Raw genomic sequence first — 72,089 nt, 5'->3', positions numbered from 1 at the left:
TTTCAGTTAGGAATCATTACTGGAGAGCTAATGTGCTCTCCTTTGGTGGAGTCTCCATATTCAGATTTTTTTTTATGGTGTCAGAATTCTTGTACTGGTTCCTTCTCATCTGGAGATACTGGCACTTCTGATTTTTGTAATTATTTTCCTGCAGGTAGGAATTTTTTCTTTCTTTCCATATAATATTATTAGTTACTTTTTCTTTCTCTTTCTATTCATCACCCTCCCTAGGCAGTGTGATTATAGAGGATTTTGGATAAGTTGTTTGGCTTTGCATTTATTGCTCTATGCACTTCTTTTGTCAGGTTTTGAATTGGGTTGCACAATTTGACCTAGAGGCCAGTAGATGACACTTATGGATAAGAGCCAGCTGCAGCCAATGTGGCTGGTTATGTACTTGATGTTTACTGGGAGAAGTTCTCCGTAGCCTCTGACAATGGGCTGATCCATGGAGTGCACAGTGGCCTGAGCTCCCTGTTTAGCCCCGGGGGAAGGGGAAAGATGGTTGGGGCCAGACTAGGCAGGTCAACCTACATGTCCCTGGCAATGGCAGGCTCATACCTGCAACAACAGAGAATTTAGTGAGTAGCTACTAAATGCCTAGGCATGGAAATGAGAACCTCTTTGGCCCCAAGTTCTTTGCGTCAGTGGAGGGGACAGCAGTCTAAACTAATCCAGGTGAATGAGTATTACAATTGCTTGGAGATCTGCCTGGGCATGGAGTGGAGAGGGCCCCACTGCATCACGATCTATGCAGAGGAAGGGTGGGGTGGCTCAGGCTGCTGATCTAGGTGAGTGGGTGCTTTGAATGTGTGGAGATCTGCCTGAGAGTGGAACAGAGAGGGCCCCACTGTACTGCAATCTATGCCCTGGAACTCTTAGGGGCTGAGTTTGTATGGGTTCAGATTAAAAATAACAGCCTGCTCTTGGTCCTAGGTCTAGGAAAATGTGGCTTTTCCCAGTGTTTTTACCTTGCAGTAACTCCAAGTGTAGCCCCAAGTTGGCTCCCAGGCTTGGGAGAAACAAAGTGCTCTCCCTTGTCTTGGGTTGCTCAGATTCCCCAGTGGAAAGGTGAATCACAGAGGGAGGCTCTCTGCCTCTCTCACATCCTGGGGCTTCACTCACTTTTAGCAGCTGGATGCTGTCAAGGGGGTTATTTGCCTGCATTCTCCTCCCTGGTATTTGGGGTGTGTCCTTCATCATTCCAATGAATTTCCATTTTCCTTTTTGAATTAAAGCTCACAGAGTTGAACTTTATGCACTATCTTGCTATTTCCAAGGCTGAAGAACACTAAAAGCCTCTAATCAGCCATCTTGGGGAAAAAAAAATGAACTAGCATTTGAAAAGAAGCTAAGTAGTACAAGTGACACAGGAAATATACAATAAAAGAAAAAATAAAGTATGGTTACTTTTCAGTGATTTTAGCAAATCAGTCTTTGAAACATTATTTAAATTCTAAGCATTACATTAGGACTTCAGATATTTTTCCCCAAGACCTTGATTTAAGCCTGTTTCACCTCAATTGCTCAACTGTTCTTTCCATTACTTTTTATATACTGTAGATCTCAGAATTTTTTTAAATAAATAAGGATTCATCTCTGAGTTGTTGTACAATGGTGAAAACAAATATTGTGTTTAGATAATATTGTATTACTCAGCCTGATGGGTCAACTGTTTTACCATCATGGAGCTGATGTCAGCAGCCATATTAATAAGCTGTCACTCCATAATTAACTTACTATTCAACTGATTTGTAAAATATAGTATTCACTGCATAATTCTATAATCCCAACATTCTGGATTGACTGTATACTACCAACATGGTGGCCTGGGCTCAGGTCTCACACACTTTACTTCAGAGTTACACAGATATTGAGAGCTAATTTGCCAGCAACCTCTTTACTGGGGTCCAAGTTCACAGTTCTACAGAACTTCATAGTAGAAATAATTAGTTATCAACTATACAAAGTGACTTTATAGGATCAATAGAGCTTCTCTGATTATAAAAAACCCTCCATGTTCTACTGTTTGACACTTGCAAGACAAACATTAGAGCTTAATTCCTTTATCTTAATTCCATGTCTTTCTTGAACTTGTGGCTTTTGTTTGAGTTAGGTGGTATTTTGCAGCAGGGTTCTAGCCAGAGGAGACATTGTGAAATAGGATGTAGTGCCCAGTTCTCAGGTAGCAGAGGAAAGGCAGACAAGAATGCCCAAGTAATATTAGGTTGGTGCAAAAGTAGTTGCAGTTTTTGTCATTAAAATTAATGGCAGAAACCACATTATTTTGCACCAACCTACAGTTGAAGTATTAGCTGAATGAATAAATAAATACATGGGGACAAAGGAAAAACATGTGGACAATGGAATGTGAGACGGAAGCAGGAGAAGATGGGGCAGTAGAAGAGTAGGAAGAGGAATGGACATATTTGAAAGTCTAAGCAACAACAGCATATTCTATAGTTTGTCATTGACATACCTTAAGGCGCTGGATAAACTTGATTCATCAAGGAGAGATGATATATTCTTTAGTTTTGATTTTTTTGCATCTAATCCATTTTTTTATTTTCAAATTAAAAACTCAGGTATAGAAAATAATGTAATTTTCAATTAAACATAATAGTAGGTTAAACAGATATTTATGACTATTGAGAGACCACTCTAATGGACTGCTCTATATTAAATGCTCACTGAATACTTTCTCTGATAAATAGTGCATTTTATAATGACCAATTATTTCCTCTATTCTCAACAAATTTCTATGTACCATTGTTTTCTACACAACTGACTGTACAAGAAAATTCCCCTAAAAGTTATTTTCCCCTTAGAAGCCTGAAATATCAAACAATGAGCATCTCTTCTCTTCATTCTTGCATGCATACTAAAAGAAGCTGAGTATCCTCTCTTTCAACTTATCTTTTAGGGTTTCATCAATCTTGGCTGCATATCTAATATAAACTTTGGAAGGGAGTATCGTGTAATATTGGTTTGTCAGCTGCTGCCTTGCAGATATATTGTGTTGAACTATAAACTCCCAAATCTTTATTCTATAAGTTTATATGCCTTGCTGAACATAATATAGACCCAGCAGAAATATTAAATCATGCTGATGTTAAATCTGGTGTCAATAAAACTAGTTTACACAAGCCAGAAACTTAATATATCAGTTTCATAGTGTGGGTAGCAGAGCATGTGAGCCTTGACATGTGTAAGGCAGGACTGGGAACAGGGAGCTGGGCATGGGCAGAACCCAGGGTCGGAAAGAACACTGGCTGGCTACAGAACTGCTCTTCTCTCAGGAATAAAGGACAATTTGCATCACAGCCCACAGGGGTATTAGTTCCAAGCATTACTGATGTTAATGAGGATCCCATCTGCAGGAAAGGAAAAACACCAGGAGTCACCAAGCAAATGCAATATACAAAGTCAGGTGGGTGGCAGCCTCAGAGTTTGGGGTGGTCCATTTAATTTGGAACAAGACCCTGTCTGTGGCTGGAACTAAAGGAGATGGCATCCAGCTGCCAAATTACAGGGGATGTCAAGTGCTAGGCATGTTGACAAAATCCTAGTCAATTGGGCTAGAGTTCAAAGCAAGCCTCCAAGGCCAGCAGGGGAACTAGAGTGTGAAGCTGAAGTAAAGAGATGAGACCCATCATACAGACCATCCCACACGATTTCACACAGCAGGCTAAAGGATGGACAGACAGCTGCTCACGGCAGGGAAGCCAGACTATGGCCACAAGACTAACTCCAGACTTAGGTGAGGTCTCTTCAGCTCTTACATGCGGCTTGATTGAAATTAGCAAAAGAACATTGTAGAACTGAGACTAGGGGCAAAGGCACAGACCTTGCAGATGAATGGAGCTAAAGAAGACAGAAGTGAACCCTTAATTAGTCATATTTTGTCCCAGCTGTTAAATTTAATCCTTATTCTCAGACATAGAGTCACTCGGGATTCCAAATTAACCAGTTTTCTGGTCCATCAAGTTAATTATGAAACCGTCAGAATTACCTTTGGTTTGTCCTCAGTGGACTCAAACTAAATAAAAGGTTCTTCTGTGTTTGCACAAGCATGGAAAGAAAATGAGTGGGAGAGCCTGAGTTATGAGCTCCTTTCTGAGAGGTGATAATGACCAGCTGTTAATATTTGACATTGAAATGGTGATATTTGAAGGAGGAGATCCCATTATTTATTCCAAAACGGTTCTCAACTAAGCTGCCAGTATCTGCACTTTCATTAGGGTTTAGCGCCTTTAGCATTCTTTCTCTGGGATCTTATCTGAAAGGCAATCCCTGAAGGTAGAAATACAGGTTAATTTGCATGTTACACAATTATCATAGCTTTTCGTCCTAAATTAGGGACCTGGCAAAAGGAGAGAATAGGACTTGGGGTTATGAGGAAGCAGTGTTGAAAGAAAGTAAAAGATGTAGAAAAGTAATGTGAAAGGTGCTAGAATTTATCTTGAAGACTGAAGCTGCTCCCTAAGTAATGATAAAGAATAAAAGGGAGAAAAGGACAAAGAGAGACACAGGGGCCCTAAAAACAGGCCGAGGCTGCTCCATGATGTCCCTTGATTTAACCCTGCCCGTGACTTTGAAAGCAGGCAGCATGCCTGGGTGTATGGTGGAAAATATCAAAGGTTGTTACAAACGTCCTGAAGTATGCTTACTCTCTTAGTGATCTGTGCCTAAGGGTACTTCCCTTCAAACATCAACTTCAAAATAACAGAGGGTTCTTCCAATAGGTTTAAATTTTACTTGTTCCCCACTCCAGATATTTTTTCAGAGCCACCCCTATTTCTGCATGCCTTTTCTGAGCCCTCTTTTGTTGCCTGAACGATTGTCACAGCCCCCTGACTGGCCTCTCTTCTACTCTCCAATTTTGCTGCATTGGGTTGAAAAATACAAATCTCATTTTGATATTCCTTGACTCCAAAATCCTTTGATGGCTTCCAGTTTCCCTCAGAATAAATTCCGAGCATCTTAGCATGTCCCATAAGTATGTCCTCTTCTGGCTACTACTGACCTCACCAGCCTCTTTTCCCATCATCAGGTGCCTCTTATTTTACCCACATCAACACCAAACTGCCTGTAGTTTTTCATACACATTAAACCAGATCTTGAATTCTTGAATTTACCAGAACAACTAAATTCATAGTACCGCAAGACCATGAAGACCAGACAAAGGTACATGTGGAAGCACGGACCAGGTTCTGGGCTCAAGTTTATGTTTTCAATTCCTTTCCTTCTTAGAGGAAATCAGTTTCACAGGAAATAATTAAAACTGCACAGATGATAGGTTCTTTGGGTATTATCAAGAATTATTGAGCATCCACAGAATACCAAGTTAAACATGCAATATGAGTATACTCATAAAATTATGAATACATAATTGTATCCTACATTGCACATATTTGAGTAATTTTAACACTATAAACAAAATGAAAATCAAATAATAAACTGTACAAATTATCTCCAGATTAATAGGGGAAGCTTTAGATACTGTAAAAGATTCATTAAGCACAACACTGAGGAAGTTGCAGGGGTCTGCAGGAAAACCTGATAATCTCCAAGGTCAGAGGTCCTATATTGGATGCCCACACCTTCATGTTTTCAGGATGCTTTTTGGTTTTGCTATTTTGAGTTTTGGATGTTTTTAGTGACTGAGTAAACCTATCAGGGTTTCAGGGTTTAACTCATATTTAGCAAGCTTGTGAGACTGATGTATAAAATCAGAGGGAGATTTTTTCATTTAATTATAAAAAAATAACTGCAGAAGGAACTAGTCAATTTTAAATGCCAACCAAGACATTCTTACCCAGGATGCAAAATATAACCAAGACACCAGTTTATTAATTTGTAATGAGAATCAAAACTGCTGAGACATCAAACCATCTGCCCTCTGCCTAACACATCCCTTCCTATAGGCATGCAGGGAGCAAATGAAGGAGTTTCTTGGGGAGAATAAAATCAAATCAATGGTAGTTAGCTGCATGATTTGAATCTTTAATAACACTGAACTAAGATAACATAGGGCTAAACCTGCTCAAGACCACAATGCTGACTGGGCCACCTAATATTTGCCACTTAAACTCACATTTTTTGTTCGTTTTCATAGGTAATTTTACAAATACCATGATTTTTTAAAAATATGGTAATAAATTCAATAGTTCAATCAACTCTTGGCAGCCAGGTAGCAATTCTTTTTCTTAAAGCTACCTTTTCATATTTATACTCTATTCTATTATATGTTAATTTCTAAGTTGTGTTCTTAGCGACTAAATTTATGTTCGCTATTTCCAAATTCTTAGGAAATAGAACAAAATCTTAATATTTCAAGAGCTCTTACAAACCAGAAAAGAAAATTACAAATATCCTAGAAGCAAAATGATTTTTTAAAATGTAAAGAGACAATGTAAAGATAAAAATAAATGAAAATCTTCACTCTATCTAGAACCAAAAGAAATACAAATTTCAACCGTGTGCAAATATCTTTAGTTGCTCTATAAAACCAGTATACACACACAGTCAAAGACTGGTAAGTGTAAAGCAAAATATGCTCTCTGTACTTCCTTCATGATCTGTTATCTCAAGTCTGGTGCATCCAAATAAATATCCCTGAAAGCTTGCTAAAAATGCAGATTTCTGGGCCTTGTCAACACTATACAAAGAGCATCAAAATATCTGGAAATGGATCTGGGATACTATAGTTTTTAAAAGCTCCCCAAGTAAGTCTGAGGTCACCACAGTTTAGAAATCATCCTTCATGCCCCATTATATGTTTTTCCAATTTCTATCCTATTTTCCATTAATAGATTTTTTTTAACATCCAAAGCTCTTCTAAAGTGATAATGAAGAATTATACTAATAATTATACTCATATGTTTGCAGCTTTATAGCTTTGGGGGCTACACAAGATGACAAGACTGCAGCAAACCAAACAAATCGCCCTGTTTTTTTCCCCTCATTCTTGTCGAGCTCTCTGCCAGTTGTATAAACACAGCATTTGCAGGCAAGAAGAAACCCATGTTGTTACAGGAATGTCTTGAGTGATGTGATCTGCACAGAGATTGTGCCAGCCTCCTTAGCATCCTAATTAACCTGCTACAGTTCTTACGGAGCATTCTTCAAAAGAAATGTGAAGCCAAAGGAATTGCAAGAAATTCACCTCCTCCTCATTTATTGGTTCTATTTGGCATCGCTGTTGAGTGGTACAGTGTACTTTCCCAAAAGACGCAAGGGTCAAACCTAAGTTTATGCATGGAGCATTGGTCTGCCTGCTCCCTCCAGTCCACTCTGATAAGCCCCTCCCTTTATATCACATATTCTCTGTATCTCTCAGTTTGGTCTCTAATAGTATCATTCATTCAACCTTTATAGAAAGCTATTTTGTAATGCTATGTATCAAGAAGTTTAAAATGAGTCATACACTTGAGTGAGCATTTCTATTTTTAAGTTTTATCATTCAAAGAATCAGTACTTTTAATAAGCTTAAGCATTTTTAATTGCTTAAGATAACTTTGGCTACATTTTTATAAAACCTCTGATAAAAGGATATGTAATGTTTGTGTAAAAGGATATTTATTGCAACATTATTTATAATACTTTTGAATTTAGAAACACCTTAAATATTCCATCATTGGTTAATGATTAAATAAAATCTCATGAGATATGGAAAACTGCAAACATTGAACTGCATGTTTTTGATTTATAAGATAGGATGGGAAAATATTCACAACAAGATTTTAGGCATAAAAACTAATGCGGTAACATTTTGATTTTATTGTTTTAAAAAGTATGTGTGTATGTTTTATAAATGACTTGAGGGAATATACCAAAAACTGAACAGTCTAGTATGGGTGGTAGAATTAGAATGATTTTATCATTTTCTATTTCTTAGACTTCTTATAATTAGCATGGTGCTTTTTCCACTTTTTTCACTTAAAGACTAGATATTATCTTTATCTCAAAATAGTAATCATAGCAACAAAAACACTGTAAAAAGCTGTCCTCTGAATTAACCCACCCTTACCCTAATCCTGCTCCCAGAGGCAACCACTATTAACTCAGTTTTTTTCCTTCTCATATTTATCTTTATATTGCTAACTAATAATTGTATATCATGCTACTTATTGTTTACTAATTATTATATTATATTATTTTTTCTGAGACAGAGTTTTGCTCTTGTCGCCCAGGTTGGAGTGCAGTGGCATAATCTCGGCTCACTGCAACCTCCACCTCCCAGGTTCAGGTGATTCTCCTGCCTCAGCCTCCTGACTAGCTGCGATTACAGGCACGCACCACTATGCCTGGCTAATTTTTGTATTTTTAGCAGAGACGGGGTTTTGCCATGTTGGCCAGGCTGGTCTTGAATTCCTGATCTCAAGTGATCTGCCCGACTCAGCCTCCCAAAGTGCTGGGATTACAGGCATGAGCCACTGCTCCCGGCTGGTTTACCAATTTTAAACATTCTCTTTGCCTTACTACAAAAAGATGTCACTTTACATCTCTTACACAATACACCTTCTCTGGCTCCATCCTCCTAACGTAGTTTTATCATTTTTGGTTATTATAAAAATGTTTCAGTATGACACATAATTTTTATTGACTGCAGAGCCAATTAAAGTATCATAAATACATAGTATTTTCTCATTTGACTTTTTCTTTTGTAATTCCAAGTTCCTTGCCTTTTAAAAAATCTTCCTTCCAATGTCTCCCATCTAATGTTTTTAGTTCCCTGACACATATTCTATCAGTGCCCCCCTTGTCTGAGAAGTGTCTCTCAGAGTCATTGTCCTTCTGCTTCAATCTGGGGTGGTTGATCTCCAGGCCTGCTCAGGACTGTCATCATTCAATGCTGTTTCCTGAATATCCTGTGCCGTTTTCTTGCTTCTTCACACAAAAACTTCCTAGTTTCATTTGAGCACACTTTTCAAAAAAAGGGTTTATAAGAGATAAATGTTCTGAACTCTTATAGTTTAAAATATCTTTATAATACTTTCAAAATTGACAGGTTGGTTGAGTTTTGGCTTTTTGCTTTACATATTTGAGTTACGAGGTGCATACACATTTAGGATTATGCTGTTCTGTTAGGTTGAGAATTTTAATATGAAATGACACACATCTATTATACTTGATGTATTCATTATAGCTATTTTAAAGGCTACGTCTGACAAGTCCAGTAGTTAGGTCACTTGTGGGTTTGTTTCTATTGTCTATGTCTTCTTTTGCAGCCGTTTTCATATTTTGATGGAATCCTGTTTGTGAAAATTTGTAGAGGCTCTAGTAAGTTTTTCTTCCTCCCAAGTAGGTTCATTCTATCTCTGGCAGCAGCAAGAGTGCGTATCATTTGTCTAATCTGGTATTGAACTAACATGAGGCTGATTTGTACCCTGTAATGCTCAGTCTACTTCGGAATTGTTCCTACTCCAAGGGAATATCTATATGAGAATCTGGAAGGCTTCTTAGGGCTCCTCATTCATGGTGGGTTTTGAACTACAATTTTTTTTATCTCTCAAGCACCATCACTGCTAAAAACTCCATGTTATTTTGGGTCTTTGCTCCCTGGCTATTTGGCCTTATTCCCTGCTAGAACAAGTGAGTTTTAACTCCCACAAAGCACTTGATATGTATTTAAGTGGAATATTAAAATGTTTACAAGATTTATATAAGAGAACTAGATTATAAGGAGAAAGATAGTCTAAATCACAGGGAACAATATGAGCTAAGAATACGGAAAGCAGAATGTAAGTGGAGGTTCCAAGAGATGGTAATTAAGCAGTCTGATTAGAATTCAGTGTTTGTCCTGAGGAATACTGGCAACAAAATTCTAGGAAGATGAATTGGCACCAGCCTATATAAGGTTTTGGAATTCAGAGTGGCATATTTGGATTCTATCTAGGAGGCAATGGAAAACATGAGAGTTTTATAATAGATGAATGAGATTGTAGTAGCAGTATTTTGGAAAGATTATTTCAATAAAACTGAGAAAAAGATTATATGCATTGGACTGATTTTTTAAGGCAAGGAGAAAGCTTATAATATTTTGGATAGAGAAATAACACCCAAATAGATAGTTTGGGAAATGTCACATCAACCAGAGTTAAATATTTGGATGAAATATGGAAGTCACAGAACTCAAAGAAAATAACTTAATTCATGCCTGATGTTAAGGATAGTAATTATTCTGTAAGGCTTTTTTCTTTAGAACAGAATGTATCACAGTCTTAGCCCAAGGTAAAGATATTCAGTTTAGCTCTGATTCCCTCTACTCTCTGGCATTGTGCAAATATATAGGAATTTATGGATGGGCTGTGAAGAGGGTACCAATGGTGATATTTATTTATTCTTCCCTTTAGGGGAAAAAAATAGCCAACCATTCATAAAACTCAGGTGTTTCTTATGTATCAATCTATAGCAAAAGAAAATATTATATCATCCATTCGTTTGAAAAATAATATTTTCTAAACTTATTAAAGTCCAGAGTGCTATGGGTTATAATATTTCAGCTCTAGAGCTTGGGGACATCTCTCCAGAGTAGGGATATATGCTAATTGCATTTGTTAACAGTTCTGTGTTGGTGAGCTGTCAGCAGCCATGACACAGAGTCTGCTAGAGAATGTGGGGGCTTGAAGAGCTCTTCCAATCACAGCATGGTACTTCTGACAATCACAGGGTGACTTGCAATCAAAATGTCTGATTAAAAATCTTTGTGAGGAGAGAGTTGCTTTAATATGAAAATGTAGGCCCACCCTCTCCCCCAACCTTCACTTTTTTCCTTCCCGTCTAGCCCCCAAGTCAATAAATAGTTCATTTTAAGACATAGAGTCATGAAAATTGGCTCCAGTATTAGCTTCAATTCTACTGTTATATTTAGAGTTCCATCGAACCTGTCTAGTGATGTCAACCTCTTCCCGCAATCAACAAATGAAAGGTGTATTTTACTTTATTTGCAGCTATCCAGTAACCACCCATGGGGGCAGCTATATCTTCCTTTTCAGCTCGTTATACCATTCTCTTTCTACCGACAGGAATAGTGAAAAAGGTTGCTATGATTGTTCAACAGCTGTTGTGCCTACTCCAGAGGAATCCATCTCTCACTAGTGGAAAATTAGTGCTCATATTTTGTCAGGATAGTACTTTGGGATGCAAGGTGCCTTGTTATGTACATTCAAGCTATTACTACTAATTGTTCAGTTAATTTGCAATTGTAGATGGATAAAAATAATGGGTTTGCCTTGTTTGTCAAAATGCCCCCTTAAGTGCAATTGCATTGCAATATCTGTGCAAAGGCGGTCCACATACATCCTCAGGTAATTTTCACTGGAGAGAGCTGCCATATGCTAATGAATTCTATCACTGACGGACAAACAATCCTGCAAGACTTCTCTAAGGCACATTTATATGTCAAACTAACGATAGGCCCTGCCTCATCACAAGAAAAGCTGGAAAGCTCCAAGTGCTATATCATCATTTTCAGCTCATTTAAGTCATTAGCATTTTGCCATTATCATTTGTTTCCTGTTATACCTTCTCCAGGGTAATAGATGTGTTGTGCCCTCAGGGTGCCTCCCACCCACAGACTTGAGAGCATGTCTCCAACACCAAGCCACAGATGATATAAATGAAGGTACCGATTACAGCTGTAACACCATTAAAACTATCTAGTAGTGGGGAGCAAGGGAGTGTGACCAGAGAGACAGAGTGACTCTATGATGTGCTCTCATCCCCTCCTCTTTGGGTCTACAGTCGCAGCTGAGGTGCTGGTAAGAAGCATTTGACTCGCCATATCTTTAGTGGGGATGCCTCACTGCCTGATCACAATGAATATAAAATATTAAACTGCTAACAGTGTATTAAGCTCTCAGTATATCGATTCATGGCACAGTGACACCAACTGAGTGTGTCATCTGTGATGAACAAAGAGTACTAATTGGCTCAAAAATAAAATTAGTATAAATAATGATAATTAGTGGCAATACTGTCCATGTTTTGATAAAGTACTTGAACTATCCAAAGCATTTTCATGAGCTTATGTCATTTTGGTTCTTCTGGCAATGCCTAATGACTAGGGTGGCTTTGTTCATTATGGTGTGCATTTGTATTGAGCTCCCATTCTGTGTCAAATGCTCTCCTAAGCACAGTGTGTGTGCGCACATGTGTGTATATATATACACCTATCCAAGCCTAATAACTCCTCTACTATGCTCTGTTGCAGAAAATATTAAAGCTCCCCAATTAGCCATCATTTGACAGTGATCACTAGAAAACAAACTGGTCACCTACTGCTCAATGATCAGTTCCTGGAGTATTACATTTTCCTCTCCCAAATAGAAACTCAGTATCAGACAATATGGTCCCAGTAAACCATTGCTTCATAGTGTTGCTGACTGCTCCATACTCTGGAACATGCTTCTTTTACTAGACTGTGGGCTTTGGGTGAGGACTAACCTACAAGTATTTTAAATCTTCTAAGGACATAGCACAATGTTATGCATACATCTTTTGTGTAGTCTCAACCAATATTCTCCAAAATTGGCTTTGCAACTGTATTAGTCAGGGTTGTCTAGAAAAACAAAACCAATAGGGTATACAGATATATAGGGCTATATTATGAGGGATTGGCCCACACAATTATAGAAGCTGAGAAGTCCCATGATTTACCATCATGGCAAGCTAGAAGTCTAGGAAAGCCAGTGGTATAGTTCCATATAAGCCCAAAGGCCTAAGAATTACAGGAGCTTATGGTGTAAGTCTCACTCTGAGTCCAAATACCTGAGAACCAGGAACACTGATGTCTGAGGGCAGGAGAAGATGGTTGTTTAATCTCAAGCAGAGAGAGCAAATTCACTGCTTGAAATAGGCCATCCATCTTCTCTTTAGGCCCTCAAGGAATTGGAGAATGCCTACCCACATTGGTGAGAGCAATCTTCTTTACTGAGTCTAGAGATTCAAGTGCTCATTTTTTTCTGGAAACACTCTCAGACACATCCAGAAATAATGTTTTACCAGCTGTCTGGGCATCTCTTAGCGCAAACAAGTTGACACATAAAATTAACCATCATGAGTCTTCCTCTTGTTAATCTGGCACTATACATATCTCCTTAAACAATACTTAGTCTCTCAATAAAGGCAATGACAAGGTCATAATTTCACCTTAATATGACACAACCATCCTGCATACAACCAAAAATACATTAATCCCTTCCCCAAAAGAGAAGGCAGTTCTTGGGTGATGTTTACTCTTCTCCTGATACCTTGTAACTTCAAAACTATGATGTTAAATTTATAATACATAATGAACAAACCTTCATTTCTGAAGGGTCTGGGCCATTAGTAGTTCTTTGTGGATTGGGTTGTTGTAGTTTTCCATTGACCTTAATCACAGGGTCATACTAAGAGATACCCTAAGGAATCTCTCATATTATAAACTCTTCCTCACCTCTCTTGTGGAGCAGTAGTCCGTCTTCCCCTTAACAGTCTGAACCCAGCCAGTACCATAACTCCCTTATTTGTCTGTTGACTCAGAGGCATATAGAACCCTAAGTGGCTGGGTGACAGTCTTAACCCAGTTCAATGGAAGAATTGTGTCTCCTGGTAGAAGAATAGTTTCCTCTAGAACAAAGTCCTCTAGGCCAGGGTAGCATAAAATTGTGAAAACAGGAAGCCAAAATTCTGTTAGTAGGTTACTGAAAGTAACAGCAACTGGTCCCACTTCCATTTTCACTCTTTGAGTACAGTGCATAGCAGAGTGTTCTGTGCACATATTTTGTGCATATCTTGACCAATATTTTCCAAACCTGGCCATGCAACCAAATCACTAGGTGAACTGGTTAAAAATACAGATTTCCAGTACATTCCATATACTCTGAATAAAACTCTAGGAGTGATAGCCTGGAATATGTATTGTTTTCAAACATCCCGTGTGACTTTCAAGGCACTGGACCATGGCTAGAGAACTACTGATGTCAGTATAAACATTTTCCATTCTTCACTTTTTTACCATAAAACTCCTGACCTGTGTTCCATTTTCAGCTAACAATTTATTAAACCACAGCTTTGATAACGTGGAAATGAATAGTTATATTAATCATAATCACAACCTTCAGCATATGTGTACAGATTTATATTCATTGGGTTTGTCCTGTTCCCTAGTCCTGAAACCAGATGACAAGGCTTTGGCAAGTTGAACTAATTAACTTCTTTCAGTCCTTTTGGACTCTGCCCCAGTTGTACAAACACAGCTTTTGCAAGCAGGAACAAACACCGGTTAGTTGCACCGAAATTTTGCATGACGTTAATCCGCTCAGAAATTGTGCCAGCCTCTTAGCATCTTAATTAACCTGCTTCATTTCTCTGGAAATCTGGAAATACTCCTCAGAAGAAAACGTACAGAAGCAAAAGTTGCTCAGGCAGAATCCCCTCCATTACTGGTTTAATTTGGTATCACTGGTGAATAGTATTGAGTAAAAACCAACATCTGTTCCTCCACAAGGCCTGACCTGGTCACTCAAGTTCCCAACATCCCCTTGCTTTGGTATTCTGTAAAACGGACCGTTGGCACCAACCATTCTGGCACCAGTAATGTGTGGCTCCATAGTGTTGCTGATCAGTGCATATGTCTGAAACATGTTCCCTTCACTAGATCACGGGCCTCTAGATTGATTACAATGACTGGCCTACAAGCCTTCAAAATCTTCTCAGTAGATAGCATGGTGTTGTGTGTGTAGTCAAATACTTTCTCAAATGAACACGTGCATTATTTCATTGTGTATACTTACTATTGCTCATTTATTTCACCAAAACTGAATTCTTCTTTACTAATAGCTTACATCATCTGAAACATCTTATTTGAAATGTACTCTATCTTACGTTCAGTCAACAGAAATTTCTGATTATGGAATAAGAGTTTGGGGTATAATTGCTGAAAAAATATGCTACCTATATTGAATATATTAGGGTGTGAATATTGCATATTCCATAGCCCTCATTCTATATCTAAATATAACTATAGCACTAATCTCTTGCCTAAAAAATAATTGTTATAACCTGTGTCTGTTTGGTATGTTAAACTCAACTAACATAAAGCTTACTCTCTAGAGCAGTGATCCTCAGGGGGTAACCTCAGGGTCATTTGGAAACTAGTTAGAAGCTTAAATTTTCTAGCCTCATACATTCTGTGGGTGAGTCCAGCAAAGTGCTTCAACAAGCCCTCCAGGTGAGTCAGATGCACCCAAAGTTTGGAACTTCTGCCCTAGATAATAATTATTGAAGTCTCTATCTATAGTGGGCACTATATTAAACATTTTGAGGTCAATTCCATTTTTAATCACTCGTATTGGTTGATTCCAAGTGGTAATTTCTATTTGACCTGATCATATACTGTCTAATCAATCTGGTCATCAGCGCTACAAAATTGAATTGATTTAATTCCTGAGAATGGACCAGACCACCAATCTACCAAGGGCTAATATAACTGAACATAGAGCCTTCATTCATAAATTATCTCAATCTTGAAACAGGGAACTAAGCTGGAAATAAAATTTTTCATTCTCAAATAATGCCTAGGATATATTTTAAAAGATAATTCCATCTGTTATAATGTACCCACTAAAAAAAGTTTAATTCACCAATATTCACAAATACTATCATATTTAAGGGCCCCAGTGTTTTCCGAGCTTTATGTAAAAATCACTCATTTGCTCAAAACTCACACCTCTTCTCAGTTATTCTCCTCAGAAATGCAGGAGGAGTAAGAAATGTAAGGCGTCACAATAGCGTGGTCAATCTCTTAAACATTCTAAAGTCGCATATCCAAAATACCATTCTTGCTTCCAAACTTTCAAATTAGCTCCTGTAAAAGCCTGCCCCCTCTTTCCTCCAGTGTTTAAATTCCAGCTCTGTAAGATCTCATTTAGAAGTCTTTCACTGCCCAAAACACATTTGCTTAAAGAACCCATCAGATAATCAATTCTGATATTTGAGGGGTAATTTAGTTTCTTAAAAACATCCATTTAGTTATAATAATTCAAGTATAGTGAATAAGATTAATAATCCAAATCAGGTGACAGCACTTGTGTATTATAGCTTTTCTTGATATAAATGTGGCTGGTTTTGTATTCTGCTTTGAAATCTGGCTTTAAGGGTCATTCTTACATGATTGGGGTCACATATAGCTTCTGTTAGAGGTGACTTTTGGACTTCTAAGTTTTAATATATTGGTTAAAATACACAATGAATTAATTATTTTAACAAATATTTAAGTTCGGAACCTGACACTGTGCTAGGTGCTGAGTTAATGGTAACCAAGATAGACGTAATACCTGTCCTGGTAGGGCTTATATTATTTTTGGTAACACCTTTATCATTCCAAGTTTCAGGCAGCCCGGAGACTGCTAATATATTTTAGTGACTAATGATGAAATTATAATTGTGCAATTGTAGTCATTCCTCTTTAAGTAAAAAAAAAATGGTTATAACTCAATCCACTTTGTATTCAGTCATTATGAACAGGTAGATTCAAGCAGGCTGTCATTCTTTGCCTGGATATCAATGTAGAAAACTAGGTTAATAAAATCCCATGCAGACTTAGGTTTCATGCTGGCCAGTATCACGCTAAGCTTCCTAAACTGGACCATAATCACAAGGGATTAATACAAATAATACTATCTAAGTGCTTTAGCTACTTTAGATAATTTAATCCTCTATTACAAACCTGGGAGATAATGTGCTATACTAATTCCATTTTACAGATGGAGAAACTGAGGCACAGAGAGATGGAGTAACTTGCCAAGGTCACATAACTAACTAGGGGAAGAACTAAGCTTCCAACACAGGCAGTCTGGCTCCGAAGTCAGTGCTCTTAACTGCTAAACAAGCTACTCTCTATTTCCTTAATGAAATGATAATAAAATATGAACATAAAACATTCATAACTAAAATAGCTTATATTACTATATCTGCAATTAAATTTGCCAAAAGCCCTCTTAATTCAGGGAACTAGTGCAACAACTGACAGTGTGCTGGCCCAAGAGAACTAGGTCCAGCTTTGCCTTTCATGTTATTGTCCCCATTGTGATGATTGGTTCTCTTCAATTGCTTTACTCTGTAATGACTCCCATAGCCTTGAATTCTAGCTTTTCTGATAAATTAGCTATCATATCTTTGACCCCACTGGTTCTGTTTGAATCTTTCTATTTTATGGTTTTAGGCTTTAAAGCAAGCCTTCTGCTTATTTTGCTTTCTGCAGTGACACTGTCCACCTCGTATATGATCTATTCTAGACTGAGCCTTTCTCTCATTCTACCACTGTTTCCATTTGAATTTGTTGTGACAGGAACTCTCTCATTATATCTCAGGTAAATGCATTCTTTGGGGAAAAAATGGCTTGCTCACTAGAAGTACTATTAATATGATCAGTCTACTAAGAAACAAATTCTCCATGCCTATTGTCTTTAGTTTCTAGAAATAGGAAAAGCAGATTTCCTACGACACATTATCTCAAATCCCTAATCCAGAGCAAACAGAGATAACACAATCACCTCAACCTTTTCTAATCCATTAATATACGTGGATTCAATATAATGCAATATTTTATCATATTATACGCACAACTGTGCAATATTACCATGGGAACTATCTTCCAGAGATCTTCATGTCTTGCTCCTTCATTTTCATCAGCTCTCTACTCAAATGTCACGTAGTCATAGAAGCTTTCTTGTACAAAATAAGAAACTCCTGCTCCAGTCACTGTCTAGACCTGTCACTCACCCTGTTTAATTTTTCTTCAGAAACTATATCACCATTTCAATGCTCTTACCATGTCTCTTCAGCTCCTTGAGGACAGGAATTTGCCTATTTCATTGAGTTCTGTATCGCTACTATCTAGAAAAATTGATGTAACATAGTTATTGGTCAATAGATATTTATTTAAATATAATATAAAGAAGAAGGTATTGTTCTTATCTTCAAGATTAAAAATCTCAACAAAAGTAAGCTTTAGAAATTATTTACTGAGTCCTTCCTATGTTCCTAACATTCATTTGCTGAGGATGTAAAGGTAGAAATATGAAATTCCTTAACAGGTCAATTTCTACTAATTTATCATACTAAACCATTTGAATAATATATATTATAGGAGTTAAGAAATAGAACTAAATTTTTATTAGTTCTAGAATAGGTCAAGAAAGCTTTTTTACAATAAGGAAAGATTTGAATTGGACATTGAAGGATGTATAAATTTTGTACAAGTTGAGATGGAGATGAGAATGAATGCCCATATGAAGTCAACATTGTGGCTTTTGCCAACACACTCACTCACACTTCCACACACTTACTATGTAGCCAGTGAGATGACCTTTCTTATTCTGAACCACTGAATGAAAGAGGGGACAAATCATATCTCTATGGTCTATTTTCTTTGAAATGTGATTCCAAACAGGGGAGTTGATTCAGTGCTGAATATCCTGCTCTGTAACGAAGATGGCTTTAGAGACAAATACTCCAACATTTAGAAACTTTCTGAGCCACAGGGCTCTGATTTTTAAAGACAGCTCAGTGGTGGTAGTAGAAACCCCCACTTAGGGAACATGCCCTAGTAAAAAGGACACTGGTATTAAAATGGAAAGACCTGGGATCTTATTCCAACTCTTTAAGTCCTCAAATGTACCCAATCTATAACTCATTAATAGCCTTCGTCTCTCTCTTTCTCTCACACACACTGTTATTATAATAATTTGACTACATACTCAATAGCATGTGACTTATACACCATATTTAAGGGTAGTTGAATTAGGCCTTCTGCAGAAGACAGAGAATAAAACTTCGGGTTGAAATTCCAGGTGCTGAAAATATACCACCTGCTCTGTGTTTTGGTTTAACCCAACCCTTCTTCGAGAACAAGATCAAGTTTGACAATTCAGCATTCTGCTATACTTAGAATCTAATGCCAAAGTGTATAATATTGGCTTTTTAAAAAATCGTTTCTTTGTAAAATGAGAATAACACCTGTACTGTAATTACATGGATAAAAGAAAATTTACACAGCATCATTGACCTTAGAGTAATTTGTGGGCCACAGAAACTACTAGTTCAGCATCCTCATTTTACAGAAAGTTGAGAGCCAAAGAGGTCCAGTGACTTGCTCAAAGATCACTAAGCCAGAAAATGACAGAGACAGGATCATGACCTAAGTTTTTAGACATCTAAGGAGGAAGCTTTTGTTTTAACCACGTAAGAGTGCTCAATCAAATTTGCTTAAAGATAATTTGACAAAGCAATTTCACATAAATTCACAGCATAATTATAGCTCGGTTCTTGTATAAACTAGATGTTCTAGGAAAGCCATAGAAAATGATCTCATTCTCAACCAGTGTTGGCCCATGTGTATAAAGTGGAACATAATCCTCATGGAGAAAAGAGGTCATTCCAAAACAACACAGATTTCTGACTTCTGCCTTGGGTATGTAAAGTTAGGAAGAGCATTACTCTCCCCAAACAAAAACAGCCATTTATAGTCTAGAAAAAGCATAAAGTTTCCTGAACCCATCAAAGAGCTTAGGTTACAGGGCAACCAGTTGCCCTGTCTACCAGCAAAGTTGGATGCCGGCTCACCTACAGCAGAGCACAAGAGGAAGATGGGGCCACCACACAAATGGATAATTTTAAAAATTGGTTAAAACTTTTAATGAACTGCTGGATGTGAATGTGGAATAGTGTGAGGGTATAGACACACTGGTTGTGGAGAGTCACAAACACAAAGTGAGTTATCATTCACTTGCTGACTTTTCTTTATAGGTCTCCAGTGGGGGCTCATGAAAAAGGCCAGAGGCAGGAAACCAGAGAAAACTTTCATCAGCAGTGTGAATCTTTGGGACAGTAGAGACCACTGATGTGGGAAAGGAAGAAAATTCCTTCTTGGGCTCTTTTCCCCTCAAAAACTAAAGGTTTAAGCTGCTGTGGGAAGAGCATCAAATACTGTGGTCTCAGGACACTGGAACATTTCTAGCAGCTACAGGTAAAGAATAGAAGAAAGAATGGGTAAAAGACAAGAAACCATCCTAGGTTCTGATCATTGATCTCCTATCTGTTTGAGAGAGGCAAGATCACTGGGAAAGGCATTCTCCAGAGACCCAGGAACACAAGACCTGACTGAGGCTGAGGCTGGATAACCAAGAAGCCTTCTGGCCCTAATCATCGGGCCAGTGAGCACAAAGTCACAACCAGTAGCAGCCTACTATAGAGGGAGCTCAGGAGAATACAGAGCTCTTCTACGTGGGGAAAGAGAACAAGGGAGGCCTAAAGCTGAGGGTTAATCAGGAACATTGAGGGAAAATCTTCCAGCAGAGCAGCCTCCAGCCTAAGTACAAAGCAAAGATTGAAAAATTTAAAGTCAGTGGTATACTGAAGGTAAGCATAACAACAAAATCTAAATCTAGCTCAACTACCAACTAAATTTAGTAAACATTCCGCAATAGCAGCTGAGCAGAAGAAGAGATATGCCCAGCTCAGGAATACATATTTATTTTTATTGTTTAAAGACAGTATCTCTCTCTGTCATGCAGGCAATAGTGCAGCGGCACAATCGCAGCTCACTGCAGCCTCTCAAAGCACTGGGATTCCAGGTGTGAGCCACTGTGGCCAGCCCAGAAATATATATTTCTTACCCCTGTCTCTATTGTTCTACACAAAATACTAGCGTTCAATAAAAAATAATACACACAAAAAAGCAAGGACAAACAGCCTTCTATTAAGAAAAAAGGAAATTAGAAGAATCAGATTCAGAGATGACCCAGATGTTGGAACCATCAGATATGAAATTTAAAAGAATAATTATTGATATAATTAACTATTATTATGTTAGTGGAAAAGACGGATGACATGTACGAATAAATGGAAAATTTTAGCAGAGACGGAACTATAATAAAGACTAAAATGAAAATGCTAGGCATAAAAACAACACACAGTAGCAAAGCTTAAGAGTGCCTTCCACAGGCTCCCCAGCAGACAACACAACAAAGGAAAGAAGGAGTGAACCCGGAACTATAAGCTCAGTATATGCTAAACAAACTGAAAAAGAAAGACAATATGGTATTGGGGAAAACAGAATACAGTATCTAAGTGCTGAGGAACAAAATCCAACATTCACATGTGCAATTAGAATCCCAGGAGAAGAAGAGAAAGAAAATGGAGAGAAATATGTGAAGGAGTCATGGTTAAACATATTCTAGAATCTCAGAGAACCACAAGCCAGATAAATACAAAAACAAATGAGCAAAAACTTAAAGTCTTCATATTTAAGCTGATGAAAGCAATGATAAAAAGAAAATATTAAAGGCAAGTAGAATAAAAAACAGAAAAGAAAGAAGTGTAAGAATGTAGCAAACTTCATGAGACAATGTAATGACTTCTTTAAAGTGCTGAGAGAATTCCGAACAGTGAAAATACCTTTCAAAAATAAATTGCCCTTTTTTAAGACAAAATTTTAGAGAATTAATTAATTAATTGATTTTTATTTTATTTATTTATTTTTTGAGATGGAGTTTCACTCGTTGTCCAGGCTGGAGCGCAATGGCGCAATCTTGGCTCGCTGCAACCTCCGCCTCCCGGGTTCAAGAGATTCTCCTGCCTCAGCTTCCCAAGTAGCTGGGATTACATGTGCCTGCCACCATGCCCAGCTGATTTTTTGTATTTTTAGTAGAGATGGGGTTTCACCACGTTGGCCAGGATGGTCTCGATCTCTTGACCTCGTGATCCACCTGCCTTGGCCTCCCAAAGTGCTGGGATTACAGGCATGAGCCACCGTGCCTGGCCAATTTTAGAGAATTTATTATTAGCATATCTACACTACAGAGACTCTGATTTATTTATAACAGAAGAAAATGTAAATATTTTAAAAGAAGCTTTTCCCTATGTTTAATCACTCTAAAAGATAATTGACTAAGGCAAAAAAAAAATAGCAATGTATTTTGGATATATGGAATATATGAAAATAAAATGCATCATAAGAATAGCAAAAACTTTAAAAGTGGGCAATTGGAAACAAGTTAAGGTTATTATATATGTGAAGTATTATAATAATACTGGAATATAAGATGCAAATAATTAAATTGATATGCTACAAACCCCAGGAAAAAAACAGCAAAATTTTTTGAAACAGGTGTGAATTATAAGCTAATATTGAAGATTAAAGGGTTATAAAAAATAATCAATCCAAAAACAGGCAAAAGAAAAGAGAACAAAAGATCCTCAACATGAAACAAATAGAAAACAGCTAGCGAGATAATCTATCATCCATTTTAGTAATGACTTTAAATGTTATAACCTTGTTAGAAGACAAATTTTCAAAATGAATAGATACGCAGCACCCAAGTATTCTCTGTCTACACGAAACCAACTTAGCATAAAAAAACATAGCTTAGCTTCTGCACATTGAAAGAAACTATCAACAGAGTAAACAGACAACCTGCAGAATAGGAGAAAATATTTGCAAATTATTTTCTCTGGCAAAGGTCTAATATCCAGAATCCATAGGAAATTAAACAAATAAACAAGAAAAAAAACAACCTCATTAAAAAGCAGGCAAAGGACATGAGCAGACACTTCTCAAAAGAAGACATACATGTGGCCAACAATTATATTTTAAAAATGCTCAACATCACTTATCATTAGAGAAATAAAAATCACAACCACAATGAGATACCATCTCACACTAGTCAGGATGGCTATTATTGAAAAGTCAAAAAATAATAGATGCTGGCAAGGTTGCAGAGAAAAGGGAATGCTTATACACCACTGGTGGAAAAGTAAATTAGTTCAGCCATTGTGGAAAGCATTTTGGCAATTTCTCAAAAAACTCAAAACAGAACTACCATTTGACCCAAAAATCCCATTGTTGGGTATAAACCCAAAATAATATAAATTATTCTACCATAAAGACACACCACTGCAGCACTATTTGCAATAGCAAAGATGTGGAATCAAACTAAACCCATCAATGATAGACTAGATTTTAAAAATGTGGTACATATACACCACAGAATACTATGTAGCCATAAAAAAGGACAAGATCACATCCTTTGCAGCAGGATCTGGAGGCCATTTATCCTAACTGAACTAACATAGAAACAGAAAACTAAATATCACATGTTCTCACTTATAAGCAGGAATTAAATACTGAGTAAATATGGATGGATACAAAGAAGGAAACAACAGACACCAGGGCCTACTTGAAGGTGGAGAGAGGGAGAAGAGTGAGGTTGGAAAAATTGCCTTATGGGGTACCATGCTTACTACCTGGGTAGCAAAATAATCTGTCCACAAAACTCCCATGACATGCAATTTACCTATGCAGAAATCTGCACATGTACCCCTGAAACTAAAAGTGAAAAAATTAATAAATAAAAACATGAAAATATACCTTTTATTAACTCTAATTAAAACATATCTAGAAAATAAATTCTACTGTCTTTGCTAAATTAATATCAAAATAGATCTGTGGAACACATTCATGTTTGGAAGCCCAGAACAAATACCAATTCTGTAAACTCACTAATCAGATTTTATACCTTCTTCCACTATATTCTTTCTTTTCTTTTCTTTTCTTTTTTCTTTGAGACAGTCTCTCCCTCTGTCGCCCAGGCTGGAGTGCAGTGGCACGATCTCGGCTCACTGCAAGCTCCACCTTCCAGGTTCACGCCATTCTCCTGTCTCAGCCTCCCGAGTAGCTGGGACTGCAGGCACCCACCACCATGCCCAGCTAATTTTTTGTATTTTTAGTAGAGACGGGGTTTCACCATGTTAGCCAGGATGGTTTCTATCTCCTGACCTTGTGATCTGCCAGCCTCGGCCTCCCAAAATGCTAGGATTACAGGCATGAGCCACTGCGCCCAGCCTCTTTTTGGTTTGTTTTTGTTTTTGTTTTTGAGATGGAGTCTTGCTCTGTTGCTCAGGCTGTAGTGCAGTAGCATCATCTCAGCTGACTGCAACCTCCGCTTCCTGGGTTCAAGTGATTCTCCTGCCTCAGCCTCCCAGGTAGCTGGGATTACAGGTGCCCACCACCATGCCAGCTAATTTTTTTGTACTTTTAGTAGAGAAGGGGTTTCACAATGTTGGCCAGGTTGATCTCGAACTCCTGACCTAAAGTAATCCACCCGCCTCGGTTCCCAAAGTGCTAGGATTACAGGTGTTAGCCACTGCACCCGGCCCACTGTATTCTTTCAACACCTAATCTGAACCTTTATCATAGCTCTCATTGCCGCTTTGTGGTAAGGTGTGGTCCTATGACTAATTCTAGCCAATGAATCATGAGCTAAAATAATGTGTCCCTTCTGTCTCTGAGCCCTTAATTGCTAAGGCAAGTGAAAAGCCTTTTCTTTCTCTTGCACAACATCAACCAATACTCAAGATGATGACAGCTCTATCCACTTGGGTTTCAGAAAGAAATGTGGAGAATAAACCACAGTGATCCACAATGGATAGGTGGCAGGAAAAAGAATTAACTTTGCTGTTTACACCAGGGGACAGCAAACTATCACTTGGGGCCAAATCGGGCCAGTTGCCTGTTTTTGAAAAGGAAGTTTTATTGCAACACAGCCATGCCCATTCTCTTATGTATTGTCTGTGGGTGCTTCTGTGCTACACTGGCAGAACTGAGTAGTTTTGATGGGCCTGTGTGGCCTGCAAAGGAGGAAATGTTTACTAGCTGGCCCTTTAAAGCAGGGCTGCTAGGACTAGCATGAGGTAATAAGGCACCTTGGGTGCAAAATTTAAGGCAGCAGTCACTCTCAGGGTCATGAGGTGCTAACCTTGCACTTGGTAACTGAAATTTCCTATTTCAAAGCAATGCCTAGATTTGGAATTGAATGATAAATTGTTCAAATCATGTTTATTATTGTACAGTCCAAAGGGATAAATCACATGGCAAATATACTATAAAATATTTTAATGCCAATACACAACTCACTGTGACTAACATCATGATTTTCACTGTCACTTAAAGCAATGTTTAGACCCATAGAATAATGTAAAGAATTACTATCCAGCTTTATACTCATAATATGTAAGTTAACTTTAAAATATAAATTGTTCAATATTGAGAGTATTCCTTTTCCATTGTGTGTAACTGAAGAAAATGTGTTAATCCTTAAATACTTCTGGATCTACAGATTAGAACAGGAGGAGAAGAAAACGGATGCTTGGCACTCTTGGGAAATGATAGTTCATTATGCAAAAATTTATTACATTCATGCTGTCTGAGAGAAAGGATTTGACAAATTAATTTATCTTTTCTCTTACCTAAGCACCTCCGCTCAAATCCTTCTTGCATGCCAAAACAGAAATTGTCTATGACACCAGGTATATCACAACTAATAAACCTTCAAATATTTCTTTGCAGTCCCCTTTGTTTTAAAGATATGGTACAAGAGATGTAGAGATACTTTTCTCCTAGGGCCTGAACAGTGATCATCAAAACAGTAGGTGTTTAGAATTATAGGTCACACTGGACCCTTAATGTCAGAGGTAAACAGATGTCTTTAAAATATTTACATTTTTTTTGCATGTTTGTAACTTGTGGATCTCTCTCATGTGCAGTTTCCATGGCAGATGCTCCTCTTGCCTGGGTTTAAGGACATCCTAAAAGAAGAGATACAATGCAAAGAGCAGTGAGGTTAATCAGAAAGACGTGGGAGGCATCCAGGGAGCAGATCAAAGGAGCTGGAGCCTTAGACAAAGGCTTGAGGTCAAATTGCCCACTTCACGGCTTAATAGATCTTGTCCTAGAAGGCTCTAGGAGTGGCTCTCTGGTAGCCAGAGGAGCAGTGCTATGTCATTGTTCCAGATCTGGATCCTCCAGACTCAGTATCCTTCAAGCTCATACACAGTGGTGGGGTTTGCAGGACCTCACAGTATAAAGCCTTACTTTAGTGCTTCGTTCTACCTGTCCTCCTGTGCCTGATTATACTTCTCCTTTTGCCCTGCCCTTAAAGGAGACAGACTTTAATTATTATTCATTCATCAATTTACTCATTTGTTTTAATCAACAAGGACTATATTCTGCATCTTTCATGTGTAAGGCTTGACTGAAGGCAATAAAAGGACAACAAAATGAACAAAACAGCATTCCTTTTTCTAGGAGAGGGATGAGAATAGACAATTTCTGAGCACCTACCTTGCTTCTTCATGCTGCTATTTTAGTTGAATCCTCACAACAGCCCCATCATCTTATACTTAAAGGAAATGAGGCTGAAAGAGGTCAAGGTCACACAAGTAATAAATACAGGCCTTATGGCTTAACCTGAGATCGCTCTGATTCCAAAGCTTATGTTTTATTACATTATATTTATAGTTTCGAAAAAGAGTTTTTAAGGGACATATATGCAAATGCCATACTATAAATCTATGTAAGTATTGGAGCCTTTGGATGGTAGAGGCTTGTTTGTAAAAGTAATATTCTTGACCTTCCAAATATCAGTAGTACTAGAAGGAAAGAAAAAGACATTTCTGCCTCATGCCAAATAATGTGATCAGTCTGAGAACAGGCATTGTGTCTTAGCTCACCTTCCTAACTGCTGAACAAATAACAGATATTCCATATGTGATATAGAAATGAATTAAGGACAGGTGTGATGGTTCACACCTATAATCTCAGCACTCTGGGAGGTCAAGGCAAGGAAGATTACTTGAGCCCAGGAGTTCAAGACCAGCCTGGGCAATGCAATGAGACCCTGACTCTACAACAATTTTTTAAAATTAGCTGGGTATGGTGGCACGTCCCTGTAATCCCAGCTACTTGGGAAGCTGAGTTGGGAGAATCACATGAGCCCAGGAATTTCAGACTGCAGTGAGCCCTGATTGCACCATGGTATTCTAGCCTGGGTGACAAGCCAAAACACTATTGAAAGAAAGAAAAGAAAAGGAAAAAAGGAAAGAAAGGAAGAAACAAAGTAAATGCCTAAAGAGCCAAAGGAAAAAGGAAATGAGCATGAGGAAACACCAGAGACAGAGAGAGCTCTGGGTTTTCGCCTCTTGGAACTCAGCAAGCAGAGAAGGAACAAATGTATGGGAAGAAACCCTCAGATGGGCCCTGAGGACAAATTACACAGCTTAATGAGTCTCTTCCAAGTCTCATTTGGTGGTTTCAGGGATTGAAAATATGCAAAAGGCCCTTCTCCTCCTTGCTTTTAGATGAGAGAAATGTCCATCAGAGATGTATGACCATTTATAAATAAGATCTTCTGCATGGACAGGGGGTGACACACGGGCGTGTCCTATTGGGCTCTTGTTGATGGAGTCTTTTGCTGGCAGGAGTGACTTGAGGAACCATCAGCTAGATTAATTATGGAAGAGCCAACTGCATGCTTCCACTGATCATCTGGGCAAATTGGAAAAACAGTTGTCTGGAGATATAGGCAGGCACTTCCACTGCAAGCCACACTCGTGGGCCAGGCAGAAAGCAGGCTTTAATCTAAAATTCTAGACAATAGAACTCGACTCCTTGCTCAAACATCCTTTGGGTCAACCCACTAGGCAAGCCACAATGCTGCTAGATTTAAACGCAGCTTGAGAATCTCCCACTGGGAGTGATATCTCTACCCTCCTTTTCCATGGTTTTGTTTTATATTTTAGTTAGGTATACACAGTTTGTGAGTCTCCACAATCTATTCGATTCTGTGGGGAAGAGGAGTCCCCACAGAATCCGTGTCCTTACCTCTGTATTCACTTGTGTGAAGCCTGGCACGTTGCAGATACAGAAAAAATATTAAATGAATAATTTGCTATGTAGTAGTCATTTTAAAAATAAAACTCAAGTCCTGTGGTGCTCTTAAGGATTACATTTTCGGTATCAATGATACCACATTATTTCAGTATGGAAGAGATGACAAATAGAAAACCCTACTAATCAATACTGATCTTTTAAACACACAGACTAATTTTCCCAAAACAAAACTCAATGGCTTCCTCTTTTTTCTTCCCTTTAAAACAGGTTCATGTGTCTAACCCTCTATTATATGGGCTTGTATTTATATCTAGGAAAATATGGAATATTTTCCTAGATCCCACCCATGTCCAGGGATATCCAGGTAAAGATACTATTGAGGTATGGTGTCTGTAGCCTGAGTGGGTTCAAGACTCTTAAGTATGCAAGGCTGAAGCAGAGTAGAGGGAGGTAAAATTCCATCTGGGAAGCAAACCATGAGTCTAATGCAAAGGGCAGCATGTGGGCAGACAGGAGAAAGAGAAGCAGAGCTGGCAACTGAGTGTCCAGTGCAGACAGAGCTATGTGCTGAAAACATGTCAAATGGAGCAGCTCTGGAATTTTGCCGTGACCAGCAAAGATGAGGCAGGCTAGCCCCTGTCCAGCACACCTAGCGGATTTGAGTGTGCTGATTGGGAATTCAGGCCCAGATGAAGAGCATCCTCCAACCCACGTATGGTAGAGGTCCAACTGCACACTAACCCACCCTACTCCTTCCTACCTCCAGGATGTGCTAGAACCTCTGAATTTCCCTTTATGTTCTCCCCTTAAAACTTTTACTGAGCAGTTGCAAATTTCTGACACTATCCTACATGAGAAACATAGCCACGAACATGGCAGATATAGTCCCTGCTCTCTTAGACAGTTTCCTTGGGATCCAGTGAGCCTTGTGTATTCTTCTCACAGAACTAAAGAGCAGAGTAATCTTACTGGATGCTTTCTTAAATTAAACACTTATTAATCTTCCATATATCACCTTTTGTAGGAACTCAAGAGTTATGAGTGGCTCTCACCATACCAATGCTTTCTGACTGCGCTTCTCTTTACCTGGAATACAAGAGACCCAAATAGGCAGGAACATCATCGCCCCTATTCAACCTCAAGAAGTTACAGAAGATGGATCTTCATCCCTCTACAACCTTTAGGATTCAGGGTTCTCTTATAAAAGGGAGGGGGAAAATATCAGAAGTGTTTCAACCGGAACAACTCCATCTTGATTAGGGCCTTGGTAAAATAAGGCTGAGAGCTACTGGGCTGTATTCCCAAGAGGTTAAAGCATTCTTAATCACAAGATGAGATAGAAGGTCATCACAAGATATAGGTTATAAAGACCTTGCTGATAAAGCAGTTTGCAGTAAAGAAGCCAGCCAAAAGCCACCAAAACCAAGATGGCAATGAGAGTGATCTCTGGTTGCCCTCGCTGCTACACTCACACCAGCATCATGACAGTTTACAGATGCCATGGCAATGTCAGGAAGTTACCCTATATGGTCTAAAAAGGGGAGTCATAAATAATCCACTCCTTGTTAGCATATAATCAATAAATAACCATAAAAATGGGCAACCATAGGCTCTGTCTGTGGAGACTAGCCATTCTTTATTTCTTTACTTTCTTAATAAACTTGCTTTCACTTTACTCAAAAACAAAACAAAAAGTTTACCTAGCACTACTTTCTTTATAAAGCTTCCCAGACCCATTTTATTCCCTGGGTTTCTCATTCAACAATAGAGGGGCAGTCTGACTTCCATCTTCCCTCTCTGTTGCCACTCAGCCCATTCACTTTTTAAGGTTTTACTGCCAAGCATTCCTGTAAAATGCTACTAGTTAATATTCTTTCCCTATTCATTTCATATACCCTTCTTTAGGTGATATTTGATTGGAGTTTTGCCTTTATGTATTATGTCTGTGTTGGCCTTTAGACTTTGCCCCTCACTTCATCAGACAGCTAATGCCATCTTCTGGGTTCAAAGGATTTGGCTTTGGGAGGTCAAATTTTGTTCTTATTTAAGGAAGCCAAGCACAAGCTCCAGCATCTCCACATGCCAGTCTGTCCTTTCCAGCCCTTCTGATTCTCCCTCACCAAAGGTCACTACTCAGTGGTTTATAAGCTGAGTCACTAAAAGCTTCTGCATTGCTTGGCGACTGCCATTTTCTTTTATTTTGAGACAGGGTTTCACTCTATCACCCAGGCTGGAATATAGTGGCATGATTATAGCCCACTGTATCCTTGAACTCCTGGGCTCAAGTGATCCTCTTGCCTCATCCTCCTGAGTATCTAGGACTACAGGCATGCACCACCACACTGAGCTAATTTGTTTAAATTTTTTGTAGAGATGGGGTCTCTCTGTGTTGCCCGGGCTGGTCTCAAACTCCTGGTCTCAAGTGATCCTCCCACCTCAGCCTCCACACAACTCTACCACTTTCTACTCTTGCGATTAATCTGTAAGATCCTTCAATTATGAAAATGTTTCCTTCATATCTTCCCAATTAATGATGCTTTTATGTTTTAAGAAAAGGAAAGGAATATTCAGGGAAACATAGCAGACACACACACACAAGGAACAATGTTATATGAAGACAGAGGCACAGATGGGAGGGATGCAGTTAAAAGCCAAAAAATGCCACGGGTTTCCAGCAATCAACAGAAGCTGGGAGAGAGGCAAGGAACAGATTCTGCCTCAGAATCTCCAGAAGGAGCCAACCCTGCCAACACCCTGATTTCAAACTTCCAGCCTCTGAGAAATATGAGAGAATAAATTTATGTTTGTTAAGCCACCTGGTTGTGGTCACTTGCTACAGCAGACCTAAGAAACTAATACAGTCTCTAATTCCCAATATCTAATAATGCAGGTGATGCCCACCATTTATGAGCAGTGTGACTTTGCCAGGTCCCATTATCTCCATATCTAAAATGAGAATAATAATGGCAGCTCTCTCCAGAACTGCTGTGAGGATCAAATGCAGTAAGGCTATGAAAAAAAAAAAAAAAAAAAAAAAAAAAAACACTTCATAACCTATAATGAGCAACATAAATACTAGTAATTGGAATTAGAGTATGAATTAAGTTATGAGGAATGAAGGAAGAAAAGACGGAAAACAAGGGCAAGGAAAGGGAAGGGAAAAATAAAGTAAATTAGTTTTTATTTCTAAGAGGAAACACCATTTCCATTAATTCCTTGCATATTTTTATTATGTTAGAAATGTAGTACTTTAGTCTTTCTAGATAATTAATCTTCATTTAAAGACACTTAAGGAGGGAGCCAACAAAAACACAAGATTATGTAAGATTTTCTATTGTCAAGAAGTGAGAAATTAATAGTTAACACCTACTAAAAATTTTCTAGTTGCCAGAGATTCTACTAAGCATTTTGTCTGCATCATCTCATTTAATTCTCACAACTCTACAAGGTAAGGACTATATACATTAAGAAACCCAGGATTTAGGAGGCTTCACAATTAGCCCAAAGTCACAATGTCAACCAACTTCGGCCTGATTTCCAAACCTGCTTGTGGAACACTACCACATACTACCTTGCTCTCACAACCAGCAAATCAAGAAAACACACCTGCTCCCTACCGGGGTCACCCCTAGCTGTGACACTTACACACCCCTTCCATCACCTCCCCATGAGGACTCACTCCTTTCCCCAAACTCCTAAGCTCAATGGCAGGTGTGTCACTGCCCTCACTAATGTGCACTTCAAGGCTGTTATTCACCTCCTGGAATCTGAGCTGCTGCCTCCTACTTGGGCAATTTTCCAACCATTTAGTGGCATAGTCATCAGAGACAAGAATGTAAACATTTCCTCCCCACAGCCTGGGAAGAGAGCCAGAGGACTCAACCTTCGTGACTTCCCTATGGGAAGCTGCTCCGGGGGCAATTCCATAGAATCAGGCTTCCCAAGTGGCAAAATTGGAGAGGATGAAATCATTTCTTGCCCCTCATTTTCCTGTCACGTCAATAGAACTTATATCAAAAGTCAACCAAGATACAGCAATAAAAAGAAGCAAAACAATAAGCTTGCCACTATACAAATGAGCCTCATTACACTAAATGAAACAAGCCAGCCACAAAAGGCACATATTGTATAAATTCATTTGTATGAACTGCCCAGAAAAGCAAATGGATAGAAGCAGAAAGTAAATCAGTGATCATCCAGGGTTTATGGGTTACATATATAAACCACGAACAGGTATGAGGAATCTTCTCGAGGCGATGAAAGTGTTCGAAAACTGGATTGTGATGATAAGTAGCACTTTATAGTGTTTACTAAAAATCATTGAATTGTACACTTAAAAGAGGTGAATTTCACAGTATGTGAAAATTATACTCCAATAAATGCATTCTTTAATAAAAATAAAATCAGGCTTTCTAAAATTCCCAAATTGACTTATTAACTGGAAATCCTAGAAACAGACCTGTGACATCAAGTAGCAAATATATACTCCAAAATTCAAAAAATGTCTGATTTTAGAAACTTTGCTTATATTACCAAATTTTCTTTCAATTCAGGAAGTACAAAGAGAAGAGCCTTTCATTTTTCACTATTGCACAGATCGATTCTTCTGCCCATTGACAAATACAACTGACATCTTTTCCTTGGAATTTCATGGGAATCTAGCTATTCGGAGGCCATTTCAACTCTATCACTAGTTATATTAAAACTCTAGCTAAGTTATTTCATCCCTCTGGGCTTCAGAGTCTTCATCTGCAGAAGGAGAAGGTTGGTCAACATTATTAACTCTAAGACTCCTTCCATTTCAGACCTTTTATTACATTAATAATAATGCCTGCTACATGCCAGATACTATGTGAAGCAATATCTACATATGTTTAGTCTTCTCAACAACCTTAAGGAGGAAAAATTATTAGCCACATCTTATAAATGAAGGGACTCAGCTTCCAAGTGGTTGTATTTTTTTACCCAAAGTTATACAACTAGCAAACAACAGAACCAAGATTTACATCAATGTTTCAACTATAAATCACACTGTTCCCAACTCTCTTCCAATCTCAAAGTAGACAATAGCACTATCTTGATAAATTCCCCAAATGAGGAGAAATTGGAGACTAAGAATGTTCTCTTTAGAATCCCATATGCATTTCATATAGGCACAAAATACAAATAATACCTCCTAGAAGAGGCACACACACACACTGCACTCTATGCAGTGTTTCACAGACAAATTAAAATGCACATACAGTAGTACCCTAAGCCAGGAATGTAAAACTGTGGTACAGATGAAGTTCTATGGCTAAATAAGAATACAAAAAGATGATTATAAACTTGTATAAATATATTATATTCGCATGTATTGTGTATGTGCACACACATGTATGCATGGCTAAAGTTAGGAAATACAACTTGATAAATGGTTCTGGTGTTTCCTGCAAGGTGCAAAAGCTGATTTGGAAAATACAGATTGCCTAGTAAAAATGCAATAATTTTCAAGATTTTGAGTTGGTTTATTATGGACAAACATCAGAACTTTTTCACTCATATGCCATCTAGAATGACGCATGGCCTCATATCTGTGGTTCAAAAATAAGAACTCACTCTACCTAGTAAATACTGAGTCACTCTGGTGCACTTCTTTAAGGAAACCTTCTCAAGGGATTTTTATAAGAGCATCAAAGTCATCACACATGGTAGAAACTATTTACAAACACTTCCCAGACACTATAACCACCAGCACAATTGTGACCACGACCACCCCAAAATGCTTATTCCACAAATTACTCCAGTCCATCTAATGCATTTGTCTACCTCTGACCAGGGCACCTGAGTTTCTTCAGTGAGAAATCGTGGTTTCAAGCCTTCGCCAGTACCTGGCTTTCTCAAACTCAATCCCATCAGCTACTGGGCTGTCAGCCACATGCAGGTTCAATCCACAAGCCTTGAGGCAATCAACGTAAGCCAGAACAACTACCCACTAGTCAGGTGGGTCTAGAAATAGTCAATTGGATAGTACGTTATTATGAGCCGCTGGGAAGGTCTTAGACCCTGGTAAGGTCATAATCTGTGGCCAGTTCATCTAGTGACAACAGGATGTGTCCAAACTGCCTAACTGGCCTTTTATTTTTTTTTCCTGGACCCTGATATGAATTATCTGCATCTTTTGAAAATTTCAGTCAAAAAGGGAGCACGCTATATTTCGGGCATGGATTTACTCTAGTTTTGACAATTTAAAGAAAATCTACCCATTTTTTCCTGCCAATATCCTCTAAAAAGATTCCATAACATTGCTAACATAAGAATCTCTCGACTTGGGAACAAATTCTCAAATCCCGTGTTAGTTCTCCACTCCTGGTTCTTCTAGCTCTGAGGTTTTGTTCCTTCCTCTAAGCATGATCCAGTTCTGGGCATAAACTGGGCTTTTCTCTTTCCTTCTTGCATGACCTTGGGCAAGTTTATTAAACCCTTTGAGGCTCCACTTCTTATCAAATGGAGGTAACAACTTTCCAATAAAGCTATTGAGGGGCTTACATAAGATAATATGTGTAACATCCCAATAGTGCCTGACACATATTCAATACATTCTGGTGTCTCTTTCTCTGCTGTCTTTGGATTATACACAATTTGAGGACAAGCAGTGAGAATTCACCTTTGATTTTCCCACAATACATCATGATAGTCTAAAGAAGAAAAACAGGAAATTGGCCCCCACTCAAAAGAAGACATTTATGCAGCCAACAGACACATGAAAAAATGCCCATCATCACTGGCCATCAGAGAAATGCAAATCAAAACCACAATGAGATACCATCTCACACCAGTTAGAATGGCAATCATTAAAAAGTCAGGAAACAACAGGTGCTGGAGAGGATGTGGAGAAATAGGAACACTTTTACACTGTCGGTGGGACTGTAAACTAGTTCAACCATTGTGGAAGACTGTGGCGATTCCTCAAGGATCTAGAACTAGAAATACCATTTGACCCAGCCATCCCATTACCGGGTATATACCCAAAGGATTATAAATCATGCTGCTATAAAGACACATGCACATGTATGTTTATTGCGGTACTATTCACAATAGCAAAGACTTGGAACCAACCTAAATGTCCATCAATGATAGACTGGATTAAGAAAATGTGGCACATATACACCATGGAATACTATGCAGCCATAAAAAAGGATGAGTTCGTGTCCTTTGTAGGGACATGGATGAAGCTGGAAACCATCATTCTCAGCAAACTATCGCAAGGACAAAAAAACCAAACACCATATGTTCTCACTCATAGGTGGGAATTGAACAATGAGAACACTTGGACACAGGAAGGGGAACATCACACACTGGGGCCTGTCATGGGGTGGGGGGAGAGGGGAGGGATAGCATTAGGAGATATACCTAACGAAAATGACGAGTTAATGGGTGCAGCCCACCAACATGGCACATGTATACATATGTAACAAACCTGCACGTTGTGCACATGTACCCTAGAACTTAAAGTATAACAAAAATAAAATAAAATAAAATAATAAAAAAAGAAGAAAAACAGGAAATAACAAACATTTGTTGAATGCATAAATAACACTGTGCAATAAACTATAGCAAACTTACCTTTCATCTACCAAAGACAGCAATCCTAATTAAGCTCCCAAAGCACAAGGCAGTCACATTAGAAACTTTGAGAAAGACAATATTTTACATCCTTGTCTACTACCTGATGATCATAAAACCACTTCACTCATTATATAACAATAATACATATTATATATTCTATTTTTGAGAGCTTTCTGTATGTCTAGATATTGTGTAATTGCTTTACAGACATTACCTTACACAGTATTTCTGAACAAATCTGAGATCACCTCCCACTTGAAAGGTAGAAATGTCAAATATGAATTTTCTCTGCCCCCCACCCCATTTACAGCACGGATAGGTAAGCAAGGTTATATCAGCCATAGGCACCCATGTTGAACTTCAATGGGGAACTAATGACAAAGCATGAAATGCTGTCGAAGAAATTGGTGACAGCAGAAACAACTCTCCCAAAACAGCAGGGAGGGTGCTTCCAGCAAGTGTTCCCATATCAGTGGGGCAAGTGGCCTATCAGAGCAATAATATGACTTTCATCTTGTTTCTAACTGTGACTACTAAGCCTGGTTTCCTGAACCTTCTAAGAATTCTATGAGCTTCCTAGTATTTTTTTAGTTAATTCTTTGAGGACTTAAATTAGCTTCTATTGATTTATAGTGCTCAAAATTAAGAAACTTAATGGATAAATGCAATAAGGCCTCAGGGAAAAAAGAAAATGGGGCCCTGTGGAAAAGATGACTTATAAATATGGCCTGCAGTAAAGAAAGAGAAATTATCCCCTGTGGTCACTTGAAATGATGTGCCCATTGAAGGCAAAGCTGGAGAGAACCACATGGCTTCTATTATAAAAACCAAATGAAGAGATTAAGAAATGTTTTTTGCTTATCCATTGTATGTTTATTGATTTGAGGTTACCATGAGGCTTGCAAATGGTATTTTATAACTCATTATTTTAAACTGATGACAACTTAACACTGATTGCATTAAGAAACTGACATACAAGTAACTAATAAAGTAACTAAGAACTAATAAAAGCTACATACTTTATCACCCTGCTTTTTAACTTTTTATTGTTTCTATTTATGTCTTATTGTACTATGTCTGCAAAAGTTGTTGTAGTTAGTTTTGAATTGTTCATCTTTTAGTCTTTCTACTGAAGGTATGAGTAGTTTATATATCACCATTACAGTGTTATAATATTCTGTGGTTTTCTGTATGCTTACTATTACCAGTGAGTTTTGTACCTTCGGATAATTTATTATTGCTCATTAATGTCCTTTTTTTCAGACTGAAGAACTCCTCTTAGCACTTCTTCTAGGATAGGTCTAGTGTTGATGAAATCCCTCAGCTTTTGTCTAGGAAACTTTTTATTTCTCCTTCATGTTTGAAGGATATTTTCACCAGATATACTATTCTAGGGTAAGGTCATATGTCATGCCACTCTCTCCTGGCCCGTAAGGTTTCCACTGAAAAGTCTGCTGCCAGGCTATTGGAGCTCCATTATATGTAATTTGTTTCTTTTCTTTTGCTGTCTTTAGGATCCTTTATCCTCGACCTTTGGGAGTTTGATTATGAAATTTCTTGAGGTAGTCTTCTTTGGGTTAAATCCGCTTGGTGTTCTATAAACTTCTCATAAGTGAATATTGATATCTTTCTCAAGGTTTGGGAAGTCCTCTGTTATTATCCTTTTGAATAAACTTTCCATCCCTATCTCTTTCTCTTCTTCCTCTTTAAGGCCAATAACTCTTAGATTTTCCCTTTTAAGGCTATTTTCTAGATCTTGTAGGTGTGCTTCATTCTTTTTTACTCTTTTTTTCTTTTGTCTCCTCTGACTGTATATTTTCAATTAGCTTGTCTTCAAGCTAATTCTTTCTTCTGCTTGATAAGTTCTGCTATTAACAGACTGATGCATTCTTCAGTATGCCAATTTTGTTTTTCAACTCCAGAATTTGTGCTTGACTTTTTTAGTTATTTGAACCTCTTTGTTGAATTTATCTGATAGGATTCTAAATTCCTTTTCTGTGTTTTCTTGAATTTCATTGAGTTTCCTCAAAACAGCTGTTGAATTCACTATCTGAAAGGTTGCATAGCTCTGTCTTTCTGGAATTAGTTCCTGGTGCTTTATTTAATTCATCTGGTGTGGTCATGTTTTCCTGGATGATCTTGATGCTTATAGATGTTTGTTGGTGTCTGGGCATTGAAGGGTTGTTTATTGTACGTAGTCTTCGCAGTCTGGGCTTATCTGTATACGTCCTTCTTGGGAAGGCTGTCCAGGTACTTGAAAGAACTTGGGTATTGTAATCTAAATTTTTGGTCACTACAGCCATATCTGCCTTAGGGGGCACCCCAAGCCCAGTAACACTAATTCTTGTAGACTCCTAGAGATACCACCTTGGTGGTCTTGGATAAGATCTGGACAAATACCCTGGATTATCAGGCAGAGACTGTTGTAGTCTTCCCTTCCTTTCTCTCAAACACACAGAGTCTCTCTATGTCCTGAGCTGCCTGGAGCTGGGGGAAAGGTGACAGAAGGCCACTCCTGTGGCCACCACCACTAGGACTATACTGGCTGAGACTTGAAGCCAGCATAGAATTGGGTCTCACCCAAGGCCTGCTATTGCCACTTCCTGGCTACCACCTATGTTCACTCAAGGCCTTAGATCTCTACAATCAGCAGGTGGTGAAGCAAAACAGGCTTGTGACCTTTGGAGTAAGGAGTTCCCCCAGGCCCCAAGCAGGTCCAGAGATATTGACTAGGAGCCAGGGACTAGAGTCAAAAACCTTAGAAGTCTACCTAGTGCTCTATTCTACTGCAGCTATGCTTGTACACCCGAACCACAAGACAAAGTCCTTCCCATTGTTTCCTCCCCTTCCCACAGGCAGAGGAGTCTCTCCCCATGGCCACCAGCACCACAGGCCAACAAGGAGTACTGCCAGGCTACTACCAATGTTTGCTTAAGGCCTAAGGGCTCTTCGTTTAGCTGTGGTGAATGCTGCCTGGCCTGGGACTCACCCTTCAAGGCAGTGGTGTCCCCTCTGGCCCACAGCAGGTCCAGAAATGCCATCTAAAAGCCAAGGCCTGAAATCAGAGACCCTAAGAGCCCACATGGTGATCTACCTCACTGTGAACGAGCTGGTACCTAAGCTGCAAGACAAAGTTCCCTTTACTCTCCTCCTGGTTTTCTCAAGCAGAAGTTGTCTCTCTTCATAGCCACCACGGCTGTAAATGTGCCGGGTTTCACCTGAAGCCAGCGCATCTCAGAGTCTCACTGAAAGCCCATGGTGTGTTCTACCTGGCTATTGCTGCTGATTAGTGATGGCCCAAGGGCTCTTTAGTTGCCAGGTAATGAATCCTGTCACGACTGTGTCCTTCCCTTCAAGGAAAAATGTTCCCTTCTGACCCAGGTTGTGTCTAGAAATGTCATCCAGAAGCTAGGGCCTGGAATAGAGGCCTTATGACTCTACCCAGTGCCCTATTCTACTATGCCTAAGCTGCTATCCAACTTGCAGAAGAAAGTCCTCTTTACTCTTCCCTCACTTCTCAAGTGGAAGGAAGGGGTCTCTTTTGGAGCTGCGAGCTGCACTGCCAGGGGCTGGGGGAGGGGCACTTGTCCACCTTGGCCAGTGTCTCACTAGGTTGTGTGCCCCCAAGTCCACTCGCTCCAAGCCCAGCACAGCATTGGGACCTCTCTAGGAGTTACAGTCTTTATGGCCTAGATTGTCTTTCAAGTTTATTTAGGACCCCAGAGCCCTTCAGCCTGTAGTGGTGAGGCTTGCTGAAACTCAAGTTCTGACTGCTGAGGTGGGTGATTCCCTTCTGGCTAGGGCTGGTCTAAATGCCTTCTCTTTGGGTGCCAGCTGAGCTCTGCCCAGCATTGCTTTCCACTGTGACAGGGCAGGACTGAGTTCCAATGCAAAGTCTCACAATCACTACATTCTCCCGCCCTGAAGCACCACACCATACCACGTGGCTGCTGCTAGGGAATAAGGGAGGGTTGGCTTCAGCAATTCAAGACTGTCTTTTCTACCCTCTTCTGTACCTCTCTCAGTGATATGAATTTAAAACCAGGTACTGTGATTGCTCACTTAATTTTGCATTCTTATGAAGGTGTTTGTCATGTAGATAGCTGTTAAATTTGATGTTCCTGCAGGGAGGATGACTGGCGGAGGGTTCTATTTGGCCATCTTGCTCCACTCTTTTACCCCAGAGCTTGAGAAACTAAAGGACTGTTGATTTGGGAGTGGGGGTAGAGAGGATGCTTTTAAGAGTGTTGGAAACTTAAAGAAATAGTATGTCAAGCTCAAAATATTAGAATCTTGGTTCAAGGCACAGTCAAAAAAAAAATCAGGAACTCTCTAAAGCTGTACTAAAATAACCTTTTATCTGTTACAGCTGCAGGGCTAAGATAGTTTTAAAACAAATCAAACTCAGCATTTCACCCTGCAGTTTTCTGAAATAGTTATAATGTCCAATGAATTCACCTGGTCTGTTGTCCAATGTCCAATGAATTCACCTGGTCTCTTTAGAGAAGTTAAAGTATTGATAGGGAATAATGGCATTGGAATAGGGAACTATTGGAAGCTATGACCCACACAATACCCTGACACTACACATCTACCACGACTTCCCTGGCAGAAGAGGCAAATTTTCTTTCCCAACATTGAAGCCATTTCTTCCTTGCTTGAAGACTCTGTAATGACTCAGGTTGTAGCGTGTTTTAAAAAGGGGATCCAGTTCTCATTCTCATCATGTTCTATCCAAGTTCAAACATATAATTAAGATGCCACAGGGAATAAAATGAAAACTCAGACCCTGGAAAAAAAGGCTTAGTTACAGAAAGAAACTTGTAGAATATTAATAATTTACAAACCTGAAGAACATGTGCAGGAATGAATTTTGAGAACACCAGACCACAAAAGGAGAAAGTTGATGCAAAATTGGGGTGAACATATAATATGAATACTATTGCAACATCTTGGCATCAGCAGTGGGGAATGGTTGTAATTATTGTATTATGTGCATTAGGGGACACTCCAAGCCCAGTAACACTGTAGTTCTTGTAGACTCCTAGAGATACCACCTTGGTGGTCAATTGGTCAATCTAAACCTGTATTCAACAGTGGCCCAGCATTTATGAAGTTGAGATGCCATAAACACCTTGACAAGTAATATGCAGGAAGGAATGTAGAATCCAAAGAGATAGGAATGTCGGAGTGAACTTATCATGTCTTGTGAGCTACTCATTTAAGAAAACTCAGATGACTGTTTTTCCCAACAATGCGTTGAAAAATATTCTGTTGTGGAGAACACCAGGATCTTGGAAAGTATTTGGAAATTATATCCTATATGCCAGGGATGGTAATGAAAGTCACCACAGTTGACATTGGCTTCCTTATTTCAAAGGAAATGCTGGCATCCCCATGGGGCCAAGGCCAGGTTCATCACTTATCATCTAGAGACAAGATAATGTAATGGGTGACAGGACCTGAGAAATAATCATAGGTGATTTCCCATGGAAAAGACAGACGCTGCACCACTTTCATCATCCTTGAGGGTTATGTCAGTGATCTGGTTTTTATGCCATAATTTAGTTTGCCAGAGTCCCGATCATCTTACCACACAGGACATCATGGTTGTGCAATAAGGTGATAACTTAATGCTAACAGATGCTAAAGAAACATAAACTAACAGTCCCCTAAATTTCTTGATAAGACATGATATCAGGTTGGAGATGATGATCACATGAAAATATAGGGGCCTGCCATTTTAGCAGACTCTCTGGGGGAATGACCTGGCGTATGTCAATACACCTGGAAGAGAAGGACAAGTAGCTGCATTTTGCACACAATACAAACTTAATATCTCTTTGGATTATGGTGGCAAAATATGCATCTGAACATGATTTTCTGACCCACTAACCAGATGATACAAAAAACTGACAACTTCCCACTCAAACAACTAGAAACTTTAAAACTTTAGCATATATAAAAATCACCTGGAGACTTTGTTGAGGCAGATTTCTGATTTAAAAATTTCAGATGCTTCTTACCTCTGGAGTTTGATTCAGTAGAATTATGCTCAATAATTTACATTTCAGATAAGTTTTTATATGCTGATGCTGCTGGTTCAGGAACCACAATTTGGGAACCACTGTCCTAGAATAAAAGAAAGTTGTTCAGTTTCTTTGGGCCCTAATGCATAACTTTACTACTTATGATCTAGCTGATCAAGTGATGCTAAAGTATTTGTGTCAAGGTAGAATGCTGTACAGAACCTGTGGCAAGCCACAACTGGAAAAATCAAAGAGGTGGCCCCAAGAATTTGGAGACAAAGACAAGCCCTTTTTGGCATTTAGTAATTCCACCATTGTTGGAAAGCTCATGGGCCCTGGTAGAGACTGTACACTTGATCAAAGGAAGTAACGAGCCTAGAAAAGTTAAGTAATTTTATTTCTGTTAATAAGGACTAAAGTCAGGGCTTAATTCCCAAATGGTTAGATTTCAAATCTATCATCTCATCAGTGCCATTTCCTGCCTCTCTAAGATACCGCATGTCAGGTTTGGCTTATATTTGTGGTTATAGTAAGATAACTGGCCTATCACTGCTTCTCTATGATATATTTGACAATGAAATATTTTAGATTTTGTATAATTTCAAAGGATGTACATCCTTGAGTCCAAATAAGGATTTTAGCTCTGGCTCATCTTTGGGCTTCATTTTTCTTACCTGTAAAACAAGAAGCTTGATTTGATATTACAACTTTATCCTAGCTCTAAATTTTTATGAGTATACTTCTTAGGTCTTTCATGTATACTATGTATCTATTCCCCCCAAAATCCTAGATTCTTCATCAATATTTGCAATGCTTCCAAATGTTATGAGCATTTTACATTTAATTCTTGCTGTGCCATATTCAGTAACAGTGACAAACTATAAAATAAAAAAGGACTATTTTTCCTGCAGTTTTCAATTGCATTAATCACCTTTAAAAGCTCCAGGGAGTTTTCCCATATTTGTACTTAAGATAATTTATACTTTTTTCTTTTCCCATATACTTTATATCTTAGAGCACTAAATCCATTAGTCTCCAGACTGCCACAAAAGACCTTCCCCACCTAATGAGCTAAACTTAACACAGCAATGACACGTTCTATTCTATGGGCTGTAGTTGCTAATATTAACAAAAGCTCAGGTGTCTCCACTCAAAAAGTCTCAAGACAAATTCAGATGGTGACATTTTCTTCCATAATTCTTTTATTTCTGTACCCATTTAAGTGATTTTCAGAGCCTGCTAAATGTCATTTAAGTTACCTGAAGCTTGAGAAACTATTTTGAAGAGATTTTTTTTAATGCAATTATACCTCTATTTGACAACACCATCTGCTCCTAGCATCTTACTTTGTCAGCTTCCGGTTCAGTTAACTCCTTCATCACTGCAATTATCTGAATGCTGATGGATCTTGGAAACACAAACCAATGAGAGTACAAAAAATTAGGGATGTATATACCCTTATAAGGGTCAAAATTACCAGGAACTCAATTATAATAAGCCCAATGTTTCTGTTTCTAGGGTAAGAAGCTACCAACTTAGAAATCTATTACTTAGTAAGTATGGCATGATTTCACTTGTGCGTTTTCTTGGGAGACTGATGTATTGTTTTAGGAAGACCAAAATGAAGCACTACCTGTTGTTATGAGAGAACTGTTAAGTATTTTTTCTTACTTATATCTACAATATTGGGAAGTATGGCAGACTACCACAGCATCACCCTGACAATGAAGAGGGTAATTCTCACTTCACAAAGGAGAGAGAATACCCAGTCTTGTTTTCCCCAAAACACTTCAGACAAAGGGATTTCTGAATCTTCATCCAAACCTGGGGATTAAGGGTAGTGCCAGGACTTAAGATTACAGTGTTAAATATCACAGGCCTGTGATGAAGCTATTGTTCCTTAAGTAAGACTTTTTGGAGATAATTGGAGAAATTTGAGTGTGGACAGAATATTAGATGATGTTGGAATGGTATTGTTGATTTTTCTTAAGATGTAATAATGGTAATATAATTAGTCGGGGTAAAGTTTGTATTTTTAGAACATTTATCAAACATGTTTAGGAAAAAAGTATCAATGTCTACAACATCCTTGTAAATAGTTCAGCAAAAAAAAATAAATGGTAGGTGGGGAGAGGAAGGGAGAAAGAGAAAGAATGAAGAATGACAAAATGTTAACAATTGCTGATGTTAGCAATTGTTGAAACTATTCTATTAGGCTTTACAGTTAATAATTATGAAGAGCTATACTAATCCTACCAGGAAGTCATGACCTCAAGATTATGTTCAGCTCCATTAGGCTAAGAGGCTACCACTGATAGCCTGTACATTGCAGTCTTGACCTTGTACCCCAAAAATGTGTATCCTAAAAAACTATACTAAAATATCACTGCTAAAATGAAAGAACAGGGCATGTTGAGACTTCATGGGCAAAATGTTAAACATGGACTCAGTTCCTCTTCATAGAGATCCAAATTTATTTGGTAAAATGGTATAGAGCTTCATCCTTTCTAACAACTTCTGGATATTCAGTCTATTAGCAGCCTAACACCCACCTTAGTAGAAAAATAGCCACCATTTACACCTAACTAGATTTTTTAACATGTCTGATCTGGTTAACACAAGAGAGAGAACTGAAAGCAGGACTAAAATTTGTATGCATTATATTCTCTCCAACTATACTGCAACGTGTTCAGCTTCAGTAATGCAATATAGGTATTTTAGCATGTCATGAATGATTCATTCTTTGACCTTTTAAACTACTACATAATTGTGGATCTAGAAGACATTTTGATGTATTCTGAGACCCTGAACAAAATATTGCTAATGTTCATTTGTTATTGGCCTGCCCCCAAGAATGCTAACTCTACACCAAGTTTAAGAAATATATAGTTGATTTAACTCAGATAGAAAACTGAGACACACCATCTTCCTTCAAGATGTCTAGATGGATTAACAAAATGTCACTACCACCTTGAGTTGATAACCTTCTAGTTCCCTCTAAGGACACTTAATCCTTCCTAAGATTTTCTGGGCATAAATACTGCTTTATTATATATTTTTCTAACTTAACTACTACAATCACTAACTTGTATATAAAAACCTAAGCATATCATTGATCAAAAATATAAAAATATCTTCAGATACTTTAAGGCCAATTTATAACTGTCCCCATTCATAGTTTTTCTGTATATACAGTTATATTTCATTATTTATGTAGATTCCTTCTGCAGAGTTGCAGTAGTCATATCTTCCCAATGAGGCAAGGAAACTTACCCACCATGGTTCAGTAGTGTTCTGGTAAACTAGTGATTTATAACTGTCCCCATTCACAGTTTTTCTGTATATACAGTTATATTTCATCATTTATGTATATTACTTCTGCAGAATTGCAGTAGTCATATCTTCCCAATGAGGCAAGGAAACTTACACCATGATTCAGTAGCGTCCTAGTAAACTAGCGTACACACCCATCACTTGTATTTGTAATATTTGTTCATTTTTCTGATGCACATATCTCCATTATGGCCAGTTTCAAGTTACCAAGAGTTTAGCCACCTGCTCACAAAATTCCTGAATAATTACCTTTCCCAAGCAGATACACACCATCTCTAGCACCCCACCAGTCCTAAGCCTACTTCTTCTGACTTATCAGTACAGAACCAAACCATATAAGTTAGTAGCTGTTATTAAATATCAAAGCCATATTTTAGATCTGTCTATAACACCAAGCAAGATCCAGGTATCTCAATTCATTTTCTTTTTTTTTAGATTTTTTTTATTATTATACTTTAAGTTCTAGGGTACATGTACACAATGTGCAGGTTTGTTAACATATGTATACATATGCCATGTTTGTGTGCTGCACCCATTAACTCGTCATTTACATTAGGTATATCTCCTAATGCTATCCCTCCCCTCTTCCCCCACCCCACGACAGGCCCTGGTGTGTGATGTTCCCCTTCCTGTGTCCAAGTGTTCTCATTGTTCAATTCCCACCTATGACTGAGAACATGCAGTGTTTGTTTTTCTTGTCCCTGTGATAGTTTGCTGAGAATGATGGTTTCCAGCTTCATCCATGTCCCTATGAAGGACACAAACTCATCCTTTTTTACGGCTGCATAGTATTCCATGGTGTATATGTGCCACGTTTTCTTAATCCAGTCTATCACTGATGGACATTTGGGTTGGTTCCAAGTCTTTGCTATTGTGAATAGTGCCGCAATAAACATACATGTGCATGTGTCTTTATAGCAGCATGATTTATAATCCTTTGGGTACATACCCAGTAATGGGATGGCTGGGTCAAATGGTATTTCTAGTTCTAGATCCTTGAGGAATCGCCACACTGTCTTCCACAATGGTTGAACTAGTTTACAGTCCCACCGACAGTGTAAAAGTGTTCCTATTTCTCCACATCCTCTCCAGCACCTGTTGTTTCCTGACTTTTTAATGATTGCCATTCTAACTGGTGTGAGATGGTATCTCTTTGTGGTTTTGCTTTGCATTTCTCTGATGGCCAGTGATGATGAGCATTTTTTCATGTGTCTGTTGGCTGCATAAATGTCTTCTTTTGAGAAGTGTTCTGTTCATATCCTTCACTCACTTTTTGATGGGGTTGTCTGTTTTTTTTTCTTGTAAATTTGTTTGAGTTCTTTGTAGATTCTGGATATTAGCCCTTTGTCAAATAAGTAGATTGCAAAAATTTTCTCCCATTCTGTAGGTTGCCTGTTCACTCTGATAGTAGCAAAAGAAACTACCATCAATTCATTTTCATTCACTAACTCATTCACTCAACAAATAGAATGTTTGGGTTCCAACATAATCAGCATTTGTAACCAACATGTAACTCTGTGAATCATGAGAAAATCTATCAGACACAGGATTTTTTTCTCCCCTGTCAATTTCCATGTATGAAAATTAAATATTCAAATAGCTTATTTTTCGGTTTTATCATCTATAAAATGAAATGGGTATATAGCAACAACATATCTATCCTGTAGATAATAGATGTAATTACATAATAAAAATAGACTTGAAGAATACTAATATGATTTGGCTCTGTGTCCCCACCCAAATCTCATGTTGAATTGTAATCCCCAATGTTGGATTAGGGACTTGATGGGAAGTGATTGGATCATGCAGGGAGATTTCCCCCTTGCTGTTCTCATGATAGTGAGTTATCACAAGATCTGGTTGTTTGAAAGTGTGTAGCACTTCCCTCTTCACTTGTGCTCTCTCTCTCTTACCAGCCATGTAAAGATGTGCTTGCTTCTCCTTTCCCTCTTCCCCCAGCCATGATTGTACATTTCCTGAGGCCTCCCCAGCCATGCCTTCTGTACAGCCTGCATAACTGTGAGTCAATTAAACACCTTTTTTAAAATAAACTACCCAGTCTCAGGTAGTTCTTTATTGCAATGTGAGAACAGATAATACAAGTACACATTTTCAAAATGTAATATAATATGTCCCTTGCTACACGCTTGTCTACAATGTGACCTTCCCCCTCAAGATCACATTATCAATATGTAGAGTCTTTGTACTCTCCCTTTCATTCTGAGCAGACTCTGTGAGCTGCTTGGGCCAATAGAGTATGGTGGAAATAACACTCTACTCCAGCCTCTGACTGGGTTTTTATTCCTTTCCCTATATTCATCATCATGGGAGACTTTAATGGTTATATTGATAAGTAACAAAAGATATGGAAATCCCATCTATAAGGCATTGAATGATTAGTTGTTCAGTAAGTATTGAAATGATTCCACTCTCAAGGAAATTTCTGACACAGTTTTAGAGTACATGTCTTTTGAGTCATAGAGCTTCATAAGGAAAAGATGGTACATTCCATGTTCACCACTGTATCTCTAGGGTTTAGCATTACATCTGGCAGTTAGTGGGCATTTAAAGTATATTTGGTGAATAAATGAGTGAATACATTGACCCAGGAAGCACATTTCAATAAGATAGAGGCCTACATAAGAATAATTGTCTCTCTTTTTCCTCCAAGATGGTGGATTAGGGGTTTTCAGCATGGCTCAGCCACTTGGAAATTGTGAGACAGTACATAAAGATCAACTGGGGAGCTTTAAGTCAAGAAGAAAAACAGGAATCAACCAGAATAGTAAAAGACACCCCAGATTGAGGAGAGGAGGATGGTGGCAAGCAGCCCCCATGACAGCACCTAGTTGACAGAAGTGAATGAAGTCCCAGTACGTGAGAGAGGCAGAGAGCCTCTCTCTGTAACTTAACTTCCCACTGGGGATCTGAGCAACTGAGGCTGAGGAAGAACATTTTGTTTCTCCCAAGTTCTGGAGCTAACTTGTGGAGAGCCCTGGAGATACTGTGAGGGAAAGAGACACTTGGAAAAGCTGCAGACATTTTCCCAGACCAAGGACCAAGAACACGATGCCATTTTTTAATCTGGGCACATCCAAATTCAGCTATTACTTGGCAACCCAGCAGCGTGGCTACACAGGCATCTTAGTCAGGCCAGAGATTGGAGCACCTCCTCTGGAATGGGGTGGGGCCCCCCACAGCCAGAACTGCGGAAATCACCTCAGCAGTAGGGCTAAAATTGTGCTTTACCCTGTTGCAAGCCTGGAGCAGGAGGAGAGCTGCTACATCTACAGTTAGAACTAGCTTGATGAACTGGAACTGATCTATGTGTACCATTGCTGGGTACTCCACCCTACTTTCCTGAGATCGTGGTACAGCGTGAGGCCCTCTCTGTTCCACCCCTAGGCAGAAATCCAGGCATTTGGGGCACCTACTTTCCTGGAACAGTAGCCTGAGCTGCCCCACCCTTCCTACACATTAATCATGATGCAGCGAGACTCTCTCTGCTCCACATGAAGGCAGATCTCCAGGCACTCAGGGCACCAGATCACTTGGATAAGGAGCCTGAGATACCCCACCCTTCCTGTGCATATATCCTGATGTTGGAGGGTGGGATCTCTGCTCCGTGCTCAGGCAGATCTTTAGGCATCTGGAGCACCTACTCTTCTAGATTAGAAGTTTAGATCATCTTCCATCCCTGTTCAGAGAACTTGGAGCTGAAGTAGTTTCCCAGCCTCACAACTAGGCACCCTTCTCAGTGCTTGGTGGCTGCCCACAGGATTCTTTCTCAGTGTTGGTGCCTGTGCCTGCCATTGGAGGACCCCCAGGCAGACCTGTCTGGTATGGCCCTGCCCTTCATTGCCCCCACTCCCCTTAGGTCTGAGCAGGGAGCTCAGGCCACTATAAATTACGTGAATCAGCCCACTGCCTGAGGTAACAGAGAACTTCTGCCAGTAAACAAAGGTTAAATATATACCCAGCCACGTTTGCCACAGCTGGCTTTTACCTGTAAGCACCATCTATGGGCCTGTAGGTTGAACTCTGTAGCCCCATATAAAACCTGCCAAAAGAAATGCATATGGCTATAGAAGCAAATCCAAAACACCCTACCCAGCATTCTCTATAGTCACACACCCTAAGGAGAGGGGAAAGAGGAAAAAAACCCAACAAATTTATACGTAAAAAAATAAAAATTTAAAATTCTACACACAGGAAAATAATTCTAAAACTAGAATTACCAGTGTATCCAGATGCGAAAGAATGAGTGCAATAATTCTGGCATCATGAAAAATCTGAATGTAGTAACACCGCCAAATAATTGCACTGGATCTCCAGCAATGATCCTTACCAAAATAGAAACTCAGAAATGACACAATAAAGGATTAACAGCATGGATTCAAGGAAAGTCAATGAGATATAAGACAAGGTTGAAAATCAACACAAAGAAGTTTTAAAGCAATCTAGGAAATGAGGGAAGAGATAAACATCTTTAAAAGAAATCAATCAGAGCCTCTGGAATTTAAAAACTCACTTATGGAATTTCAAAATATAACTGAAAGCTTTATCAGCAGACTCGATCAAGCAGAAGAAAGAATTTCAGAGCTTGAAGACTGTTCTTTTCAACCAACCCAGTCAGACAAAAATTTAAAAAAAACAAAATTTTTTTTTCTTTTTTTTTTTTATTATACTTTAAGTTTTAGGGTAAAATTTTAAAAAACAAGCAAAGTCTTTGAGGAATATGGGATATGTGAAACAACCAAACCTATGGATTATTGGCATTCCTGAGAGAGAAGCAGAATAATAAACAACCTCTAAAATATATTTGAGAGAATAATCCAAGAAAACTTCTCTAATCTTGTTAGAGAGGTAGACACCCATTTATTAGAAATCCAGAGAATACCTGCAAAACACTATACAAAATGAACATCACCAAGGCATCTCTACTTACCAGACTGTCCACAGCCAACACTGAAGAAAAAAACCTTAAAGGAAACTAGACGAAAAGAACAGATTATGTACAATGGAAACCCCACCAGGCTAACAGCAGATTTATCAGCAGAAACCTGACAAGTCAGGTATATTAGTCTGTTCTCACACTGCTAATAAAGACATACCTGAGACTGGGTAATTTATAAAGGAAAGAGGTTTAATTGACTCACAGTTCAGCATGTCTGGGGAGGCCTCAGGAAATTTACGATCATGGAAGAAAGGGAAGCAAATACATCTTTCCTCACAGGGTGGCAGGAAGAAGAATAAGAGCCAAGCGAAGAGGGAAGCCCCTTATAAAACCATCAGGTCTCGTGAGAACTTACTCACTATCATGAGAATAGCATGGAGGAAACTGCCCCATGATTTTATGTCCCACGGGGTCCCTCCTACCACATGTGGAGATTATGGGAATTACAAATCAAGATGAGATTTGGGTGGGGACACAGCAAAACCATATCATCAGGAGAGATTGGGGGCCTGTTTTCAGCATTCTTTAAAAAAGAAATTCCAACTAAGAATTTTGTATCCTGCCAAACTAAGTGTCATAAGTGAAGAAAAAGTAAATTTTTTTTCCAGACAAGCAAGCATCAAGGGAATGTATTACAACTAGTGAGCCTTACAAAGGATCTTTAAGGGAGTTCTAAAGATGGAAACAAAATAATGATACCTGCTACCACTAAAAGACACACATATGTAAATAGCCTACCCTATAAAGCAATCACATGATAAAAACTACAAAGTAACCAGATAACAACTTCATGATAGGATCAAAACCTAACATATAAGTATTAACCTTGACTGTAAATGACCTAAATACCCCACTTAAAAGACACAGAGTGACAAGTTGAATAAAAAGTATAACTCCCATCCATTCACTGTTTTCAAGAGACTCATCTCACATGTAATGACACCCACAGGCTCAAAGTAAAGGGTTGGAGAAAGATCTACAATGCAAACAGAAAACAGAAAATACCAGAGGTCACTATTTTTATGTCAGATAAAAGAGATTTTAAATCAACAACAGTAAAACAAAAGGACAAAGAAGGGCATTATATGATGATAAAGTGTTTCACTCACCAAGGAGACATAACTATCCCAAATATAAAATGCACCCAACATTGAAGCATCCAGATTCATAAAACAAGTACTTCTAGACGTACAAAAAAAAAAAAGACTTGAAGAACTACACAGTAATAGTGGGGAACTTCAACACCCCGCTGACAGCATTAGATAGGTCATTGAGGCAGGAATCTAATAAAGAAATTCTGAACTGAAACTTGACACTTAGCGAATAGAGTATGGGCCAATGGAGTATGGCGGGAAGATCACATACAGGTACAGAACAGAGATGTACAGAATACTCCACCTATCAACTACAAATACATGTTCCTCTCATCTGCACACACAACATACTTCAAGATTGTCCCCATGCTCAGCCATAAAGCAATTCTCAATGAATTTTTAAAAATCATGCTAACCATACTCTTGGACCACAGTGGAATAAAAATAGAAAATCAATATCAAGAAGATTTCTCAAAAATCACACAATTACATGGAAATTTAACAACTTCCTCCTGAATGACTTTTGTGTAAACAATGAAATCAAGGCAGAAATTTTACAATTTTTGAAATAAATGCAAACAGAAACACAATATACCAAACTATCTGGGATGCTGCAAAAGCAATGTTAAGAGGAAAGTTTACAATGCTAAACACCTACCCCCAAAAATCAGAAAAATCTCAAATTAATGATGTAACTTCGTACTTAGAAGAACTAGAAAAACAAGCACTAGCCCTAAAGCTAGCAGAAGAAAAGAAATAACTAAAAACAGAGCTAAACTGAACAAAAATGAGACTCAAAAATCCATTCAAAGAATCAGTGAAACCAAAAGTTGGTTTTTTGAAAGGATAAATAAGATTGCTAGACTGCTAATTAGAGTAACAAAAGAAAAGAGAAGATTCAAGCAAACACAATCAGAAACTAACATTATAACTGATCCCACAGAAATTCAAAAGATCCTCAGAGATGATTAGACAGCACATTTATAATTACAAAAACGCTTCTATGCAAACAAACTAGGAAATCTAGAGGAAATAAGTAAATTCCTAGATACACAATCTCCTAAGATTGAATAAAGAAAAAATTGAAACAATGAACAGACCAATATTGATTCTGAAATTGAATCAGTAATAAAAAATCTACCAACCAAGAAAAGCCCTGGGCCAGACGGATTAAAAACTGAATTCTTCCAGACATACAAAAAAAAAACTGGTACCAAATTTACTGAAACTATTCCAAAAAAATCAAGGATGAGGAACGCCTTCCTAACTCACTCTATGAAACCAGCATCACCCTGATAACAAAACCTGACAGAGATACAACAAAAAAAGAAAACTACAGGCCAATATCCCTTATGAACATAGACACAAATATCCCCAAAAACTATTAGCATACCAAATTCAACAGCACATCAACAAGTTGATTGACCACAAATGGGCTTCATTCCTAGGATGACAAGTTGTTTCAACATGAGCAAATCAATAAATATGATTTATCATATAAACAGAATTTAAAACCATATGGTCATCTCAATAGACATGGAAAAAAAGCTTTTGATAAAATCTAACATCCCTTAATGATAAAAACCCTCAAGAAATAAGGCATCAAAGGAACCTACCTCAAAATAAGAGCCATTTATGACAAATGCACAGACAATATCATACTGAACAGGCAAAAACTGGAAGCATTCCCCTTGAGAATTAGAACAAGGCAAGGATGCCCACTCTTACTACACTTAATCAAAATAGAACTGTAAGCACTAGCCAGCGCAATCAGGCAAGACGAATAAATAGAAAAGCAGCCAAATTGGAAGAGAAGTCAAATTATTTCAACTCATTGATAAAATGATTCTATACTTAGAAAACCCTAGGGACTTCACCAAAAGGCTGTTAGAACTGATAAATGATTTTAGCAAGATTTCAGGATACAAAAATCAATGTACAAAAATCAGTACCCTTTTTATATACCAACAACATTAAGTTGAGAGCCAAAGAAAGAACACAGTCCCATTTTCAAAAGCCACAAAAAAATTAAATACCTAGGAATACATCTAAACAAGGAGGTGAAAGATCTCTGCAAGGAACACTACAAAACAGTACTAAAAGAAATCATAGATGACACAAACAAATAGAAAAAAAAATCCAAGCTAATGGATTTGAAGGATCAATGTAATTAAAACGGTCATATTGCCCAAAGCAATATACAGATTCAATGACATTCCTATCAAACTTCCAACATCATTTTTCACATAATTAGGAAAACTATGCTAAAAGTATATGGATCCAAAAAAGAGCCCAAATAGCCAAAGGAATCCTGAACAAAAAGAACAAAGATGAAGGCATCACATTACCCAACTTCAACTATTCTATAAGGCTACAGTAACCAAATCAGCATGGCACTGGCACAAAAAAAGACATGTAGACCAATGAAATAGAATAGAGAACCTGGAAATAAAGCCACACACCCACAGGCATCTGATCTTTGACAAAGTCAACAAAAATAAGTAAAAGGGAAAGGACTCCCTGTTCAATAAATGGTGTTAGAATAGCTGGTGAGTCACATGAAGATGAATGAAACTGGACACTACCTTTCACAATATGCAAAAATTAACTTAAGGTGGAGTAAAGATTTCAATATAAGACCTCAAACTATGAGAATCCTAGAAGAAAACCTAGGAAACACCATTCTGGACATCAGCCTTGGGAAAAAATTTATTATTAAGTCCTCAAAAGCAATTGGAAACAAAAACAAAAATTTTCAAGTGAGACCTAGTTAAACTAAAGAGCTTCTGTGCAGCAAAAGAAACTACCAACAGACTAAACAGACAACCTACATAATAGGAGAATAGATTTATAAGCTCTGCATCCAACAAAGGTCTAATATCCAAATAGTCTATGATAAAGTACAATTGAACATGCAAAAAAAAAATTTTAAATGGGTATAAGACATGAACACTTCTCAAAAGAAGACATACAAGCAGCCAAGCATATAAAAAAATGCTCTACATAACTAATCATCAGAAAAATGCAAATAAAAACCACAGTGAGATACCATCTCACATCAGTCAGGATAGCTATTCTTAAAAAGTCAAAAAATAACAGATGTTGGTGAGGCTGCAAAGGAAAGGGAATGCTTATACACTGTTGGTATGAATGTAAGTTAGTTCAGCCACTGTGGAAAACAGTTTGGAGATTTCTCAAAGAACTTAAGACAGAATTGTCATTTGATCCAGCAGTCCTGTTAACTGAATATAAACCCAAAGGAAAATAAATCAAAAGACATATGCACTTGTATGTTCATTGCTATGCTACTCACACTAGCAAAGACATAGGATAAACCTAGGTGCCCATCAATGGTGGATTATGGAAGGAAAATTTGGTAAATATACACCACGGAAGAGTATGCAGCCATAAAAAAATGAAATCATGTCCTTTGCAGCAACATGGATGCAACTAGAGGCCATTATCCTAAGCGAATTAATTCAGGAACAGAAAACCAAATACTGCACGTTTTCACTTATAAGTGGGAGCTAAATATGGGGTACTCTTGAATATAAAGATGGCAGTAATAGACATTCAGGGCTACTGAGGGAGGAGGTGAAAAGAGTTGAAAAACTTTTGGGTACTATGCTCAGTTCCTGGGTGGCAAGATCATTCATACCCCAAACCTCACAATCATACAATATCCCAAGGTAACAAACCTGAATATGTGGCTCCTGAATCTAAAATAAAATTTGAAAAGATAAAAAAATAAAATACAGACTATTTCAGTTAACTCACTCACTGGGAGCTCTCCTTGGTGCTGAAACCTGCATCTTGCCTGAAGTACGGATCATTATTATTCTAATTTTTATATTAATAATTTATACTTTTTGAGGCAAGTCATTTCAATGATATTCTGAGGAATTATATGCCTATTTAGAAACTGCTACATTATTTCTCTAAAATGTAAGTTTATTTTCCAAGACCACATAATAGTAGGGGTGAGGTTAGAACTCAAATCCAGTACGTTCTACTCAAGTGTAGTGTTCTATCTCTCCACTTAATTCCAACTATCCTCACATATTACTATATCTGGCCACTAGCTAACAATATCACTCAACTTAACTATGAGGGACTCTTTGGCTCTGTGTCTAGGAATCACTTGACAAAGTTTAACACCCTTAAATAGGCATTTTTCAATTGAATTTTGGAACATGGAAGGAGAATGTAGTACTACCTATGCTGTCCTATTCCTGAGACAAAGAAAGCAAGGAGGAATCTGGACACTTGTTCTGTCCTCTTGACCAGGCATTTTAACTGCCCACAAGATTAAAGAAAAAGGAGTAAGTGAGTACTTAGCTCTGACTTAGGGATACGTGGAAGAGGAAGGTTCCACTCCACTCCACTTGGGTGGGAATGTGGGGCTCTTATTGCAGAGAAGCTTTGTAATTTTGCCAAGCCACCTAACCTAATGCCACTGTGAATATAGAAGGGAGGAAGACTGACTAAATAGGTGACATCTTTTTCTCTTACCTAGGAGACACACAGAGACTAAAAGCTGGTTGAAGGCAGTATAATCTTCAAACAGGAAGTACCAATAACCATCAAAGAGAATATTTCATTTCTAGTGTACGTGCCATGAATGAGAAGACCATTAGGCATGTCTAAGTCTCAATTTTGTGGTTATCTTTTCTCTTCTTTAGAGAAATTACCATGATATCATACTCAGGAACATGCATAATATGTATTAATATAAAAGCATTTTCTTTACATTTTTGGAAGTATGTTTTAAATAATAAGGGGAAAAAATCCTTGATTCCATACTGAAGAGTCATGCTCTTATTTACCCAACTCAATTCCCTTGCCTGAAATGTAAAGGGGGTTCCTGCTATTACTGCTTAATGCAAAGACATTGAAACAACAAATAAATCATGTATATTTTATTGGGACTTGCTTGTTTTCCTATTTATACCACCATAAGCTATCATCATAGGAATTTACACCTCCATCCCCAAGCTTATGACTTCATCAACTTCACCACAAATCTTCCAAAATAAGTGCTGACCTTTCCCTTTGCTGAAGTATCTTGAAATTTTAGTATAATGAGATAGTAAGGATTGTAAGAAACACTAGAAAAACAAGTAGAAGAGACTACCAATGGAAATACAGCACAGACTCTGAAAGATGTGAATTAATGAATAATTACTGTGTAGCAGACTCTTTTTCCAGGGCTCTGTAGGTATTACTTTATTTATCCTCACATGAAATCTACAAGTTAGTTTTGTTAATAAATCCAACTTCAAATAAAGAAATTGAAAAACAGAGAAGTTAAAAACTTGTCCCCCTTTCACCTCTCTAGTGAAAAGGAGCCAAGTTTTAGAACCAGGTTATCTAATTCTAAATTATCTGCCCTTCACTAGTAAGCCTAGCCATAAGCAGCAATACAAAATTCAAGTCTCCAATACAGCAACCAACAGTTGTCTACTTATTTTCCCTTTTTGATTCATCTAAGTAGAATTTAATTCCAAAACTTATTAATTACCCTGTTTTAAACATGTATTATTTTTCTATGAAGATAAACTGGTTTGAAAAATGATCCAGAATTATTATATACCCCATTGATATCTAGAACCATCTATGGCCCTGATGGTTACCTGACAAATTGTTATTTAATTAAATTATTAACAAGCTTTGAAGGTAAGTATGTTTTTAAATTCTAATTTTTAAAAATGGGAATCACACAGAATCTTAAATTCAAAATTTTTGATTTTGGAAAAACCTGACAGAATAACTAATCACAGAAAGAAGAGATAACTTGTTCAAGGTCACACAGCCAGTTAGCATAAAGCCAAGAAAATCACTGGAGGATCAGGATCCTTTGACAAGAGGTGAGCAATTTCTCTTCTGGCAGATAATGAGAGGAGGGTTGAAAGGACATCAGCGCAATGTAGTATGCAAGTAAGTAAGTGTTTGCAACTGGGAGCACTTGAGGAGAGACAAAATCAGGGACCTGGAGGAAATGTTTGATAACTGGCATGCCCCTGTCATGGAAGCAGTAAAGTAACACAAGGAAATGACAAACTAATGGGAGCCCTGGTGGGAAGCAGCTGGCACATGTTCTTTCCTGAATTGTAGCTTAAATGATCATTGCCATTCTTGTCAGATGGTCTGGTGTATTTGGACAGCAGCAATCCCCAGATTTCTACTGCCCTGAGCAGGGGTGGAGTATGTCCCAAGCAAAGTGGAATCAATGAAGACAGCTGAGAGAGGAGCTTTGAAGGAACAGAATACATTCTGACATAGATTCCAAATGGGGATAAAAACCACTGTGTGGATGTCACAGGAAAACAGGTATCAGCTCATCACAGACAAGAATATTCTAACAGCTAAAATGTGCATCACCAGGAGTTGCTTTGAAGAAGAGCAGAATGACCTCCCAGTCACTTAAAGCATTTAAGCAGAGGCTGAATATCAGGAATGTGGTGAAGAAAATTTCAATATCAAATAAGTTGTTGGACTACATAATTTTCAAACTCTTTTCAAATTCACAGATTCTAATATTATAAATTAGCTTATATTACAAAGTGTATTTCAAAGTTAAACAGGGGAATTCTACCTCACTGTCTTGAATCTGAAGCAAAGCTCTAATCTGGATTCACCCTAGACCATAGGCTAAAGGTACCAATACTTCACATTTCCATATAGTACTTGATAGTCTACGCAGCATTTTTTCCTCCTAGGATATAATATGATTCCCACAAAACCCTGAGGACAGCAAGGCAGAGGCATTATTTCCCATTAGATACAAAGAAATGGGGTCCTTAATTTAGCTAATGGTTATGAACCTCCCATGAGATTGAGAGGTGACAGCGTGCTGGCAGCCCTCGCAGCCCTCGCTCGGTCTCAGTGCCTCCTCGGCCTTGGCGCCCACTCTGGCCACACTTGAGGAGCCCTTCAGCCTGCCGCTGCACTGTGGGAGCCCCTCTCTGGGCTGGCCAAGGACGGAGCCAGCTCCCTCTGCTTGCGGGGTGTGGAGGGAGAGGCGCGGGCGGGAACCAGGGCTGCGTGAGGCGCTCACGGGCCAGCGCGAGTTCTGGGTGGGCATGGGCTCGGGGGCCCCACACTCGGAGCAGCCAGCTGGCTGGCACCACCAGCCCCAGGCAGTGAGGGGCTCAGCACCCGGGCCAGAAGCTGTGGAGGGTGCGCCGGGTCACCCAGCAGTGCCAGCCCGCTGGCACTATGCTTAAATTCTCACTGGGCCTCAGCTGCCTCCCCACAGAGCAGGGCTCCTGACCTGCCGCCCACCATGCCCGAGCCTCCCCCCCACGCTGTGGGCTCCTGCACTGCCCGAGCCTCCCTGATGAGCGCTGCTCCCTGCTCCACGGCGCCTGGTCCCACCAACCACCCAAGCGCTGAGGAGTGCGGGTGCACGGCACTGGACTGGTGGGCAGCTCCGCCTGTGGCCCCAGTGCAGGATCCATTAGGTGAAGCCAGCTGGGCTCCTGAGTCTAGTGGGGACTTGGAAAACCTTTATGTCTAGCTAAGGGATTGTAAATACACCAATCAGCACTCTGTGTCTAGCTCAAGGATTGTAAACACACCAATCAGCACTCTGTGTCTAGCTCAAGGTTTGTAAATGCACCAATGAGCACCCTGTGTCTAGCTCCAGGTTTGTAAATGCACAAATCAGTGCTCTGTGTCTAGCTAATCTAGTGGGAAGTTGGAGAACTTTTGTGTCCAGCTCAGGGATTGTAAACACACCAATCAGCACCCTGTCAAAACGGACCAATCAGCACTCTGTAAAATGAACCAATCAGCAGGATGTGGGTGAGGCCAGATAAGGGAATAAAAGCAGGCTGTGCGAGCCAGCAGTGGCAACCCACAGTCCCCTTCTATAGTGTGGAAGCTTTGTTCTTTCGCTCTTTGCAATAAATCTTGCTGCTGCTCACTCTTTGGGTCTGCACTGCCTTTATGTGCTGTAACACTCACTGCAAAAGTCTGCAGCTTCACTCTTGAGGCCAGTGAGACCACGAACCCGCCAGGAGGAATGAACAACTCCAGACAGAAGGAATGAACAACTCCAGACGCACTGCCTTAAGAGCTGTAACACTCACCACAAACGTCTGCAGCTTCACTCCTGAAGCCAGCGAGACCACGAACCCATCAGAGGGAATAAACTCCGAATGTGTCCGAACATCAGAAGGAACAAACTCCGAACACACCGTCTTTAGGAACTGTAACACTCACTGCGAAGGTCCGTGGCTTCATTCTTGAAGTCAGTGAGACCAAGAACCCACCAATTCCGGACACAAGATCATAGGCACTTTTCTAGGTACTGGAGATAGGATGGTGAAAAGAAGTTCTAGACTCGCTTCATGAAGCTTACATTCTTGTGGAGACAGACGTTGAAAAAAAAAAAAAGTATGTATTCTGTCCTGAGGGGCTAAATGCTACTGATAAAAATGACCTAGGGTAAGAGGATGAAGATTAATGATGTAGAAGGTACTAGTTTATATAGAGCGGTGAAGGAAGACCCGTGGCTGCCTAGAAAAGAGTACAACAGTCAGAGGGATTGGAAAGCACAAAGGCTGTGAGAAGAAAGCATTTTTGTGCTTTCAAATAATGGAAATCAGGCAAGCATGGCTAGACTGGAGTGAAAAGGGCAGGAGAAGGTAGGGGAGGAGATGAGATTGCATAGGACATTGCAGACTGCTCCATAGACTTTGGTTTTGTTCTAGGTGAGGTGGAAAGCCATTGCAGGACTCTAAGCACAGAAGCTTATGATGGCCTAGAATAGGCCAGTAGTGGTGGAGGCAGTGGGAGGTGGGTTAGATTCTGGATTTATTTTGCAGGCAGAACACTTAACTGGATGCTGGCTGAATAAACATTTTAACACAAGTCTTTCAGTTTTAGTCAGTAACATGACATCCTAAAGCATTGACTTTGAGCAAGTCATTCCACTCTCTGTGCATCTTCATGTTGCAATTGGGAAGTTCATGACACTTGCAAACTTAATGTGGTACTTTTTAAGTTTAACATTTTTAGGTGCTACTATGGATGCTCTTCTTCTGTGACATGGGGATGAAAACACTGGGTTTGTTTTGTACACAGGACCTGTTCCTTTGAGATTTACGAAGCCCCGCCTGTTTAGAGAGATGGTAACACATCCCACCACCACTCACATAGCAGTTAGAGGCACACAATTACACACAGAGCTCACCACATGCTCTTGGCATTGAGGTTTCCTGCTTTTGTCTAAATATGTATCTGAAATACTCACAGGATCCCTGGGAGGTAACTGACTCACAGAAAGACTGAGGCAATGAGACATGAAAGGCTGGCCTACGGTCACAGAGATTTCTGTGGAAAATGGTTTTAGTCTCATGTTCAATACTATCCTTAGTCACCCAGCAGCTCTTTTCCTAAAATGCTCCACAAAAATATTCATGGAGAGGGCCAGATGGATTCATCAAAACTGACATTTTTGGGTTTAAAAGTAACAGAGACAGTTTACACGTTCTAGAAAATGAGGGGGCACTGGATTTCACAATCATGAAATGCTTTGCCGGTGCCATTTGCTTTCTATGCAATTAGAAATTGTTTTTATTGTTGCAAGTGAGATTTACAATATGTACTTCTGAATACGGTTTCAAAAAATTATGCAGGCATGAACGCAATTTAGAGCTCATGTTAGCAAACTGGAAGGTAGATTTTTTTCACTGGGTGGTTAACTGCTTCTATCCCCTTCTGTGAAGCTTCTCAGTAGAATATATTCAGTAATACCCTGCTCCAAACTACAAATTAATTAAAATTTGTGCGCTATTTCTTCCTCCCATCTGCCTTTTCTGTGTCTCATCTTCATTTTTAGCATTCTTTTGGGATTTCTAGGTTGCCATTATTCCAGGAAACAGCCCCAAAACACATGCACAAAATGTCTTCCCTAGGTACATTGGATTGTTAAAAGAGGAGTCTAGAAAAATTAATCCTGAACCCTAAAGAATAAATCTTAAGTGGTGGATACATGGGTTGAATAGTGTGCTCCAAAATTCACATCCACTTGAAACTTCAGAGAGTGGCCATATTTGTAAATAAGGTATTTGCGGGTGTAATCAGTTATGGATCTCAAGATAAATTCATCCTGAATTATAAGTAGTCCTTAAATCCAATTACTGGTATCCTTACAAGAAGGTGAGAGGAGACAGAATAAAGCCATCTGAAAAGGGTCAGAAATTGGAGTGATGCTGCCACAAACCAAGCTACACCTGGAGACATCAGAAGCTGGAAAAGGCAAGGAATGATTATTCACTAGAGCCTTCAGAGGGAGTATAGCCATGCCAGCACCTTGATTTGGAACTTCTACCTTCCAGAACTGTGAAAGAATACATATTTGTAGTTTTAAGTCAATAAGACTATAGTAATTTGTTATGGAGGCCTATAACATAAATACAGAGGGATTTGAAGCATGATGGCACTTGCAGAAGAAAGAAAGATATGGGCAGGCGACCTTCACTGAACCCATCAAATCACACCAGGGTGTGGAGAATGACTCAGATGCCTATATTCAAAGACACACAGTTCTGGTTAATGGTACAGTCTCTGTTGGCAGCAGAATGCCTGGACTGAATCCTAGCCCACCACTTCCTAAATGTGGGGCTTTGGCAAATAACATCTGTATTTTGTAGTTTCTTCATCTGTAAAATGGCATTAATACCATACCTCCCTCAAAGAGACATTGTGGTAATTAAATGAGAGATCGCACGTTGAACTCAGAACAATGACTGGCACATAGCACTCAATCAGATACATATTTTTTTAAAATTAAAAGAGGCCATAGACAGGTACGGTGGCTTATGCCTATAATCTCAGCACTTTGCGAGGCTGAGGGAGATAGATCACCTGAGGTCAGGAGTTTGAGACCAGCCTAGCCAACATAGAGAAACCCCGTCTCTGCTAAAAATACAGAAATTCACTGGGCAAGGTTGTGCACACCTGTTGTCTCAGTTACTCGGGAGGCTGAGGCAGGAGAATTGCTTGAACCCGGGAGGCGGAGTTTACAGTGAGCTGAGATCGCGCCACTATACTCCAGCCTGGGCAACAGAGCGAGACTCCATCTCAAAAAAAAAAAAAAAAAAAAAAAAAAAGGCCAGGCACTGACCTTTCCAATTACTTTAATGACTAATTTTGATCTCTAGAATCATCTTGTTTGAAATGAAACATTGTTTATTAGATATGTATCCTTTTGTCTTAAAATTACAAAGTAGAATCATACTCTGTGTTCCCTTCAAAGCATGACCACTAAAGGAAAATGAACAAGGGAGAAATTTCCTGAGAGCCGAATCCAGAAACTCCAGACTAAGTAAGGCCTCTTGCCTCCCTTTCCACGAGGGAGGCTTGGGCACCCTGCTGTTTGTCTATTACATTACACGTTAGTTTTCAGTGCAAGCAGTTCAAAATTCAGGTGGATACAGAGAGTTTCAACTCTGTAATGATTAATCTATTAAAAAAATAAGTGAAGCGAACATAAGTGTTAATACTTAATAGAACATGCACCTGTTACATATTCCTGTCTGTCAGAAGTATTTTTTACATAATTACTTGAAATAATGATCTAAGTAAAACTTCAAAAACAACAATGAAAACACGTGAACCAACATGAATCAGGATATAAATACTAGGAGTCATGACAAATTTTAAGGTCAAAGTTCCAGTTAGGCAGTAAGAAAACAGAACATGGAAACACGCTGGGCAGAAAGAAGTAGGCAAGAGAATAAAAGAGCCTCTATCAGTGCCAAGACCACCTTAGATTTCCCAGTGAAAAAATTGCCATGAACACCTTTCCTGAATGGAGATTACTCATAGAATGGGGCCTTTTAAAGATAGAATCAGCCAGGCATGGTGGCTCAAGCCTGTAATCCCAGCACTTTGAGAGGCTGAGGCAGGCAGATAACCAGAGGTCAGGAGTTCAAGACCAGCCTGTCCAACATGGTGAAACCCTGTCTCTACTAAAAATACCAAAACAAAAACAAAAACAAAAAATTAGCTGGGCATGGTGGCACACACCTGTAATCCCAGCTACTAGGGAGGCAGAGGCACGAGAATCACTTGAACCTGGGAGGTGGAGGTTGCAGTCAGCTCAGATCATGCCACTGCACTCCAGCCTGGGTGACAGTGAGACTCCATCTCAAAAAAAAAAAAAAATAGAATCAGGAAAGAGATGGACTACAGGGTCCTGTTTTCAGAGGGTATGTCTTATTCACTCAGGCAGTTCTTAGGACATAGTTGGTCCTATATAAATGTTCCTTGAGTTGAAATGATGAGTACCTTTGAACGTGGACAGCAAAGTGAGACAGACATGGGGCCTAATGATGTTGACTGTAACCAATGCCTCACCACTTTGTTCAAAAGGAATTTTCATATCTGCTTATTCTAGACTGAGGGTAGGCTGGCTGCTGTTGGAGTTTGGTAGCAGGATGGCACAAGTCCCATTGCTGGCTCATAGGTCTTTAAAGCTATCTCCTGCTCCCAGTTCCCACACTTGGGATCACACTGAGCAGTTGTTTGGGTTCCTGCTGTCACTTCTCAGAGTAACAGTTCTGCAGAATCAAGTGTAGTGAGAGGCACAGGCTCAGGCAATAGTGCCTGACTCCAGCCAGGGCTCTGACTAGCAGAAATCCCTTTGTGCATATCCTGTTAAGCATAACTTATAAGTGATGCTGTTGAAATTGCTTCAGAGTCCAGATGGGATGTCTGTAGCCATCAGAAACCTTCATTTCCAGGACTCAGCCAACTGGGGGATGGCCCTGGACCTGGCAGCATGGATAGTTCTTTACTCAGCAAGCTTAACCACATGAAGCCCATGCATATACTGATAATCAGCCTCTCTCTGCGCTTCAGTGAGAAAGACAAGTGTTTCCCCTCTCTTCCTTACACTGCGACTATATTTCAGGTGTAAAGCTGCCCTGGTGGTCATTTGGGTCTTAGTTCACTGCATGAAATTCTGGGCCAAGAAATACATGGTAAGGAGCCTTTCATCCTGCTGTCAGAGCCACTTGCAGATGTGAGGATCTGATTATCTATAGGAAGATGGACACTATCAGGGCATCATATCCCTTCAGTCTTGTACAGAGCAGGACCTGGGAAGCTGATTTTCTCCATGGATCTCCCAATGTACCATGCAGAATCCAGAGATGCTACTCCCAGGATAGAGCAGGAGCAGAAGGGAGAGAAAAGAACTTCCCTCACATGATAGAGAGTGGTCGATGTCCCTCACATGGTAGGGAGTCGCTGATGTCCACTGCCTCAACAGCTCTCGTGGCTTCCTTATCTTACCTGGCCATTTCCTAAAAGTTGGAAGATTTGATTTGCCTTCAGATTTCTGGGTACCCAAGAATTCAGAGTAAGATATATTACCAGACCTCCCTCCTAGACAGATGGCTAGAGCAGACTTCTTTGGAGTGATTGATGATTCAGTGGCACTTCTGCCTGGGCCAACACCGAGGCTGGGGGATCTGAAGCTGCAGAGTCATCCTTGTAAGCAGACAGATTTACTCTTTGTGAGTCAGGTTTGTAACCAGCTCAGAGCACCCTTCCACAGGACTACCTCAGGACCATCTGCTTTCTGCTGGATGTGCAAACTCACATCCACACACTTGCCTCCTGCTTTGCCATGGCTGGGATGGAATGACACATTGCTTTCCCTCTCACAGCGCTCTGTAACAGAAAGCATCTCCCTTCAAGTCACTTCAGTCCCGCCCCTTGAGCTCAGAAAAGTGAGGATGGCTTGTCGAGACTGAAAAATTTTTATTCCTGTATATCTTCACCATACTGTGACGAGTTAGTTAAAAGTAATCTGTTTACTAAAGCAAATTCAGTGATCCTCCTGGCAGGAGGTGGGGAGGGTGTACTTTAAGTTATAAAAGTTGAGCAGAATACAGTGTTTCAAATGTGCATCTTATACCTGACCCCTGTTCTTAAATCAGAGTGCCTTTGCCCAAGGTATTGACTTGTTGGTTCTCACTTGAGTGTCTCCTGGACTACATGTGAGCTTCCCCCTGTGCTATATTCTTTGTGAAATCAAGGACAAGAGGTACTGGTTTATTTATATAATACTATGCCTGATACATCTTAGCACTCAAATATGTGATGGATAAAGAACAAATGCATTACAGAATAAAGTAACGGTCTCATAACCCTAGGTTGAAATACAGAGTTTGGCTGCTGTTTGCTTGTTTTCCAGTTTTGTTTTTGTTTTTGTTTTGTTTCAATATGGGATCCTATGGCAAAACCGCACCAAATTGGAAGTTCTTTAAGTTTGGGAGGAAAAAAAGCCTGTAGAACTGAGGCCTGTCTGACTACAGCCAGAATTTGCCTGCCAGAAGCTGAATCAAAGCTGCTCCCCTGCTCTGCCCTCCTCCTGAGAAGACATCCAAAAATAGTTCCTCTGTGAGGGTCCCGCAGTGCCCCAGAGGCCCTTGCAGCTGTACTTCATCAAAACACCATGACCAGCCATGACGCTTCTTCCCATGAAGCAAGGCTCATTTCTACACCCCTTCTTCAAATGCCAGAGGAATATACTCCTCTAACCTCAACTTCAGAGTTTCCTGCATCACCACCTACATGGCCCCAGCCTGGGAGTTACTGGCAATGTCCCCCAAAATAGCCTTTATTAGACTTTGGCATCTTTTAGTAAATTTAGTCAGAAGGTTCTCTGGCCAGAAAAATCTTGAATAGGTCAAGCCCCTTTATGAGAAAGGGACTCTCTGGCACATGTGCATGGGCACAGGATCCAGATGAATGCAGACGTGGGCCAGCTGCTTCTCCAAATGCACAGCTGGCTGGTAGCCCCAGTTTGTTTGCCAGGATCAGAACAGGGCAATTTGTATGAGACACAGAGGAGGTTCGACTCCTCAACATGGGCAGCAGGTTAATTACATTCTGACCCCCACCCAATGGTATGCAGCTCCCTCCTAGCACGTGTGTGGGCAAGACCATTAGACAAGCAGACAATCACCTGAGGTTCACAGGTGATTCTCTCTTTAGATATAGCCTCAACATATCCATTTGGAATACCTGACAATCACCTGAGGTTCACAGGCCAGCCCTCCTGGGCAACTTGACAGAGGCAATAACTGATGTTGAAAAAGCCTCTGGAGGGAGAGAGAAAGGGGAAAACCATGACAGAAGTAGAAATGGGTGAGTAGAAGAGGGAAGTGAGGGAATGAGGAGCAGAGAGAAAAAGAAAAGGAATTCTCAACACTGTTCAACCTGCTTTTCTGGTCCTTTCCCTCACCTGCATTACAGGTTCTAAGAGCATTCCCCACCTAGAAATGCCCCTGAGGAAATAACTACCAATTTACAATAAGGCTTATTCTGTTAACTCCCATCATTCAACATCTGCATCAACCCATGGGTGAGCCACATTCTCTCACTATTATTCATGATAGATACTTCGGATGTGCTGTTCTCTATCATAGCACTTCCACGTGCTTTACGTCATTGCATCCTCACAACCATCTTGTGAAACATACAGAACAAGTGTCTCCATTGTAAAGATAGAGAAACTGGAATTCAGAGATGTATGTTCTCCTCCAAGATCACATAGTAGTGGCAGAGTGAGTAATAAAAGCCAGGTTTCCTGGACCAACTTGGACCAGTCTGCATGATGTTTGTAGAGAGAGAGGGGAGCCCATTTGAATCTGTGCAGGGATCCTCCAGAGATTATTCGAGTACTTGAGACGTAGTAATCCATTGCTGTCATTTATCTATTTCGCTTAGACCACGAAGGTACCTGCTAAATCACTTGTCACCTTGGAAAGGGAAGGACAAGGTATAGCAGCCATCTCTTCTCTCACCCTCACCTTCTGACACTGATGATTATATGAGTGGAGCTACACTGGTGCCTTGGATTATTCAAAGAGCTTAGACAAGTACATTTCTTTGTCAAGGTCTTGGGTCAAGGTAGGATGAGGGTATTCCAAATGGATACGTTGAGGCGACATCTAAAATAAAAAATCCCAAGTATGGGAGGCCAGGGAGGGATCCTGTCTAGAGGGAGGGTAAATGCCTCAGTAGAACCTCAGTGTTCTGCCTCTGATCTGTGGGCAGCTGTATTGAAGAGAGGATCAGGGCACATTTTAGTTTTTACCCCTCTCCCATCCCCAGGGCCTTGGGCATACATTCACTGAATATTAAACTTTTACATTTAATTATATTCTTTACTACTTACATCCGTGTGTGAATATTAAATATCCTACAGAATTGGCACCAAAGAAACAGTTTAAATGACATGCTCAGGTGCATTCAGCATATTCAGCGGTACTGCAGACATGAATTTTTGTTCTTATAGACACTATACTATGTTTCTTATACAGTCTTCCCAATGACACCAAAAGGAATTTAACACCAGGCTCTAGGCCATATCTATCCATACCCTGCTGCTTCAGGAGGTATGGGACAAAGAGCTCTCACTGGAGTCAGCGTAAGTGGACTTCCACTAGTTATGTGACCATGGGCCTAGCATGTCAGCCTGTGGACTCCAGCTTTATCATCTCTAAAATGATTAGACTCAATTTCAAAGACCCCCTTCCAGCTTTAACATTCGATGATCTCATTGTTCCTTGGCCCTCCACTCCTACCTGTCTGCAGAGCACAGCAAGTAATAAGCCTCCTTTCCACATAACCACTCAGCTCCCTCCCTCCATGGGCAGCCTGACCCCCCAGTGCTTCAGTGGACCAAGAGAAAGTTGATTCTGGGAGATGCATCACCTGCCTCCGCATCCCCGATCCCCTCTTCCCCTCCACTTCTCCCATCCACACCTGTCTTTAGGCCTCAGCTTCCTGGGTCACAGCAGGGAAACTCCCACCCACCAGCTGGGTTGATTTTATTTCGGAGAAGAGAGAACAGCTGGGTGATTTTAAAGATGGAACTTAAGATCCACTTAACTAGTCAACTCCAGTTGTCAGGGCCCCGAAGCTGCATTTAAGGACAGGAGTTGTGGATGTGACGGGAAAGCCAAGAGACCCAGATGCCTTGTCCTCCCCTAGCAGGAGAGGCTGTATACTTTATGAGATCTTCCCAAAGAACTTCTGCTACACTGCTTTGGTTTTATTCTTCTCTTTATAAAAGGAATTCACTAGTGTCAGGTCTTTTGAGTCTTTTGTCTTAGAAAAGAAAGAGGGTCAGCAAGTTAACAAATTAAACATATTCCACCTGGCCAGGCCAGCAAAAGCTAATTTTACATGGTCTCAGCCTGACCCATCCCCAGATCCTGATATGTATCTAAATGATGGAAAGCCCTGTTCAAATTCATAAAATATTTCACAGCAGAGTAAAACAGATCTAATAGGTCCATTTCTCATTAAAAAGGTCAATGCCAGGAACATGTGATGCTATATAACTGTCTGATTCAATTTAGCCGGCCAAGCCCAACTAATCCTATCTTCGAATTGGGGTGAATTCATTTCCCCTGAAAAAAATAATTAATTTCCCCACAAGCTGGCATATAATATACTCCGAACCTATATTGTTACAAGGCATTACTGCAATATTGATCAAAACCAACCAATCCACTAAACCAAAACTTTGAAAAAGTTCCGTGCCATAAATTAGTATTTAAGAACCATAAGCAATGAAATCTAAATCCTATTAGGAGCTGCGTAGTATCTTCAGCCTAAGAGCAGATTCCGAACACTTGGAAGCAAACCTGTTCAAAGTTCACCTATTCTGAATCCACAGCTGCTATCAGGAAAGAGAATCTGATTTTTCAAACTTTCTTAGGAATCAATAGATTAAGACAAACAATACTATACAACACAAAGGCCACTAGACCCTGAATCAGAACCAGGGTCTATTTTCAGTTCTATCTCTTGCTCACTGTGTGACCCTGGGAAAAAAACTCCTTCCCCTCTCAGGACTCTAATTACTTCTTCTATCATGCGAGGGTTTTAAACTTGTCTTTTTGATGGCATCCAGCAGTATTACTTTTTGTTTGATTCTAAATGAGTGTTAATTATATAGACAGACTTCTAATATGGACCCTAAGTATTTAGGACTCTAGTCCCAAAGTCACACACACACACTTACCTAGTTAACCCCAAAGTCATCTTTAACGGTCTCTCATTTTAGAGTGCTGCCTTCAGAAATGTGCATATTTCTCCTTATAGACATTTCTATGTGTAATTCTTAGTGTTTTCCTTGGTAAACTATTATAATACCCCATAGAGGATTACCTGTGTTCCTTGAATATCTCCATTTCTCCTTTTGGGCATAGGTAGGTTTACATGTCTCTACCCTCTTGGAATTAGGCATGCTCTTATGGCATGCTTTAGCCAGCGAAATGTGCGAAGTGACAACAGAGCTGGCCCATCATTTTCTGCACTTTCTTCCTCTGCCACTGCTACTGACAATATTATAGACCGTGGCTGCTCCATTTCCCTGGGTGTAGGGGCGGATACATCAAAGCAGAGCCCCCAGCCAACCAACAGGGAGCATGAGTGTTAAGCAAACGTGTGTTTGATGAGGCCATTGAGATTTGATTGACGCAACTCCACTTCAAAAAGACTATCACTTGGGTGGGCTGTTAGAAGCAGTAGAGTAAGTTATAGGCAAGAAGAATATAATCCACCTGTTTACAACAGAAATCCTGGGTTGTTAACAGATTCTCTTATAAAATTGTTCTATAAGTGTTTACCCAACAGTAACATCGACAAGACCTTTGGGTGTTGCAAAATGAAGTATCAGAGACAGATCAGAGACCCTGGGTTGATTCAAGAAAGAACAACAATTGCAGAGAAACCAAGTAATAAAACCACAGTTGCTGAGTCATAGGAGTGGGTTTAAGTACAAAGAAATTGATGCTAAGATGCTCAAGAGGCAAATTACAGAGGGATGCCCAGTCTGAATGCTCAGGGCAAAAAGTCCCCCCATGGGTTTGCTTCACTATTACATTCTGTCTGTTTTGCAGCTGTGCCATGCCTTAGTAATGTGGTCATAATTTTTGGTTTGTTTCTGTCAGCTTTAGCCCACTGAGCAGTCTTGGGAAGCAACCATGCATAAAATCAGCTAAAAGGGGGCAAGTCAAACTCATCAGAAGATACATTCTGGATTACTAACCTAAATATTTTTTATCCTTACTGTGTGTTTCTTAACAATGCAACAGCATTAATTTTCCCCACCAGTGTAAACATTATTAATTGCTGTAAGTTAAGCAAAGAAACACCATTAATTCCTAAAGTCAAAACAGAGGCAGCAACAAGCAGTAGAGTCGCCACCTTCCTTACCAAAGTCAGAGCTAAGGACGAGAGCGATGAAAGGTGTGGGGTGCTTCTGTCAGCAGCTTCCTAGCTCCCATCTTTTAGCATCTGGGGCCCGCTTCATATTTGCCAACCTATGGATCCCTGAGAACCATAACCAGTGTCATGATACAGGCCGTGGGAGGAAAAAACTGAGGGCAGGTGTATAACTGACATTTTTGCATCAGACAAATGTAATTAGTACCACATTCCACAGCCTGCAAAATAAGGTCATATTATCTGAATTGCAGATTTCCCCACCTGCTTCCAGTGCAGCCTTGAAGGTGTGACTCTGCTACTGCCATAGATTTTCCCGTTGCTAAAGAGCTGTTCTGTGAACCAGATAATGAAGCCACTACTAGGGCTGCGGATCGAAAACTTGGCTGCCCATTAGAATTTCCTGAGGAGCTTAGGAAAGCCTGGCTGCCCAGGCCACACCCAGACCAATTGCCTCAGCATTTACAGGAGTGTGACCCAGGCATCGCTGACTGTGTTGTTTAATCCCCCCAACCAGGTGACTTTAAAAGAACAAGAAAATCTTTTTCTGGGTCTTCTCCCTGTAGATTCTTATTTAATTGGTACAGGTAGCAAACTAAGCATCACGAATTTCTAAAAGCTCTCCAGGTGATTCCAATGTGCAATCACATTTAAAAATGACTCCTATAGAGAATAGAGACATAAAGAAAAGTCAGAAGTGCTGTGTCTCTGACCCTTGCATCCTGAAGATAAAAGATAAAAGGCCCTTGGAGTGCTTATAAAAGTAAAGTGTTTAGATTAATTCATTGAATTTATTCATTCCCAACTTTTAACAGCCTATGAGCATGAGTCAAACACCAGGCCCAGAAGATAGAAAATACAAAAGAACAAAACAAGCCAGGCATGGTGGTTCATGCCTGTAATTCCAACATTTTGTGAGGTCAAAGCAAGAGGATCACTTGAGCCCAGGAGATCAAGACTAGCATGAGCAACATAAGTAGACCCTGTTTCTACAAAAAATAAAAAATAGCTGGGTGTGGTGGCACATGCCTGTGGCCCCAGGTATTCGGCAGGCTGAGGTGGGAAGACTGAGCCTAGGAGGTCGAGGCTGCAGTGAGCCATGACTGTGCCACTGCACTCCAAAAAAAAAAAAAAAAAAGATGAAGAAAAGAAAGAAAACAACAAAACCCTGGAGCTCAGAATCCATCCAGCTCAAGCGTTAAAATAATGTACAATAGATGTAATAAAACAATTAGAATATGCATACATTTCTGGGGGATAGGAGGATGTAAAATAGACAAAATGGAACAGCCACTTTGGAAAACAGTTTGGCATCCACTTAAACATAAACTGACCATATGATACAGCAACTGCACTCTTAGGTATTTACCCAAAAGAAATAAAAATACATATCAATACTTATTGTTACTTATTATTGTATATAAATGTTTATGGCAGCTTTATTTTTAATCACTAAAAACTGCAAACTACCAGAATGTATTCGTCGTCTATTGCTGTACAACAAGTTAACACAAATATCATGGCTTCAAAAAATGCATATGTATTATCTAAAGTCTGGTCATGGCTTAGCTGCTTCAGTTCTCAAAGTGTTAGCTAGGCTGCAATCTCATTTGGAGGCTTGACTGGGGAAGAATTTGATTCCAGGCTTACTTAGACTGTTGACAGAATTTATTGTCTTGCTTCTATATGACTGAGGATACTAGTTTTTCTCTGCCCGTTAGCTGAAGACTGCCTTTAGCTTCTAGAGACCACCCTTAGCTCTTTACCAAATGGACTTCCTCTACTTTATCCGCACAGCAAAGAGTGTGTAAAATGAGTCTGCTGGTAAAACAGTCTCATATAAGGTAACGTAATCATGAGAGTAGCATTACCTTTGCTATATTCTATTGGTTAGAAACAAATCATAGATCCCATCCACACTTATGAGGGGAAGATGAATCAAATACATAAACACCAGGAGGCAGGAATTACAGGAGTCACCTTAGAGTCTGTCCACCACACCATGGGTGTATCAGCTAGGAAATGGATAAGCACACTGTGGTATACGCATACATAAAGCAATGAAGTATAAAATGCACACAATGAAA

The sequence above is a fragment of the Pan troglodytes genome, chromosome 17, assembly GCF_028858775.2.
Source record: "Pan troglodytes isolate AG18354 chromosome 17, NHGRI_mPanTro3-v2.0_pri, whole genome shotgun sequence".
NCBI classification, from domain to species: Eukaryota; Metazoa; Chordata; class Mammalia; order Primates; family Hominidae; genus Pan; species Pan troglodytes.
This window is presented reverse-complemented; position numbering follows the sequence as displayed.